The sequence below is a fragment of the Phocoena sinus genome, chromosome 2 (assembly GCF_008692025.1).
Source record: "Phocoena sinus isolate mPhoSin1 chromosome 2, mPhoSin1.pri, whole genome shotgun sequence".
In the NCBI taxonomy this organism is placed as follows: domain Eukaryota; kingdom Metazoa; phylum Chordata; class Mammalia; order Artiodactyla; family Phocoenidae; genus Phocoena; species Phocoena sinus.
In genome coordinates, this window is record NC_045764.1 from 118,856,580 (window position 1) to 118,928,668 (window position 72,089).

The following is a 72,089-nucleotide window of genomic DNA, read 5'->3' on the forward strand; positions in this document are numbered from 1 at the left end:
AGCTGTTGAGCAAAGTGGAGGCCCCACCCAACAACCAGTGCAGGCTCTCATCACCACAACACCAAACACACCCCCATCAAGGGGACAATGGCCGGCACACTCTGAGTAAAGACGTGGCAGGCATATATAACAAAAAGAGCACTTGCACCAAAAATATTGGATTCAAACAGTCTACACATGGATGCTCCCACATAAAAGCGGCCCTTCAAGACCACAGTAGATAACTGTTTCTCCTAAATTCAGAGTCAGAGAAATTTAAGTAAAATGAAAAAGCAGAGGAACTACTCCCAATGAAAAGAACAAGAGAAATCTGCTGAAAGAGCAAACAATGAAACAGACCCTCTCCAGTCTACCAGACCCTGACTTCAAAAAGAAGGTAATAAAGGTGCTAAAGGAATTAAGAAAGATTATCAACAGAAATGCAGATCACTGTAACAAGGAACTAGAAACTATAGAGGTGCCAATCAAAATTAGACAACTCAATTGCCAAGATAACAACCAAGCTAAAGGCAATGAATAGCATACTAAATAATGCAGAAGAATGAATAAATGATCTGGAAGATAAAATAATGGAAAATCACCCAATTATAACAGCAGACAGAGAAAAAATTTTTAAGAAATGAAAGCAACACACGAGATCTATGGGATAATATAAAGCATGGTAATCTATCCATAATAGGTATTCCAGAAGGAAAAGAAAGAGAAAAGGGGATTGGAAATGTATTTGAAGAAATTATGGCTGAAAACTTCCCAAGCCTAAAAAAGGAAACAGATATCCATGTATAGGAAGCACAGAGGGTCCCAAAGATGAAATGAAACAGACTCACACAAAAACATATCATAATTAAAATGGCAAAGTTAAAGATAAAGAGAGGATTCTAAAGGCAGCAAGAGAAAAACAAAGAGTGAGTTGCAAGGAACCCTCCATAAGGCCACCAGCTGATTTCTCTACAGAAACTTCACACACCAGAAAGGAGTGGCATGATATATTCAAAGTCATGAAAGGGGAAAATCTGCAACCTAGGATACTGTACCCAGAAAGATTATCATTTAGAATAGAAGGAGAAACTAAGAATTCCTCAGACAACCAAACCCTAAAAGAACACAGCAATACTTAAACCTAACCTAAAAGAAATACTGAAAGGTCTTCTTTAAATAGAAAAGAAGCAAGAATCTATAGGAAAGGGAAAAACAAAATAGGAAAGGCAAATATATAAGAGGACTGAATATAATTTAAATAAGTCAGTATATAGATTAAAAAACAATAAAAAATTTTGTAAAAATGGTTATAACTAAAATGAATAGCAAAAGGATAAACATGAAGATGTAAAATAGGACATAAAAATCATAAAAATCTGACAACAAAGGTATGAAACTAGGAATCAACCACAGAAATAGAAGTGGGGGAAAATATCGATTACATGGAGACTAAACAACATGGCAATGGGTCAGTGATGAAATCAGAAAATACCTTGAGAAAAACAACAATGAAAACACAACCTTACAAAAATTCTATGGGATGCAGTAAAAGCAGTCCTAAGTGGGAAGTTCATAGTGATACAGGCCTTTCCCAAGAAATAAGAAAAATCTCAAACAACAATAACCTACCACCTAAAAGAATTAGAAAAAGAACAAACAAAACCCAAAGTCAGCAGAAGGAAGGAAATAATAAAGATCAGAGAAGAAGTGAATGAAATAGAGATAAAACACAATAGAAAAGATTAATAAAACCAAGAACTGGTTTTTGAAAGGATAAACAAAATTGACAAACATTTAGCCAGGCTCACCAATGAGAAAAGAGAGAGGACTGAAATAAATAAAATAGGAAATGAAAGAAGAGAAATAATAAATTCTGCAGAAATACAAAAAAATCATAAGAAAACACTATGAGGAATTATATGCCAACAAATTGGAGAACCTAGAAGAAACTGACAAGTTTCTAGAAACATACAGTCTTTCAGAATTGGGTCAAGAAGATAATTTGAACAGACTGATCACTAGAAGTGAAACTGAATCTGGTAAAAAAAAAAAAACAACAACAAATCTCCCTGCATACAAAAGTCCAGGACCAAATGGTTTCACTGGGGAATTCTACCAAACATTCAACACCCATTCATGATAAAAACGCTCACCAAATTGGGTATCAAGGAAATATATCTCAACATAATAAAAGCCACTTAAGACAAACCCACAGTCAACATAATACTCAATAGTGAAAAGCTGAAAGCTTTCCCATTCATTAAATTGCAGAACCAGACAAGGATGCCCACTCTCACTTCTATTCAACATAGTATTGGAAGTCCTAGACACAGCAATCAGACAAGAAATAAAAGGTAGTCAAATTGGAATGGAAGAGGTAAAATTGTCATTATATGCAGATGCCATGATACTCTATATAGAAAACCCTATTTTCTCCACACGAAGACTTAGAATTGATAAATGAATTCAGCAAGGTAGCAGGATACAGGATTAATATACAGAAATCTGTTGCATTTCATTACACTAACAATGAAATATTAGAGAAAGTAAAAAACAATCCCGTTTAAAATCCCATAAAAAAAATACCTATGAATAACCTAACCAAGGAGATGAAAGACCTATAAACTGAGAACTATAAAACATGATAAAGGAAACTGAAGAAGATTCAAAGTAATGGAAAGATATCCTATGCTCTTGGATTGGAAGAATTAATATTGTTAAAATGGCCATACTACCCAAAGCAATCTACAGATTTAATGAAATCCCTATCAAATTACCCATGACATTTTTCACAGAATTAGAACAAATAATCCTAAAATTTATATGGAATCACAAAAGACCCAGAATTGTCCAAGCGATCCTGAGGAAAAAGAACAAAGCTGGATACATAACCCTCCCAGACATCAGACAATGGCACAAAGCTACAGTAATCAAAACAGTGTTTTGTTGGCACATAAACAGACATACAAATCAGTGGAACAAAATAGAAAGCCCAGAAATAAACCCACACACCTATGGTCAGTTACTCTTCAGCAAAGGAGGCAAGAATAAAAAATGGAGAAAAGACAGTCTTTTCACCAACTGGTTTTGGGAAAGCTAGACAGCCTCATGTAAATCAATGAAATTAGAATACTCCCTCACACCATATACAAAAATACATTCAAAATGGTTTAAAGATCTAAATGTAAGTCATGAGACCATCAAACTCCTGGAAGAGAACACAGGCAAAACATTCTTGGACATAAATTGAGGCATTATTTTCTTTGATCAGTCTCACAAGGCAAAAGAAATAAAGCAAAAATAAACAAATGGGACCTAATCAAACTTATAAGTTTTTGCACAGCAAAGGAAACCATACACAAAATGAAAAGACAATCTACAGACTGGAAGAAAATATTTGCAAACAATGTGACTGACAAGGGGTTAATTTCCAAAATATACAAATAGCCCATATAGCTCAATATCAAAAAATCAAACAGCCTAATCAAAAAATGGGCCAAAGATCTGAACAGACACTTCTTCAAAGACACAAATGGCCAAAAGACACATGAAAAGATGCTCAACATTGCTACTTATTAGAGACATGCAAATTTAAAACTACAATGAGGTATTACCTCACACTCATCAGAATGACTATCATCAAAAGTCTACAAATAATAAATGCTGGAGACAGTGTGTAAAAGGGAACCCTCCTACACTGTTGGTGGGAATGTAAATTGGTGAAGCCACTATGGAGGACAGTATGGAAATTTCTTAAAAAACTAAAATTGGAGCTTATATATGATCCAGCAATCCCACTCCTGGACATATATCTGGAAAAGATGAAAACTCTAACTCGAAAAGATACATGCACCCCAATGTTCATAGTAGCACTATTTACAATGGCTAAGACATGGAAGCAACCTAAGTGTCCACTGACAGATGAATGAAGAAGTGATACATGTGTACAATGGAATATTATTCAGCCTTAAAAAAGCATGAAATGTTGCTATTTGCAACAAGACGCATGGACGTAGAGATTATCATACTAAGTTAGACAGAGAAAAACAAATATTATATGATATCACTTATATGTGGAATCTAAAGAATAATACAAATGAATCTACATACAAAACAGACTCAGACAAAGAAAACAAACTTAGGGTTTCCAAAGAGGAAAGGGAGGCTGGGATAAATTAGGAGTATGGGATTAAAAGATACACACCACTACATACAAAACAGACAAACAACATGGATTTACTGTATTGTACAGGGAGCTATATTCAATATCTTGTAATAATGTATAATAGAAAAGAATCTGAAAAAGTATATATACGTAGAACTGAATCGCTTTGCTGTACACCTGTAACTAACACAATATTGTAAGTCAACTACACTTCAATAAAAATTTTTTTAAAAAAAGAGGTAATGAGCCTGTGGGGTATAGGAAAACAAAAGGAGCAAGCGATATGGCACTATCTTTAAATAACTGACCTCTATCACTTTCATTGAGAAAACATCACTGAATCCATTTGTGCAAGTTCCCTTACCTATAAAATGCACATAGTAAGATGAATGATCTCTTCTAGGATGAAAATAATTTTGTTCTTGAGTCAGTGAATGCTAATAAATTTATTTCCTATTGGCAGAGGTTTTCTGTAATTTAAAAAAAGTTGCTGAGTTTTAAAAACAGGAAATTTTAGTGAAGTTATATACTTGGTGTATGTGTTCAATATGACTTTAGTTTTTTTGTTTTTTCAGATTTCACTGCTTTTAGTCAAATTTAGCAAGGTTGGGAGGGGTTAGAAAAATGAAGTCATTATTTCCTATAGACCATCAAGGGTCAATTTCCAAGGGTCTCAATTTCTTATCATTATGGAAAACACAGTCCACTTCAGGGCTGTTAGCTTCAGTTTTTATATTGTAATTATTTACCAGTATGTAGTAATAGATTTAAAGCTTTTATAAACTCATTCTATCTCGTCTTAAAAAAAGAAGCATGGTTTGTAGCTCTGTCAGTATAAGACCTAAGAAAAAGTGGCCACTTGAACCCAGGTTTTGATCTTTAAATGCAATGAAAAAGAAAAAAATAACAGCCAGTATTCCTTCGAGAACTCTCTGAGTCAGATCTGGAATACAAAATGTACAAGATGATCCTGGAGTATTTTATCTACAAGAAATCTAGGAAACCAAAAAGAAAACAAAACTGTCATGATTGTGAGATAGTCCACGACCTGGGACCCTCTATACGAGGGTCAAACTGGACAAATCTCTCCTCCAGCAACAGAATACGAAGAAACTATAAGGGGCTAAAAATAACTGCACACATGTGCAGTTGGAGCAATTATGAACAAAAAGATACAAAAAGGCCACAAACCAACCACCATTCCTTAGGTGCCTGGAGCAAAAGCAGGCTTCTGTGCATAATCCCTGCACATAGCACCACCAAGCGGGGGGGACAGTCCCCCCTAAGCAAAGCCTCCTGCCCAATCCACTGATCCACTCCTGTTATTACTCCCTTTAGGGAACTAGCTTGCCTCCTCTTGGGAAGTGAGGTTTTCTTGTTTTTGCTCTCATGCTGCAGCACAAGCCCCAGTAACGCCTTGTCTGAAATCCTTGCTGGCCTCTTACTAATTTTTATTTATTAAAGAGTCTAAGGACCTAGGTCAGTAACATATTTTAGTGACCACTAAGGGACACCCATGGGGCTTTTGTTTATCTTGCCCCTCAAAGGTCCGCCAAATCTTCCTCTCTGCTGACATGAGGCCACCTGAACCTTTTGCTTCAGTGTCACCGCGTTTAGTAAGTCTGCCTTCGGGCCCCTCAGTACCCTCATTCAGGCAACACTTTCCCCTGCCCCTCTGTCCTTTTCCCTCTCTTTATCTATACTTCTTTTTCTGTTCCTCTCCTTCTGTGTTCTAACCTTCTGAGAAAATGGATGTCAGGCAGCTACAGCCTAACTCCTCGCAGCTTGTGACACTATACTCCCTCTGGCTGGCAACAGCTCACCCCGATGGGTGACAAAAAGAGGTGAGAGAGGCTCACCTCATACTGTGCAGATCTTGGTCCAGCGAGCTCTCCCTGATGGGAGATTTCTGAGAGTTACAGAGGCTCAACGCTCACATCACGTAATGGCTAGCACTCTGATCATCACAAAATTCTCATCTTTTTTTTTTCCTGTCACCAAGAGAAGTCCCATCAGGAACAGGCTGAAGCAGCAGACTTCTGTGTGAAACGGCTGGTGCCTGGCCTTTCAAGAAACAAATTGGAAGTGCCTGAATAGACACCCTCAGAGGGGTGGTTTAAATGGTAATCTCTCTCCCTCTGCCTCTCCTCCCTCTTGCTCTCCCTTGCTCTTCATACCTATACTCCTGTCTCCTTTCATCTTGGAGACTCTGTATTGGGTCACCCCCTTCACGACCCCTAAGACCTTTCTGTTTTGTGTCACCAGCTCTGAGGATGGGAATTCTGTGATCTCCTTTGCCATCTTCCCCTTTGGTTTTGTTACTCTAGGTCTCCAGGGCTCCCTCTGGCCCCTGGGATCTCTAGTTGTCAGCCCCCAGATTTATATGTAAATGTGGGAAATGCCCAGGGAATCCCCAAAGATTCTCCTCTTTTGTATTCTTAGCAATTGAGGACAGTTTAAATTAGATGATTTAAAAAGAAATAAGCTGATTTTCTTTTGCAACACAGCCTGGCCCCAATATGCCCTGGGTGACTGAAAGGACTGGCCACAAAATGGATCCCTTAATTTTAACACCATTATAAAACTGGACCTATTTTGTAAGCACTCCCTTATGTGGAGGCTTTTATGAAATGTTACCAAGACCCTGGTCTGAGGGACTCTTGCCGTGTGTGTGTGTGTGTGTGTGTGTGTGTGTGTGTGTGTGTGTGTGTGTGTAGCCTCTCCGATTTGCCAAAAGACTGGGAGCCAGACCTCCTCACAGACCCTCTCTTCCAATGGCCGATAAGTCATCAGCTCACCAAGTCTTCTTCTCAGAACCCTGTTTCCTCCCTTTAACATCACTTTCAGCCCCTAGACCCCCACCTTACCCTTTCAAATCAGAAACCCCAAAATCAGAGCCCCCAGTGCTGTCCCCAATGGGACTCCAATCAGGTTAAAATTAGCTCCCACTTTTGCTTCACAGGGCCTTTACCCCCTCCAGAAATAGCTGATGGGAATGGGAGAAGTACTAGAGTGCATGCTCCCTTCTTGATGGGGGTTCTAAGAATCTGTAAGGAGAGGTTTGGCAGGTTCTCAGAGAACCCCAACAAGTTTAGGGATGAGTTTATCATGCTGGGGTTAAGGTTCTTCCTGACCTGGCAGGACATCACAATTATTCTGGCCCACTGTTGCACCCCAGACAACAGGAACGTATACCAAGGAAGGCCAGAGAACATGCAGATGGCCTATTGGCCACCAATCTGCACCACCAGATTTATCAAACAGGTGGTGGTACAATCGAGCTCATGACCCACACTGAGACTATGAAGACTGTGTGGACCAGTGGACCAGGCTAAAATGAGACATTATATTACTTGTTTATCAGAAAGAATGAGAAGTGTATGGTGAAGGCTGTAAATTATGATAAGGTCTGAGAAGTTATACAGGAAAGAGATGAAAACCAGGCAGTCTTCCTGAGCCAGGTGACAGGGGCATTCAGGAAGTACACTGATACAGACCCTGACTCCACAGAAGGGAGGTTGCTATTGGCCATGAATTTTATCACCCAGTCTGCTCCTGATATCAGGAGAAAATTTTAAAAGCTTGAGGCTGGGCCCCAAACCTCACTGTCAACCTTGGTAGAAGAGACCTTCAAGGTCTGTAATAAATGAGATTTAACAGAGGAGGCTAACAAGGATAGGAAATTAGTAAGCAAAATGAAGCTTTTGGATGCTCTGATTCACCTACCACCTCGAGGGGACCCTAGGGGGCCGAGAAGATCAGACAGAGAGTGGAGAAGCCTCCTGGGCTAAAATCAGTGTACCTATTCTTGGAAGGGGGGGCATGGGAAAAGGGAATGTCCCAAGTGCCCTCCTGTGAGATGCCTGAAGGACAACCCTGGCTGGCTCCAGTTCCTCCCAAATCTCTCAGATTCCAGCATGCTGAGGGATGGGACTGAGTGCCTGCCTGATCCTACACAATCCAACCTCATCACTCCAGCATAGCCTTGGGTTACCCTCAATGTGGCAGGTAGGAGAATGGAACTACTTATGGACACTGGAGCCACCTGCTCTGTTCTAACTTGGCTGGCTGGCCTCCTCTCCAACTGTGACTGTACTGTGACAAGAGTTGATGGACAGGCAAAGGTAAGGTGATTTATCTCTCCTTACCTGTGGAGTTGGGTCTATAATTATTGCTCACTCACTTTTGTATATGTCAGAATGTCCTGTCCCCCTCCTCAGAAGGAAAAGACTTACTAAATAAATTGAGGGACAGTATTTTCTTAGAACAAGGTGACGTTCAACAAGGTGACAAACCAGAGCAGGGAATACTCCTATAGGTGACCTCAGACAGCCCACATGCTGATCCCCAAGACATTCCCTGAGAACTTAGAGAACAGGTGCATCCAGGGGTTTGGGATATTTCAGTGCCAGGAAGGGTGAAACGTGTTTCCCCAATAGAAGTAAGATTAGAGGGACGGAGACAAGATGGCGGAGTAGAAGTACGTGAGTTCACCTCTTCTTACAAAGACACCAATACCACAACTAACTGCTAAACAACCATCGACCAAAAAGTGTTGGAACCTACCAAAAAAGATATCCTACATCAAAAGACAAAGAAGAACCAACAATGAGATGGTACAAGGGGCACAATCACAATAAAATCAAACCCTATACCCACTGCATGGGGGACCCACAAACTGGAAAATAATTATACTCCAGATGTTCTCCTGCAGGAGTGTTCTCTCTGAGCCCCACATCAGGTCCCCCAGCCTTGGGGGTCTGGAAATGGGAGGAGGAGACCACAGAGAATCTGGCTTTGAAGGCCAGCAGGCTTTGAGTGCAGGAATTCCACTGGACTGCAGGAAAAAACTCCACTCTTAGAGGGTGCACACAAGATCTTGTGTGTATCAGGACCCAGGGAAGAAAATAGCAATTCATAAGAGACTGGACTAGACCTACTTGCTAGTATTTGAGGTCCTCTTGTGGAGGCAGGGGGCGGTTGTGGCTCACTGCGGGGACAAAGCCACTGGCAATGGTAGTTCTGGGGAGTACTCACTGATGTGAGCCCTCCTGGAGGCCACTATTTTCTCACCAAGACCTCACCACACCCAATAGCCTGTAGGCTTCAGTGCTGGGATACCTCAGGCCAAACAAGCAACAGGGTGGGAACACAGCCCCACCCATCAGCAGACAGGCTGCTTAAAGTCTTCCTGAGCACACAGCTGCCCATTAAACACACACATTGACACGACCCTGCCCACCAGAGTGATAACACCCAGGTCCACCCACCAGTGGGCAGGAACCAGTCCCTCCCACCAGGAAGCCTGCACAAACCTCTTAGCCTCATCCACCAGGGGGCACAGAGCAGAAGCAAGTAGAACTACAACCCTGCAGCCTGCAGAACAGAAACTGCAGTCACAGAAAGTTAGACAGAATGAGACAAAAGAGGAATATGTCCCCAATGAAGGAATACGAGAAAACCCCAGAAGAACAACTAAGTGAAGTGGAGACAGGCAATCTCCCAAAAAAGAATTCAGAAATAATGATAGTAAAGATGATCCAAGATCTTAAAAAAAGAATGGAGGCACAGATCAGGAAGATATAAGAAATGTTTAACAAAGACCTAGAAGAATTAAAGAACAAAAAAACAGAGATGAATATAATAACTAAAGTGAAAAATACACTAGAAGGACTCAATAGCAGAATAATTGAGGCAGAAGAATGGATAAGTGAGCTGGAAGACAAAATGGTGGAAATCACTGCCATGGAACAGAATAAAGAAAAAACAATGAAAAGAAATCAGGACAGTCTAAGAGACCTCTGAGACAACATTAAGGCACCAACATTTGCACTATAGGGATCCTAGAAGGAGAAGAGAGTGAGAAAGGACCTGAGAAAATATTTGAAGAGATAATGGCTGAAAAATTCCCTAATAGGGGAAAGGAAACAGTCATCCAAGTCCACGAAGCACAGAGAGTCCCAGGCAGGATAAACTCAAGAAGGAAAACTCCAAGAAACATAGTAATCAAATTGACAAAAGTTAAAGACAAAGAAAATATATTGAAAGCAACAAGGGAAAAGCACAAATAACATACAAGGGAACTTCCAAAAGGTTATCAGTTGATTTCTCAGCAGAAACTGTGCAGGCCAGAAAGAAGTGGCACTATATATTTAAAGTGATGAAAGGGAAGAATCTACAACCAAGAATACTCTACCCAGCAAAGCTCTCATTCAGAGGTGATGGAGAAATCAAAATCTTTACAGAGAAGCAAAAGCTAATACAATTCAGCACAACCAGACCAGCTTTGCAACAAGTGCTAAAAGAACTTCTCTAGGTGGAAAAGAAAACGTCACAACTAGAAACAAGAAAATTATGAATGGAAAAGCTCACTGGTAGAGGCAAACATACAGTAAAGGTAGGAAATAATCTGCACAAAAATATAAGATCAAAACCAGCAATTGTGAGAAGAAGAGAGCACAAATGCAGGATATTGGAAATGAAATTGAAATTAAAAGACCAGCAACTTAAAACAATCTTCTTTATATAGAGACAGCCATATCAAAACCTCATAGTAACTGCAAACCAAAAATCTACATTAGATACACACAAAAAAATAAAAAGGAATTGAAACACAACACTAACATTAGTCATCAAATCACAAGAGAACAAAAGAGGAAGGGAAGGAAAAAGATCTACAAAAACAAACCCAAAACAATTAATAAAATGGCAATAAAAACATGCATATCAATAATTACCTTAAACATAAATGGATTAAGTACTCCAACCAAAAGACATAGACTGGCTGAATGGATACAAAAACAAAAGCCATAAATATGCTGTCTGCAAGAAACCCACTTCAGCTCTTGGGACACATACAGACTGAAAGTGAGGAGATGGAAAAAGGTATTCACTGCAAATGGAAATCAAAAGAAAGTTGGAGTAGCAATACCCACATCAGACAAAATAGACTTTAAAATAAAGACTATTACAAGAGACAAGGAAGGACACTACATAATGATCAAGGGATCAATCCAAGAAGATATAAACAGTTATAAATATATATGTACCCAAAATAGGAATATTTAATATTTATATATTGAATATTTAATATTCAATATATAAGGCAAATGCTGACAGCCATAAAAGGAGAAATTGACAATAACACAATAAATAGTGGGGGAATTTAACAACCCACTTCATCAATGGACAGATCATCCAGACAAAGAATCAATAAAGAAAAACAGGCCTTAAATGAAACATTAGACCAGATGGACTTAATTGATATTTATAGAGCATTCCATTCAAAAGCATAAGAATACATATTCTTCTCAAGTGCACATGGAACATTCTTCAGGATTGATCACATGCTGGGCCACAAAGCAAGCCTTGGTAAATTTTTAAAAATTAAAATCATATCAAGGATCTTTTCCAACTACAATGATATGAGACTAGAAATCAATTACAGGAAAAAAACTAAAAAGCCACAAACAGGTGAAGGCTAAACAATATGCTACTAAACAACTAATGCACCACTGAAGAAGAGGAAAACAAAAAATACCTAGATACAAATGAAAACAAAAGCATGACGAACCAAAACATATGGGATGAAGCAAAAGCAGTTCTAAGAGGAAGTGTATAGCAATACAATCTTACCTCAGGAAACAAGAAAAGTCTCAAATAACCTAACCTTACACCAAAAGCAACTAGAAAATGAAGAACAAACAAAACCCAAAGTTAGTAGAAGGAAAGAAATCATAAAAATCAGAGCAGAAATAAATGAAGTAGAGACAAAGAAAACAATAGAAAAGATCAATGAAACTAAAAGCTGGTTCTTTAAAAAGATAAGCAAAATTGATAAACCTTTAGGTGGACTCATCAAGAAAAAAAGGGAGAGGGCTCAAATCAATAAAATTAGGAATGAAAAAGGAAAAGTTACAGCTGACACCACAGAAATACAAAGGATCATACAAGACTACTACAAGCAAATATTCATCAATAAAATGGACAACCTAGATGAAATGGACAAATTCTTAGAAAGATACAATCTCCCAAGACTGAACCAGGAGGACATAAAAAATATGAACAGACCAATCACAAGTACTGAAATTGAAACTGTGATTAAAAATCTTCCAACAAACAAAAGTCGAGGACCAGATGCCTTCACAGGCAAATTGTGTCAAACATTTAAAGAAAGTTAACACCTCTCCTTCTGAAACTATTCCAAAAAATTGCAGAGGAAGGAACACTCCCAAACTCATACTATGAGACCAACATCACCCTACTACCCAAACCAGACAAAGATACCACAAAAACAGAAAATACCAGGCTAATATCACTGATGAACACAGATGCAAAAATCCTTGACAAAATACTAGCAAACTGAATCCAACAATACATTAAAAGGATCATACACCATGATCAAGTGGGATTCATCCCAGGGATGCAATATCCCTGATATTTTTCAATATCCACAAATCAATTAGTGTGATACACCACAGCAACAAAATGAAGAGCAAAAACCATATGATCATCTCAGTAGATGCATAAAAAGCTTTTGACAAAATTCAGCACCGATTTATAATAAAAACTCTCCAGAAAGGGAACATACCTCAACATAATAAAGCCCATTTAAGACAAACCTACAACTAACATCATACTCAATGGGGAAAAGCTGAAAACATTTTCTCTAACATAAGGAATAAGGCAAGGATGTCCATTCTCGTCACTTTTTTTTTTTTTAAAATAAATTTATTATTTATTTTTGGCTGTGTTGGGTCTTTGTTGCTGCACATGGGCTTTCTCCAGTTGGGGCGAGTGGGGGCTACTCTACATTGTGGTATGCGGACTCCTCATTGCTGTGGCTTCTCTCGTTGCAGAGCATGGGCTCTAGGCTTCAGTAGTTGTGGCTCATTGGCCCTAGAGCACAAGCTCAGTAGTTGTGGCGCACGGGCCTAGCCACTCCGCGGCATGTGGGATCTTCCCAGACCAGGGCTCGAACCTATGTCCCCTGCACTGGCAGGCAGATTCCCAACCACTGTGCCACCAGGGAAGTCCCTCGTCACTTTTATTTAACATAATTTTGGAAGTCCTAGCCATGACAATCAGAGAAGAAATAAAAGAAATCCAAATTGGAAAAGACAAGTACAACTGCTACTGTTTCCAGACGACGTGATACTATACATAGAAAAACCTAAAGATGCTGTTAGAAAACTGCTAGAGCTCATCAATGAATTCAGTAAAGTTGCAGGATACAAAATTAATACAAAGAAATCTCTTGCATTCCTATACACTAACGATGAAAGATCAGAAAGGGAAATCAAGGAAACAATCCCACTTACCATTGCATCAAAAAGAATAAAATATCTAGGAATAAACATACCTAAAGAGGCAAAAGACCAGTAGTCAGAAAACTATAAGATACTGATAAAGAAATAAAAGATGAAACAAACATATGGAGAGATATACCATGCTCTTGGACTGGAAGAATCAATGCTGTGAAAAGGACTGTACTACCCAAAGCAATCAATAGATTCAATGCAATCCCTATCAAATTACCAATGGTATTTTTCAAAAAACTAGAACAAAAAATTTTTAAATCTGTATGGAGACACAAAAGACCCCAAATAGCTAAAGCAATCTTGAGAAATAAAAATGGAGCTGGAGGCATCAGGCTCCCTGACTTCAGACTATACTCCAAAGCTACAATCATCAAAACAGTATGGTATTGCCACAAAAACAGAAATATTGATCAATGGAACAGGATAGAAAGCCCAGAAATAAACCAATGTTCATTGCAGTGCTGATGACAAAAGACAAGATATGGACGCAAACTAAAAGTCCATTGACAGGTGAATGGATAAAGATGTGGTATGTATATACAATGTAATATTACTCAGCCATTAAAAAGAATGAAATAATGCCATTTGCAGCAACATGGTTGGATCTGGAGATTATCATACTAAATAAAGTAAGTCAGACACAGAAAGACAAATATCATATGATATCACTTATATTTGGAATCTAAAAAAAATGATATAAATGAACTTATTTATGAAACAGAAACAGACTCACAGACTTAGAGAACGAACTTATGGTTACCGGGGGGAAGGCTGGGAAGCAGGTTTAGATTGGGGGTTTGGGATTGACATATACACACTGTTATATTTAAAATAAATAACCAACAAGGACCTACTGTATACCACAGGGAACCCTACTCAATATTCTGTATTAACCTAAATGGAAAAAGAATTTGAAAAAGAATTGATACATGTATAACTGAATCACTTTGCTGTACCCATGAAATACAACATTGTTAATCAACCATACTCCAATATTAAATAAAAATTAAAAAAAAGAAGATTAAAGTCTAGGGGAAAATACCCCTGGAAGAAACAATATTCTTTAAAGCCCTAGGCCCTGGAGGGGATCCAACCACTGCTCACCAAATTCTGAAAACACGTACTCATTAGGCCCTGCTAGTGAGTCTCTCTGTTCAGAAGCCTAATGGGGAGTACTGGTTTGTGCAAGACTTAAGAGCAGTAAGGTGGCATCCCTATTCACTCAATGGTGCCAAACCCATGCACCCTCCTCACCCAAATGCCCGGGGGTGCTCAGTAATCTCTGTGTTGGACTTCAAAGGTGTATTTTTCTGTATTCCCCTGTATCCGGACTCTTAATACCTTTTTGCCTTTGAATGGTGGAACCCCAACACCTTGAAGGCTACCCAATACACTTGGACAGTGCTTTCACAGGGTTTTCAGGACAGTCCCCATCTTTCTGGAAATGTTTTAACAAAGTAGCTGAGGGAGAATGGAACTCTGTTAAAATATCTCGATGACTTACTGATCAGTAGTGAGACAAAGCGAGCTTCAGGTCAGAATATTGTTAAGGTTTTAAATTTTCTGGCAGAAAAAGGATATAAAGTCTCATCATCCAAGGCTCAGGTCTCACAGTAACAGATTCAATACTTAAGATTTGGCTTGAGCCCTGGCCATAGATCAGAAGACAGCAATTAGTGCATGATCATCTCCAACCACAAAGAGACAGCTCTGAGGCTTTCTTGGGATGGTTGGGTTCTGTTGTATCTGGATTCTGAATAATGGTCTTATAGCCAAACCCCTATAGGAGGCTTTGAAGGGGAAAGAAACGAAACCCCTTCAATGGAATAGGAACCACTGGTGGGACTTCAAGTCTCTAAAGTCTAAATTGAGCACAGCACCAGCACTGAGGCTTCCAAATTTATACAAACCCCTTTACTCTATACATTCGTGAGAGGTCAAAAATAGTGCTAGGTGTCCTGACCCAAAAGCTGGGGACAGATCAAAGACTAGTGGCTTACTTTCCAAAACAACTGGACTCAGTAGCCCTGGCATGGCCATGCTGCCTGTGGGCAGTAGCCGCTACAGCCCTGTTTGTTAACGAGGCTTTCAAGCTCATCCTGGAACCAAACTTAGATGTATTAACCCCTCATCAAGTACAATCCGTGCTAGAAGTCAAAGGCCATCATTGGTTGGCTGGGAGAAGGTTAACAAGATATCAGCCTCTCCTAATGGACACCCACAACATTACCTTAAAGATGTGCCCAACTTTGAACCCAGCAACTCTGCTTCCAGCTGTTGAGAGTGGAGACTTACCACATCAGTGTACAGAAACTACAGAAGAAACTTACTCCAGCAGGTGTGATCTTCTAGATGAACCTCTTGACAGCCCAGAGGTTGAATGGTTTACTGATGGGAGCTGTTTTATAGAAATGGGAACCTGAAAGGCGAGGTATGAGAAGGTCAGTCTAGAAGAAGTCAAAGAAGCCAAGGCCCTGCCACTCCAGCCTTTGGCCCAGAAGGCTGAACTAATTGTATTAATGAGAGCTCTGCAATTAGGGAAGGAAAAGAAATTAAATATTTATACTGACTCTAAGTATGGGTTCCATGTGCTGTAAGCTTATGCCGCCATTTGGAAAGAAAGAGGGATGTTAACTGCTGGAAACTCTCCCATAAAGCATAAAGATTTAATCTTGGCTCTTTCAGAGGCAGTGCAGCTCCTGACCCAGGTGGAAGTAATCCACTGTAGAGGCCACCAGAGGGATGGATCTTTTGTGAACCAAGAGAACAGAAAAGCTGATCAAACTGCAAAACAGCTCGAGTGCAAGAGCCTGAGCAGATTGTGGCCCTAGTGATTGACTGCCGCCCCACCCCCACCCCCGGGCTCCCTGGCCTTCCCCAGTATTCCCAACAAGAACAAGAAAACACTGAAAAATAGGGTTATGAGAAAAGAAGCACCTGTTGGTATATGAAGGATGAGAAGGTGCTTATCCCTGAGGCTTAACAGTGGAAATGTGTTAAGAGTTTACATGATGCCACCCACTTGGGGAGGGATACATGATGGAACTTAATGCAAAAGACCTTTTTAGGGAAGGGGCTTAAAAGAACAGCAAAGTAGGGCTTCCCTGGTGGCGCAGTGGTTGAGAGTCCACCTGCCGATGCAGGGGACACGGGTTCGTGCCCCGGTGCGGGAAGATCCCACATGCCGCGAAGCAGCTGGGCCCGTAAGCCATGGCTACTGAGCCTGCGCGTCTGGAGCCTGTGCTACGCAACGGGAGAGGCCGCAACAGTGAGAGGCCCGTGTACCGCAAAAAAAAAAAACCCAGCAAAATAAGTAACACTTGCCTGTGATTTGTGTGCCCTTAATAATCCACAGGCCCATCCAATCACCCCTTCATTACTCAAGCCAGCTCAGCACGAAGGGAAATACCCTGGGGAAGATTGGCAGAGTTCACCCAAATGCCCTGGCAATTAATATATAAATATATCCTTTATTTGTTGATACCTTCACGCAATGGGTTGAAGCCTTCCCTACTCCAACCAAAAAGACTACTGAAGTCTGTAAGTCCCTCTTAAAGGAAATAATTCCTCAGTTTGGACTTCCAAAAATCTCTCCAGAGTGATAAGCAGCCCTCTTTTACAGCCAAAATCACACAGTGGCTCTCAATGTCTCTGGGAATAGATTACAAGTGACACACCTCCTGGCAGCCCCAACCTTCAGGGAAAGTAGAGAAAATGAACCATACATTATAGAAAACTTTAGCAAAGTTTTGCCAAGAGACTCTTGAACCTTGGACCAACCTGTTTCCTGTTGTACTCCTCAGGGTCTGTATAGCCCCCAGGAGTAGTCTGCAGCTTAGCCCATTTGAAATGACCTATGGGAGACCTCTCCTTACTACTGACATTCTACCTGATGAGGAAATGAGCCAAACTGTGCAGTATATTATTAATCTAGGACAAATTCAAAAGACAATCCTGGACTATGCCAACAAAGCACTGCCAGCTCTTGCTAAGAATACAGCAAAAGGGGCAGTCTCTTCATAAACTAACCCTGGAGACCAAGTTCTTCTTAAAACTTGGAAGGAAGGATCCCCAGAAGACCAACAATTGTCAAAATGGAAGGGTCCCTATAGAGTAATCCTAGCCACCCCCACCGCTGTGAAACTGCAAGGGATACCTAGTTGGGTACATCTGTCCAGAATAAGTCTCTTACCTCCAAAAACTTCGCAGGCCACGTCAGAGGAACAATACATCTGTGAGCCAGTGGAAGATCTGAGATACCTATTCAATAGACAAGCACAATCAATAGCTAAGTAAAAAGTGAAATGGTGGATTGGATTCTTATTTGCCATTCTTGTTAGTGTATTTTTGCTTGCATTTTGCTGGTTTGCTCAGCCACCCTCGCCAGGCAAGCAGCTCCTTTGTCCGCATTGGCTCTTAGGGAAACACACCACCACAAGAATGCCCCTCCTATTGATTCTGTCCACCTTACTATTCCCTGTAATCAGGGGACAATGGCACAAAGACTCACTTATCAACACTGCCAAAATCATATTTGAAGGGGAACATTTAAGGGAATGTTGGTTATGCCATCAGCACCCTCAATTGGGTACTGCCCCTGCTTGCATTCTCTCTGAATCTGTCCATTCCAGTGGTGATTTATGATCTAAACGGAGGACCGCTGCCACCCTCTTGACCTCTGCTAGTCACACTTGCACTCTTCTTAGGTGCTGGGAGCAAAAGCAGGCTACTGTGTATGATCCCTGCACACAGCACCACCAAGTGGGTGGACAGACCACCTAAGGCATAGGCCTCCTGGCCAACCTACTGATCCACCCCTGTTGACACCACATTTAAGGAACCAGCTTACTCCCCCACTCAGGGAGCAAGCAAGGGCACCTGTTTCTTGTTTTTGCTCCCTCAGGCTGCAGCACCAGCTCCAGTAAAGCCTTGCCTGAAATCCTTGGCTGGCCTGTAATCAATTTCTATTGATTAAAGAGTCCGAGGATCCAGGTTGGTAACAGTTGTGTCAAAAGGACTCAAGAGCCAACATGAAGGGGATTCCATTGCCCAAGTATAGAACAATTTGTCCAATGATAACTGCCCTTCATTGAAAATAATAGATATTTAAAATCCTTATATCAAAAATATTGAAGTGAGATGATAATACTAATAAAAATACTAATTTTCCAAAGTTGCAGAATACAAGTAAATCAATCCATTATTTTGAAACTTGGAAAATAAGGTGAAAGAATTAAGCAAGAAAAATAGATGAGGGGGGCTTCCCTGGTGGTGCAGTGGTTGAGAGTCCGCCTGCCGATGCAGGGGACACGGGTTCGTGCCCCGGTCCGGGAAGATCCCACAGGCCGCAGAGCTGCTAGGCCCGTGAGCCATGGCCGCTGAGCCTGCGTGTCCGGAGCCTGTGCTCTGCAGCGGGAGAGGCCACAACAGTGCGAGGCCCGCGTACCGCAAAAAAGAAAAAAAAAAAAGAAGTTTCCAGGTAATAATATAAGAAGGAGTGGTATGATCAGAATATCAACATTTTGTAACACTTAATCAATTTATTGGCTCTAAGTACTGATGGTCAATTATCACCTATAAAGTAATCCACTCCCCCATGCCCCAAGTCATACTGGAGTTTGATCTAAATTGAATGCATATTTTATGTAAAATCTAGAAGATAGAGGAAGATGTTTATACCTTGAGAACACAATGAGCAAAATCCAGATGGAGGATGATTCTACAGTACCTGGATTTTTCAAAGAAAGTGGCAAGGAAAAAATGATTAAAGAAATATGAGGCATGTCAACCAACCACAAAGTGTGGGCTTCATTTGGATTCTGATTTAAACTGTCTAGGAGAAATGACATTTATGAGACAATTGGAAATTTTACTTATTTAAATATAAGAATCAACTTTTTCTTATTATAATAGTACTATGGTTATGTTTTTTTAAACTATCATTGAGTGATACAGTGAAATATTTATGGATAAAATGACATGGTGTTTGAGATTTGCTTCATAATGATATGGAGTTGGGAAATGGATGAGCTCATGAGTCCCATGAATTGATAATTATTAAAATTGTAGGATGGGTACATGGGGGTTGATTTCATTATGGTGTCTACTTTAGTATGGTAAATTTGTCCTTACTAAAAGTTTTAAGTACAGATTTTGCTGCCATAAAAGACACCTTTTTCTCAATAGCCCATTATGAAGGTCCTGACCTAAATGCATGTTTACTCCATCAGCATTTTAATTGCACCTGGATCTTGGCAACTAGCTTGACTTTCTCCAGGTTCATTTTATTAAAAAAAAACTTGTCTCTTCTAAATGCTTATGGACAAATGAATAAGCCCCTCACCTGGGACTGTTTTAAACTGTTAGTTCAGATTGGTAGAAGTATGCCGTATTCCCCTGGACCTCTAAAGTCATTAAAAAATATTATATTTAACAAATTTAAATTCTATACTTAAAACACACTTGTTTTCTCAGTTCCAAATTTACTTTTTATTAGAGAATTTTAAGTTTTTAATTATATCTATATTTGTTTGCATCATCCAGCCTCTTACTCTTCTATTTCAAAATTAGTATAAAGAAAATTGTGACAATATTAGGATCTTGGTCTATCACTGCTAAGGGGCAAAGTTGTTTATTATTTTATGTTTTCATGCTTACTAAAATCCTGCCTCACACCCTGACTTTCACAGTAATCTAAAACAAAGCCCATGGGATCTAGATCTGAAAGTATTTCTCTGATATTAAAGGTAACCAAAAATAGGTCATGAACAGTTAAGAACAAATGTAAATATAGTCATACTTTTTACCTCTCTATATGCACGGATTATAGTATGGCGTTGATTTCTGCTCTGCCTTCCCAGTTTCCTGACTTCCACGTCAGATCTCCATCTTGGGAATGAGGTCATCCAGATTCTGGTCATTGCTATCTTTTGTCTTCTATTAATGGTCTTCTCCAGTGAGTGGACGTACTCCTGCTCCTTCATCATGGGTCCCATGGGCAGCAGCTGGTCCGCATGCTGAGGAAAACACACAGGAGCCAGCTGGGCACGGGAATATCCTGAGCTCCCAGGAAACCAGGCTCTGCCAGCTTGGCTTCCGGCGGACTTCCTGAGGAGGGCATGTGGGGTGCAGGCTTCTCTCAGGGGCCCGGGCAGGGCATCGGTCTCAACAGGCCTTCCTTAAAGGAGCCCGTGGAACTCGAGGTCTAAGGACTGTTTCCTCCAGGCTGATTCCTTAAACCGGAATCAGCCCCAAACTGCTCCAGAGAATCCACCACGCCCGGTGCCTAGAACCTCAGATGGGTCGCGGAGGTGCTCCTCATTCAGACGCAAGGCAGCTCTGGCCGCGTGGCTCCGCGGGTAAGCTCTAGGCTCACTGACCACACTGCTGGCCGGAGCCCGAGCCCGGAAGAATCCTCTGCTTGCCTGCCGCTGCTGGCCGTCCCCGCCCCGGTCTACGGCGCAGGCGTGTCATCCACCGGCGTCTGAAAGTACCTTACTCCACCAGGTGAGTTCCAGCCGCTGCAGGCCCCGCCCGCCTGTTCCGGGTCTCTCCACCACCTTGGAACAGGTTAAAGTTTGTGTCACCCAGCTTGTCCCGGTCCGGGTTGTAAGACAACGGAGGAGGGAGAATGGGACCTTCCTCTGCCTGCTCTGGTGCCTCTTCCTGCCTCGCCTCAGGTCTCCCAGAGGGAGGTTTGAGGCCAGGCCCCTTTCCCAGGTTCCTTGGTCGGGGAGTACTTTTGTCGGCAGCATCTTCAGAGACGTCAGATTCTAGGCCTTTAAGCCCACTCCTGGAAGGGTCAACCATTGGCCGCTTCCTTTTGAGGACATGGAGACGTGGCCCTTCCAGTCTTCAGAGGGCAGGCCTGTCCATTTTCTCAGGACTAGGATCATCCTTCCCGGTGGCTGCAGCCTTGCCAAGCAGGTCTGCGAGGGGCCCGCTTTCCGCGGGGCTCCTTCCAAGCAAGTACCCGGGGGGCAAAGCAGCGGAGGAGGAGAGTCCACAGCCAGCTTTTCCCTTCCGCGCTGTGCGGTCCTCTGTTCTGTCTTGAGAGGCCATTCCCAGAGGGCCTTCCAGGATTTGGCAGGTGTATGTAATGTCTTCCTCTAAGCGATAAGAACTAATGTGTTCCTGCAAGCCTTGCTCAGGGCTGCCAAACATTTGTGCTGGAGATGCCACTTGGTTTTCAAGACTTCCAGGATCTGGGCAGAGTTTGAGGGATCTAGGAATTTTCTAAATTCCTAAACACTTTCCTCTAAGCCACACTTTAGTTGCATTTTGTAAATTTTAGTAAGTTGTATTTTAATTTTTATTCAGTTAAAATATTTTTTCAGTTTCTCTTGGGACTTCTTTTGATACCCACCTAGGCCCTTGGACTCTTTAATCAATAGAAATTGACAACAGGCCAGTGAGGATTTCAGGCAAGGCTTTAATGGAGCTCCTGCTACAGCAGGAGTGAGCAAAAACAAGAAACAGGTGCCCTTGGCCAGTTGGTTCCTTAAATGCAGTAAGGAGGAGGGGGTGGGTCTTTGGCTTGGGACGGAGTCATAGCTTAAGTGGTCTGCCCACCCCCTTGGTGGTGATGTGTGCAGAGATCACAAGCAGTAGCCTGCTTTTGCTCCTGGCACCTAAGAAAGACAGTTGGTTTGTTCATAATTGACCCAACCATGTAAGTGTGCAGTTATTTTTAGTCCCTAATAGTTTCTTTGTAGTCTCTTGTTCAAGGAGACATTTGTTCAGGTGCAAGCACTCTGGTAGAGGGTCCCAGTTCCCAGCCTATCTCACTTTGACCCACAAATTATTTAGAAACATGCTGTTCGATTTCTAAATTATTAGGGATTTTCATGTATCTTTCTGTTAGCTGATTTCTAAATTAATTACGTTGCAGACTGAGAATATACTTTGTATAATTTCTATTCCTTTAAAATTAAGGTATGTTTTATGGCCTAGAACATGGTCCATCTTGGTGAATATCAACATGAGCTTGAGAAAAATATGGATTCTGCTGTTGTTTAATAGAATATTCTATAGATGCCAATTAGATCAAGTTTATTGTTGTTCAGGTTATGCAAATCTATGCTGAATCGATCTGTCAACTGACAGAGGGATGTTGATGTCTCTGATTGTAATAGTGAATATGTCTATTTCTCTTTTCAGTTTTGTCATTTTCTTTCCACCTGTATTTTGATGCTCTGTTAGGTACATCCACATTTAGGATTTTTATGTTATTTGAAGATTGACCCTTTTGTCATTATGCAATGCCCTTCTTTATTTCAGATAATCTTCCTTCTGAATATGCTTTATGTGAAGTTAATGTAGTTCCTCCAGCCTTCTTTGGATTGTTGTTAGTATATCTTTCTCCATTCCTTTACTTTTTACCTACATGTAGTATTTATATGTAAAGTATGTTTCTTGTAGACAACATATTTCTGTGTTTTTTCTTTTTTCCTTTTAAACCACTCTGAAAATTTCAGTTTCTTCAGTTGATATTTTCAGACCACCTTAAAAGTTATTGTTACTATAGTTGGATTATTAGCTAGTTTTAATTAAGCACTTATATGATTCCATTTTATTTCCTCTCTTAGCATATCAATTGTAATGTTTTAACTATTATTTAGTGGTGTCCCTCATTTTACAAAATATAGTTTTTAACTAATCTAAGTCCACCTTCAGAAAGCACTATACCACTTCAAATGTAGTGTACATACTCAGAACATTCCCAATTTCTCTTATTGCTTCTTATATTACTGTATTAGTCTGCTTGGGCTGCCATAACAAAATACTACAGATGTGATATTTGATGTGCCTTAAAGAACAGAAATTTATTTTCTCTCAGGTCTGAAGGTTGGGAAGTCCAAGAGCAAGGTGATAGCCAGTTCAGTTTCTGATGAGAGCTCTCTTCCTGGCATGTGTATGGTTACCTTCTTGCTATGTCTTCACAGGGCAGAAAGAGAGCCCGAGCTCTCTCATGTCTTTTCTTATAAGGATACTAATCCTATTGGATCAGGACCCCACTCTTATGGCCTCAATTAATCTTAATTATCTCCTTATAGGCCCTATCTCCAAATACAGTCACATTGAAGATTAGGGCTTTAGCATATGAATTTGAGGGGGACACAGTTCAATCCATAGTAATTAGTGTCATTCATTTCACTTACTGATATACTCTAATCACCCAGTACATTTTTACTAGTATTACTTTAGGCAAACTACAATCTGTTAGATCAATTAAGAATAAAAAATTTATTTTACCTTTATTTTTTCTCTGATAGTCTTCTTTAATTTACGCAGATTGAAGTTCTGACCCATATAATTTTTCATTTGCCTGAAGATCTTAACATTTCATGAAAGGTAAGTCAGCTGGCAATTTCCCATTTCATGTTAGTTTGAGAAAGTCTTCATTTCTCCTTCACTTTTGAAGAGTAATTTCACTGGATATAGAATTCCAGGTTGGCATATTTTTTTTCTTTCAACTCTTTATTTTGCTTAACTCTCTCCTTGCACGATTTCTAATGAGAAATTTACTATAATTCTTGTTCCTATTACTTACTATAATCCTTGTTTATTTTCTTCTTTCACTATTTACTTTTTCTGTTTGGTGTTCTACAGTTTAAATGTACTACACTTGGGTGATTTTCTGTTTATGTTTATCCTGCTTGGTGTTCTCTGAACTTCCATAATATGTGTTTTGGCGATTGCCATTAATTTTAATAGAAGCCTGACCATGTTAACTGAAATTTCAGAAATGGAGACCTGACTGAAATAAAGAGGCATATTTATTTGTGGTTTGTTAGGACTGCAGCCCGGGAGACACAGATTTGACAAGCACGTGAATTGTGTTCTGCTAGATTGTAAAATGGAGGAAATTTATAAAAGCAAAAGCTGCAAGGCTGCACTTAGTCACATAAGTTGTTTGTCAAGAATTATGATTGGAGCTGGCAAGAAGGGTGCTTGTTAAGCAAAGATTGGTTGGGGTCCGAAATGGTTGCATAGTTACAAGGGGTGGGGGGAGGGACTTGAGACCATAAAGTTGCAGCTTGTGGATGTTATTCCAAATACACCTGGTGATAATACTTGGATTTGATACAATTCAGAGAAAATTCAACTTCTCAGTGGTTTATGGGTGCATGTGGGGCCAGATCCTAAATGGCTTCATCACCCCATTTTTGTATGTCTGAACTATGATTACTGAATTACAATTTGTCATCAGTCATTATTACTTAAAATATTTTTTTTTCTGTTCCATTCTTTTTTTCTTCTTCTTCTCTTATTCCAATTGTAGGTATGCTACAACTTTTTTTTCCAGTATTTTCTCTTTATACTTCAGTTTTGGGTGTTTTTGTTTGTTTAAAGATACTTTATTTTTTTAGAGCAGTTTTAGGTTCACAGAAAAATTTAGTGGAACGTAATTTTTATTGGAACTCATACACAGAGTTCCCACATCCCCCCTGTCTCCATACACATACAACCTTCCTCACAATCAACATCCCATAACAGAGCGATACAGTTTTTACAGTCAATGCATGTGCATTAGCACATCATCATCCAAAGTCTGTAGTTTACATTATAGTTCATTCTTGGTAGTTCAGGAAATTTTACTGATATGCCTTTAAGCTCACTGATTCCTCAATTGTATTGTCTACTGATGAGCCCATCGGAGACATTCATTTATGCTACTGTGTTTTGATTTCTAGCATTCACTTTTGTTTCTTCTTGTAGTTTCCATCTCTCTGATAATATTACCCATCTGTCACTGCATGTTGTCTACTTTTTTCCATTAGAGGCTTTAACATTTTAATCATTGATATTTTAAATTCACTAAGTCCAGCATCTGTGTCCTATCAGATTCTGGTTCTGATATTGCTTTGTCTTTTTATTTTATTTTTCACTTTATTAAAATTATTTTATTTTGTTTGAGAAGCAACTCCTAAAGCAAATATAATAGCATGGAATTTTGATTTTGAGATTTATTATACATATATAGTAAAATACATAACAGTGACACAAAGATGTGGGTAATACATGTAATTTTACTTTTTAAGGTTCTTATATTTTATATGAAATGGTACATTGCTAACTCTGTAGACTGTGACCACTTAAGGATGTTTATTATAGTTGCTACAATAACTATAAAAATAATACAAAGAGGTTAGTTAAAAAGTCAATTGAGGCATTAAAGTGAAAAATTAATAAAAAGGAAATGATAACCCAAAAGAAGTTAGTAAAGGAGGAACACAAAGACAAAATAAAAGAAAAGTTACTTAGGAACACAAATGAAACATGAATTAATAGCACCACTGAATTTTTAATCCTACATACTGATAAATATAAATGAACTAAACACTCCAGTTTTTAGAAAGATATTTTCAGGCTGGATAAAAAGAAAGCTACATTATATGTATAAGAGAGAGATAACAAGACATAGAGGGGCAAAAAATGGTAAAAGATATGCTATGCAGACAATAGACACAATAAAACATTGCCTATATTAGTATCAGGGAAAAAGGATTAATTTATCAGGAAGGCACAACAATGCTTAAAATGTTTACCACTTATAAAAGAACTGAAAATATGAAGCAAGTATTAATAGGATTAAAGAGAAGTAGATTAATCCACCAATGTGGCTGAGGATTTTAACATTTCTCTCGAAGTACTTGATAGAACAGATTTTAACAACAGATTTTAACTGATTTGTCAGCCAATCTGGCCTGATTTACACTGATGGAGCCAATAACTCAGATAACATAATACTTTTCAAGCACACATAAAACAATTACCAAAATATATTTCAAGACAAAATAAGTTCTCAATACATTTTGAAAACTGAAATATCACATGGTAAGTTCTCTCACTGTAATAGAATTAGATTAGAATTAGACTAGAAATCCATACCAGTAAGGCACCTTTGTCTCTTTAAACAGTGCTTTTTTCTTGCCTTTTGTCATGCCTTTTAATTTTTTTTGTTGTTGTTGTTATAGATCAGACAGATTATACTGGGTAATAGAAAGTAAAGTAAATAGGCTTTTAGTGTGAGAATTTATGTTAATCTGGCTAGGAGCTGAGTTGTGTTTAATGTTTGTTGTAACTGTACGTGCCAGAGCATTCAGATTCCTCTGATGTCCTTATTTTTATCTCTCCTCTTGACTTTGGGGCTTCTCTGTACTGCTACTCAGAAAGAGTAAGCATCTTGTAGCTCTCTCAGCTATTATCTCCTGGAGCAGCCTTAGTGTGGTGCTAAAATGTGGGGGAGAGGGAGCGTTCTACAATCCAATTCAGTGTCAGTCGTTCAGTAGGCCTGTATCTCAGACCTTCACAAGTGTTTCTGTCTCCCACCCCTACTCATTTCCCTGATTGCAATGTTCTCAATCTATTTGCTTGCCATCCTGAACCATGATTACTATTTTTAATACTTAGGTGAAATAATAAGTCTAGTGGGGATTGTAGTTGGGAGGAATTCCTTTCCCCAGTTTGGGTAAGAGTTCAAAATTGTGCTCTAACAGAGTACTATCCCATGGAGAATAAATAGGCTGTTGTATGGAGAAAGCTCTGGACGTTTCATAATGTTACTCTTCCTCTTCCACTGCCATTGCTACAATGGATCTTTCTTGGGTACTCACCATAAGAACATGATAGGGTTCCTGGAAGGAATGCTCATGAAAGTATGGACCCCATAATTCTGAGACCACCAGCAGTTTTTCACTTTCATGTTAGTCTACATTCTGTGTAGCAATTCATCAAAATTACCATTTAAGTGTTCCCACCAGCTTATGGCTCTAGCAGCTTCTGCTCCAGGTAAGCAGATCTTGGCTCTGATTCTCTGGATTCACCTTTCTGTCCAGATTTAACAGTGGTGGTTTCCTCTGAGACCTCAATTTTCTAATGGATCCAAGAAATGTCACCAGTTTTCAATTTGTCCAGGTTTTTCTTGTTGTAAGGATCAGAGTGACCACTTCTAAGATCGTTATATTTTTAAACTGAAGGTAGAATTGCCCATTCTGCCTCTTTTTCTAATTTTTTTGAAATCAATTTTAAGTAGTGTAAATGTCTATTGCCATCTCAACTGGTTTTAGTTCAGAATACCTGAGCAGTATCAAGTACGCTGTAGCAATTTTATTTTTGCCTTAAATATTTTGGGGCATGCTTCTGCTAACATTTAATGGAATCTTAAATAGAAATTCATGCTGAAATGTTCAAGTGTTTCTATTAAATGTTTTAAAATCTTCCACAAATATAATAGAGATATATTCAAAACCATGTTTGGTTGGGGTGCATTAAACACATTTTTTGGTATGTGCTATAGCAATTAACTGTGATTCTCTTGAATACAGGTTTATTAAATACTTGAGGACTTCTCTGTCAATGACTTTACAAAAGTGTTATTATCCTTTTTCCAAATAAGGGCTAAGAAAATTTGGTTTGAAATGCTAGCTGTCTAAGGCAGCAGAGGCATTTGAAGTGTGCTGGCTCCGCTACTTTGAAGAGAACATCTTGATGTCCCATTAATACTCTAGGCATTGACCAAAAGGGAAAGACAGCTTATTTTCTTTTCCTTTTAAAGGTTTTTCTCACATTAAAAATATAAATTTCATGTTAAAGGGAAAATAAATCATTGTGACACTGTAACTAAATCTGTGGCAAATTCCATTCATTCTGCTACTGTACAAATTGGAGACCTAAGGAGGATGAATTAGAGATGCTGATTCTACAATTTTCACAAGTAAATGGGAGCCAAAAATAGAATCAGTCACAAACCAGTAGAGAATTATAGCAGCATCCCACGATGTTGATTTTTTGATATTTTAACAAGTAGACTTTAACCTATATTAATGATTGATTTGAGAGATTATCCATACAGGCACTATATATAATCTGATGCACACATAGGTGTACTTAAAAATTCTTAAGGTATATGGAATAATTGCATTATCAAGTGATATTTTTCCTACTCATATATTACTTGTCTACATTTCAATTTCATTTTCTTATGAATTTAGTTTAGAGATACAGTAATTCAGATATATTTTCAAAATAACTCTACTTTAAAATCCAATTTCCTTTTGGCAGTGTATTATACTCTATGTCTGGCATGTTTCCAGTACAATTCAGAACCAAAATGGCTAGGTTTCTTTGGCCTAAACTGCTAATTTGTTCATAAAATTAAATCATATTTAAGTACCTTAAGAAAAAAATTCTAGCAGAAATCTAATTACTATTAAAATAATGAACAATTATTGTTAAATTAACATTAAATCAACCAAAGGTGAAATCATTAGCTATTTATTACTTTGACAAAAATTTCACATTTTCTTGTAAATATCTCAGTTTTAGTAATGCCACTGAATTTTTATAGATGTGCTTTGACTTATGCCTTATAGATATATTTAAGAAAATATTGTTCACTCTGATTAAAAAATATCAAAGGGAAAAGGCACAGTAAGTTTTATGTGGTGTAGTAACTAGAAAATTATGACTAAGTTGATGCATACATATGGCCAGTTCCCACCTAAAAACTCAAGGTGCATGAGCCTCTTTTCACAGAAATCAACACTTCATCATTTTCAGGCTTGGCAATGAGTCTCCCCAAAGAAACAAGAAGTGTCTTATTTGCCCCGTTCTAGAATTATGTTTGACTGGTGCTATTTCTCAAAGTCACATCTTAATTTGTTTCCTGGGCTTCACTGGAAATGGCTTGATGCATCCTCACATTCATATTTTGAGTCCTGAAAGTGAATCTTTCCAGAATAAGAACACTGGAGAGGATTTTTTAAAAGGGCTTAAGTGAAAATATATGACGAAGATAAAAAAATTATGAAGGAAAATAGCTTCAACAAATTTAAACTCACATGATGTATAAGGACTTTGGGAAATAGTAATGCAGTGTTACTTATGTTGTTCTACACTCAGCTGAGGTTTACATTCAAATCATTTTAGTTCAAGGCAGAATTCAGTAATGCTTTAATAAGTTTAGTAAAAATAAATTTTTATAATGAAATCAAACAGAGTCACAGTAGAAGAAGCTATCTCTATCTGGACTTATCATTAATAGTTTATATGAAGAAGTGGCAGCTGAGCCCTGACTTCAAAGTTTCCTGTAGGCAGGGATAAAGGAAAGCGTTAGAGGTTGAGAGGCAGTGTGAACATTAGCACATAGCATGAGGATGTGGAAAATGTTCTCTATAGGAGAGAATACTCACTTTCGTTTCAGTCAGTGGAAGATACATGATCACTAGAATTTAAAACTGATGCTTTGGTATGGCCAGTTTGTTGAAGACATGGCTTCAGAGTTTAGAAACATTATTCTGGAAATATTTCTGGCCTGGGAGCAGTAAGGAAGTAGTTACAATTGTCTAGGAAATAGGAAAATACTTTTTGGCAATATAAATTTTAAAAAGCTAGAAGATTTTGATAGGTTTTAAAGATAGAATTAATATTATTTGGTAACTGATTAAAAGTGAATGTGAGAAAAGAGTCAAAGATAACTGACCTCAAACTTAAATCCCTTGGGGCTGTTCTGCCGTAACAAAATGTGGGAAAAACAAAGAGCAGATTTTAAAGAAGAAATTACTGTTTGTTTTGTATATCCTGATTTTCAGGTGGTGGTGTCTTATTAGAGAGCCCTTCATGATAATTTGCCTATATTACAGATGATTAAGTCTAAAAGAGACTAAGGTCATGTAATCTGTGAGTTACTAAGCAGACTTTTAAACTCAAGAATTTTGTCTCAAACAGCAGTTCTTTTCTATAAAGCACATTTTTCTTTTTGTCAATGTAACTATGACAGGTTGTATCTTGTAAAGGACTAGAGAATGTATAAGAAGGGCCAGACAGGCCAGTGTGCACTCTCACCCTGCCACTTCTCAGTTCAACTACCTGGAACATATTACTCAAGCACAGTGAGTTTCAATTTATTTATGTGTAAAAATGTAAATAATAACATCCACCCTAAGCGTGTTGAAAGGATTATATGTAATACTGTTGTCATAATTAAAGCACTATAAAAACAGAAATTTATGTAAGACTTGAAAAAAAAGTGAGTCCTATCTACAGGCCATAAATACCAGTGCTTTTTTGCTAGACCAAGCGCATATGGCATGACACTGAAGGGTGACATCAACCGTTGACTCACAACTCACCTTCCTAAAAAATGTGAAAACAAACTAAGATCCTGTTACATCTATTGGGAGACCACAGAGATGAAGACAGTGTGATGCATAGGACAGATTGGGAAATCTAGCTTCGGCCTTTTTGCACTCCACTGTATCAGTGGTTTCAAAATGAACTGCCCTTTATTTGTATGGCAGTCAAATACCTGAGAAGCTATAGATAATCACAACATATATTTAGAGTATGTGGACCAAAGGTACATGTGACAATAAAGATAAAAATTGTGACCTCCCCGCTTTGTGACTCTTTCTTGATACATTGGGAATAACAACTATTTCTGCAACTCCAGGAACAAGGTCTCATATTGTGTCATGGAATCTGGCCCTGGTGCATAGGACTCTCTAGAAACGGGAGAGGCTACACAGAGAAAACCTTTACCTACTGGGACAGCCCATGGTTCAGCTACCTTCCTCTTCCTTTCAAGAGGCTGGGTTACTTAACTGGTGGCATTAACTGACATCACCTCCCAATATAGCAAACACAGACTTTCTATTTTAGGGGTAAAAGAGTAAGAAAATTTACCAGACTTAGTGTTTGTTTTTAGGAGTTATTCAGTAATCTTCCTTGCCTTACTTCTGTCAAGAACAACGAACACCTCTGCTTACAGGAGAATAGTGAGACTCTTTCTAGTTACACAACATATTAGGTAGTAGTAATAAGCATAGCCTTTCATGTCAGACAAACCTGGGTATGGATCTCTGATCTGCCACTAATTAATAGGTATTTGACTTTGGGTAAGTTATTTAAATTCACTAAGCATCAGCTTACTTGTAAAAGAGGAATAATAAAAATAATATAAAAATAATACCTCATAGGTTGATCTGTAGAATAAATATGATATTAATGTAAGCAATTGGTATACAGTAAGTCCCCTACATACAAACCTTTAAGTTGCGAACTTTCAAAGATATGAACCTGTGTTCACATGTCCAGTCATGTAAGTTAGTTCACGTGTCTGGCACATATTGTCACGTGCGTGCACCCTCTACAAGTGGTTGTGTTTTGGTGTACTTAACTGTATAGTACTGTATAGCGTATGGTAGTACAGTATCTTTATTTCAAGCCCAGGATGTCTGGAAGCAAGCTTAAAAGCAGTGGTGATATAGCTGGTACTACTGTACTTTTCAAGGTACTGTACTATAAGATTAAAAATGTTTTCTTTATTTTTTGTGTTTATTTTTTATGTATTATTTGTGTGAAAAGGATTATAGACCTATTACAGTACAGTATATATAGCCAATTGTGTTAATTGGGTACCTAGGCTAAGTTTGTTGGACTTAGGAACAAATAGGACTTATGAACATGCTCTTGGAACAGAACTCGTTTGTATGTAGGGAACTTACAGTATAGCCTGGCACATAATGAAACTATTGATCAAGGCATTTGTGAGTCCTGCCCATATTCAAGGGTATGGGGAAATATTCTCCACCTTTTTGATGCAGTGAGAAGTTGACATTGCATGAAAGCATGTGGAATGGGAAATATTGTTGTAGCCATCTTTGGAAAATGCAATAAGTTACAGTTTACTCTCTTACCAAAACATTTCACATCCTTCCCACAAGCAAAACACACCTACCTCCTTCCTTACCCTCACTAAATTCTCATAATTATGGCAGCCACATCCATGAGTACAAGATCTCACATCTAAACCAGGTTCATGTGCTGATTCCTTGGGAACAGTTTCTCAAGTTTCTTGGTCTGAAACGTATAAAAATTGTTATTTATCTGCTTCAGACCCAACACGCAGTGTTCATCTACATAGGATATCCACAGTAGACCCTCCCGCTCAATAATGCCATGGAATAGGACGCTTTTGAACAGGCACTGATCCATAGCATTCTGAGACCCAGCACAAGCATATGTTACCACTTCTTTGATTAGGGCTCCATCCTGCTCTTTGGAAGTAGTGCTCAGGGGACCTTGGCTTCACCCTTTGAGTTATCCTTCATTCCCCACATGAAATGGCCCATGTTTGCATTAGAAACCTGAGGGCTCAGAGACTTCTATTTCTAATGAATGTCTCTGTTCTTTTCAGTCCAAGCTGATATAATTATTATACGTGAACTTCTCACCCCATCAAAAAGGTGGAGAATATTTCTCCATACCCTTGAATATGGACAGGACTCACAAATGCCTTGGCTTGCAAAACATGTGGGTAAGGAGACTGTAGATTTCTTATATATCAAAGTATAATCAATTCTGCACATCCCAGGTGACCCATTCATATGGCGAGCAGTTGATGTTGGCTGAAAGCTAAGTTGGACCTATTGACTGAAGCGTAGCCTCTCCACATAACTTTGGCTATTCAAAATATGGTAACTGGGTTCTGAGAAGGGCAAAGAAGTGTGCAAGAAGTATCAGGAAGCAGGACCTGCTAGGCCTGATAAGGGCTATGTGTAGAATTGATATAGTGTCATTTCTGCCATATTCTATTAAAGCAGTTATAGGGCTTACCCAATTTCAAGGTAGTAGAGAAACAGACTACACATTTTGTTTGGAGAGTGAAAAGGTCACACTGGAGAAGATCTAAGAGATTGAGGGATTTTGTTGCATCTTTCTTTGGAAAATAAAATCACATATGGTAAGCAGGTCAGTGCTGCTTGTTGAAGTGCATCTTTCTGTCTTTCATTCTGTCCCTTTTTTTCTCCTTCTTACCTCCCTCCTCTGTGTCCACCTTTGTTACTTCCTCCTTTTCCATCTTGTTCTTACATAACAGCCTTGCCAAGAGTTGTTACAGTTTAGGAATGGCTGGGTGGGAGATTATAGACATTGGGGATGAACTCTGTTTCCTACTCTCTCTAGATATGTTTTGTCAAGGGCTGGCACATCTCATCTCAGTGGAATTGAAAATTTTGATATTTGTGTGGCTTAGGGGAAATAGGTCATTTTATTTGCTTTGATCTGTGTACTAGTCTGTTGCAACTGAGCCAAAAAAAGTGTTCCATGTCAGTTCTTTCACATCATTAGTGCACTGCATTGTGGTTTGGGACCAAAGGTCAAGTAATAGTTAGCATACTGTTTTAATTCCTTCACTTCTTGGTATGTATTCCTCTGCTTGAGTCCTCTTGGGAAATAGTGTGACAGCCAGGACCAAGTCAGGACCCGGGTTAATGTGTATTCCCTGGTCAAAGGCCTGGTGACATCTTATGAATATCATATGAAAATAATTCACATACTTATAAAAGTCTTAGTATAAGACACAGAGAAAAGGAACCAATCTCTCTATTGGGATGAAATCACAGACCTTTGAAACAGTGTTCCTATAACAAACAAGAGAACTTTATAAAACTTCAACTCATTTCTTTAATAAAATTCAGAAGGACGTTTGCTTAGATTGAAGAGCATAAAAGCATAATCATGAAAAAAAAGTATAAGAAAGGTAATTGCAAGGAAAATGTGATTGACTATTTTTGCTTAAAAAGCACACTTGGAGGGAGTAAATATAAGACAGGGTAGTAGGAAAACCCATTTTGTGAGATAGAAGATAAAGTTAAGAAGTTGATGAATCATAAAAACAAAATATGGAAGACACAGAATAGATCTCAGATACCCAATGTAGTCTCATTTAATTAATTCTTTTATGTATTTAGTGAGCATCTATTAACATTTTATATTAAGCACTATCCTGATTGTTTGGGACCTAACAGCATAGCAGACACTGTCCTTTTTCTGAAAGAGGCTAAAGTCAAACAAATGAAACAGAAAATTAAGTAATTATGGTAAAGCATGATGAATTATCTGATCAGGGAAGTACAGGTTGCTAAGAGAGTGAATAATGGTTATACAAAAGTACTCTTAATAGGGTCACAAAGTCTTCTTACAGGAAGTACTATTTAAAATGAGATCTGAAATATGAGTAATAGGTAAAGAAAGAAATGACGTGGAGAGTTTCAGAGGAAATACCATATATAATACCCAATTAGGCCCATGTAGAGGAGAGAACACAGCACATTCAAAGAAATGAAAATTATTCTGTTGTTGGTTGAAGACATGTTCCATTTCTTTCAGCTATGTAATTCATTGGGTTAAGCTTAGGGCAGATACTTGCAAACTCTGACTCAAGCCAAAAACTAAGAACCAGTAGCAAGGGCCAATATGTGTAGAGACCTGCATTTCTTAGTATGACTGCACAAAAATTGAGTGCATACAGACAGGAAATTCTTAGATTTCATAGGACTTGACAAATTCTAGTAGTTTATTGCTATTATTTTTGATCATAGGTCTCATGTTCTTGGATCTATGAACATCCTCCATTACTTTGATTAGGGTACATTGAAAACAAATGCCTTCCAAAATTAATTTAATTTTTTCTGTGAGATATCTTTACATCAAATGCGTCCTTTTGTTTATTCTGAACCTTGAGCACTGTATTTCCCATTTTTTAATCTACCAAGCACTGTAATCTTCACAATAACCCTGTAAAGTAGGTGCTTTTTTTTTTTTTAAACATTTAATTCTTTACAAATGAGAAAACTAAGACGCAGGGAGCTTGAGTTACTGGCCTAAAGTCATCAGAGCTAGAATATGGTGGGGATAGTTTTCAGATACATTTATTCTGAGTGCAGAGCCACATTCTTAATCACTATACTAAAAAAACTACCTAACTACAGATATATGTATTTTTACAGTAGTATCATTGCTGATTTAATGCAGGGGAAGGAGAAAAACACACAAGATAAGGGAAATTAGTGAAGAAAGAAGAAAACAGGAGAAAATTTCTCTGAGCTGAAGAAAGAAGTGCATCTCACCAAATGCCACCATAAACTTACTATACTGAAATATCTGTGGTTTATGAGACTATGAATCTATCCTTTAAGCATATAGGCCAAAAAAGAAAAGAAAAAATCCCTGTAGTTTAAAAAAGAAGTAGATTGATAACAGTTTTATTTCTGTAATTGAAAAAATTTTCTAGATAAATTTATTTAGACAATTTTTGCATATTTTTATGTGAAATATAGTGATCTCAGAATTTTTACCCAGAAAGTGTATTAATCTTGTGTGAGACGCAACATAGAAGAGTTTAGAAATTGTACCACTAACATATTCTTCATGAAAATGCCTCGGGGAAAAAGAATGCGAACTAAATGAAGTTCAATATCCCTATAGTGAGTGTTAGAAGTCTTGTGGAAAGTGAGTCATTAAAAGGAAGCCAGGATGAGCCAGGAGAGGAGATGGTATGGAAAGAAATAGACCTGAAGAGGTGGGAATGGTAAATTAGATCAGATAGGGTCTCATAAGCCAAGTTAAGTGGTCTAGTCTTTTACTAAGAACAGTGAGATGTTGGGCTTCCCTGGTGGCGCAGTGGTTGGGAGTCCGCCTGCCGATGCACGGGACGTGGGTTTGTGCCCCGGTCCAGGAAGATCCCACATGCCGCGGAGCGGCTGGGCCCGTGAGCCATGGCCGCTGAGCCTGCACGTCCGGAGTCTGTGCTCCACAACGGGAGAGGCCACAGCAGTGAGAGGCCCGCGTACCGCAAAAAAAAACCAAAACAAACAAAAAGAGAATAGTGAGATGCCATTAGAAGACATTAAGGAAAATCAGATCTAGGTTTCAAAGTAATCTTTTAGTGTGGAGAATGGTAGGGAAGGTGCTGAAAATGAGGAAAGTCAAGTTGTTTTGGAACAATTCGAGGGTGCTTAATATCACCATTTTTATTTACTGTTATTCATAGTAGTATATCTATCTAATGCAAAAATAAGAAATATTTAAAAAATTAAAATAATGTCTGAAAAGTGACAATAAAATTCTCATTTTTCTATAATCCTCTAATCATATGAATATCTTCTGGGTAAATCCAACAAATTAACTGAAACATTATTATCCCAAATTAAAGTTCAGTAAGATCATAGCTTAAAAATATACATACTTTGTTTAATAGAGTGAACTAACCAAAGCTTTTTAACCTAACATCTGTCATAAAATTATATCCCAGATTAAACATGTGTTAAAGGAAAATATTAAAGTTTGTAGAAAAATGTACCTGCCAATATTTATCAAACCTTCTATTTGAAATGATTTTTTTCTTGTACAAAACTCAAGGTAGAAACTATATAGCAATGTAATTATGTGGTCGATAACAAAGCAATGAAATATTCATAAAACAAAACAAAACCCATCATTGCTAAATAAAAGTTTGGAGTCATCTGCATGAAGGTGCTAGGGCAATCTGTGAGAATTTATGAAGCTGTGAAGGAAAGGAAGACATTCTCTGAATGAACCTGTGAATTTATATTCAAGAACAGAATAAACAAGAGCAGCTGGGTACAGAGACAAAGAAAATGCACTTCAACAGATGAGGTGAGAAAGAAAGTGAAAGGTTAGGGTTTTGGTGGTAAAATGTGTTCAAATGATTTGAAGGCTTAAGAGAACTTGAAGAAAAAATTTTTTTTAGAACTAGCTGTTGAGAGGTCATTGATGACATGTAATTACACAGTTTATTTGGAGGTATTTAAACTAAGTAAAATAGAGCATTAACTATAGGCACATCTTGGAAATATTGTGAGTTTGGTTCTAGACCACTGAGATAAAGTGAATATCATCATAAAGTTAGTGACACAAATTTTTGGTTTCCCAGTGCATATAAAAGTTATGTTTATACTATACTGCAGTCTAATATGTATAAAAAGTATTGCCTAAAAAAAACAATTTACATAACCTTGATTCAAAATACTTTATTGCTAAAAATGCTAACCATCATCTGAGACTTCAGTGAATCATAATCTTTTTGCTGGTAGACGGTCTTGCCTCCATGTTGGTGGCTGCTGACTGATCTGAGTGGTGGTTGCTGAAGGCTGGGGCAGCTGTGGCAGTTTCTTAAAATAAGACAACAATGATGTTTGCAGCATCAATTGACTCTTTCTTTCACAAATGATTTCTCTGTAGCACTCAATGCTGTTTGATGGTATTTCACCCACTGGAAAACTTTTAAAATTGGAGTCAATCCTCTCACCCTGCTGCTGCTTTATTAACTAAGTTTATGTAATACCCTAGATCCTTTGTTGTTGTTTCAATAATCTTCACAGCGTCTTCACCGGCAGTAGATTCTGTCTCAAGAAACCACTTTTTTTTTGCTCATCCATAGGAAGCAATTCCTCATCTGTTAAATTTTTATCATGAGATTATAGCAATTTGGTTACACCTTCAGGCTCCAATTATAATTCTAATTCTCTTGCTATCTCTACCATATCTTCAATGACTTCCTCTACTGAAGTCTTGAACCTCTCCAAGTCATCCGTGAGAGTTGAAATCAACTTCTTCCAAACTCCTGTTAATGTTGTTATTTTCATCTCTTCCCATGAATCACAAATGTTCTTAATGGCATCTAGAATGGTGAATCCTTTCCAGAAGGCTTTCAGTTTACTTTGCCCAGATCCATCAATGGAATCAGTATCTATGGCAGCTATACTATTATGAAATGTAATTCTTAAACAATATGACTTGAAAGTTGAAATTACTCCTTGATCCATGAGCTTCAGAATGTATACTGTGTTAACTGGCATGGAAATATTAATCTCATTGTCTGTCTCCATCAGAGTTCTTGGGTGACCAGGTGCATTGTCAGTGAGCAGTACTATTTTGAAAGGAATTTTTTTCCTGAGCGGTGGGCTTCAACAGTGGGCTTAAAATAGTAAGCCATGTTGTAAACAGATGTGCTGTCATCTAGGCTATGTTGTTCCATTTACGGAGCAAAGGCAGAATAGATTTAGCATAGCTCTTAAGGGCCCTAGGATTTTCAGAATGGTAAATGAGCATTCGCTTCAACTTAAAGTCACCAGCTGCATTTGCCCCCAACAAGAGAGTCAGCCTGTCCTATGAAGCTCTGAAGCCAGCCACAGACATCTCTAGCTATCAAAGTCCTCGATGACATCTTTTTCCAACAGAAAGCTGTTGTGTCCACATTGAAAATCTGTTGTTTAGTGTAGCCGCCTTTATTAATGATCTTAGCTAGATCTTCTGGATAACTTGCTACATCTTTAATATCAGCACTTATAACTTTATGTTATGGAGAGGACTTCTTTCCTTAAACCTCATGAACCAATCTTTACTAGCTTCAAACTTTTCTTCTCCAGCTTCCTCAACTTTCTCATTCTTCATAGAATTGAAGAGAGTTAGAGTAGGTTCTTGCTGTGGATTACGCTTTGACTTAAGAGAATGTTATGGCTGGTTTGATCTTCTGTTTCAGAGCATTAAAACTTTCTCCATATCACCTATAAGGCTGTTTCGCTTTCTTATTGTTGTGTTCACTGGAGCAGCATTTTTAATTTCCTTCAAGAACTTTTCCTTTGCCTTCACAACTTGGCTAACTGTTTGGCACAAGGCTTAGCTTTTGGCCTACCTCGGCTTTCGACATGTCTTCCTCACTAAGCTTAATCATTTATAGCTTTTGACTTTAAGTGACTCTTCTTTCACTTGAACACTTAGAGAGATTTGAGGCTTATTAATTAGGCTAATTTCAATAATGTTGTGTCTTGGGGAACAGGATGGCCAGAGGCGAGGAAGAGGGAAAGGGCAATGGCCAATAGGTGTAGCTGTCAGAACACACACCACATTTATCCATTAACTTCATCGTCTTATATGGGCGTAATTCATAGTGCCCCCAAACAATTACAATAGTAACATCAAAGATCACTGATCACAGATCAACATGACAAATATAGTAATAATGAAAAAGTTTAAAATATTGGGAGAATTACCAAAATGTGCTACAGAGACATGAAATGAGCAAATGCTATTGGAAAGATGGCACTCTTAGACTTGCTCAATACAGAGTTGCCACAAACTTTCAATTTGTGAAAAATGCAATATCTGTGAAGTGCAATAAAATGAGGTATGTCTATATATCAATCAACTCAAGTATATAGTCAAATTTTATGACATTTTAAATTCAGTGATGTTTGTTGGATATCTTTTCACTAACACTTGATAAACCAAATCAAATGACAAGTAAAAACTTTGAATTATGCATGTAATTGCAAAAAGAAAGAACATAATCAAGGCATGTGAATTTTCATTACACTCTTGAATTTATTTACAATAACTTTATCATTAACTTCCCTTTATAAAATGGAGTTATATCTGCTTTCACATCCTCCAAGAGGCGTTTTAAAAAATAAGTAAGGGTTATGAAAACACATTAAAATATTTTTAAGAGTATTGTTAAGTACATGGTATTCCTATTACACCTCAAGTTTCTATTTGCTGTGAAGAAAGAAAGGAATAGATAATTCTCAAATTTCTAAAATCTATCAGCAGGAGAATTGTCTAGTTCTTATACTGAAATGCAATGTAAAACTTAAATTGTTATGTAAATTTACAATAAATTAAATGAAAAAATGGTTATTTCAGAGTCTGAAGAAATAATCACAGAAGAAAATTAATTTGGCTAGTATTCCATTCTCTTCCTTCCTTCATGCTATGGCCTCACTTTTCTCGCTCTTTACTGTAGAGATAAAGAATATGAAAAATAATATGTCAACTGTACTTTTTCTTTTTAAATTTGCTTATCTTTACCTGTCTTGGGAAAAATTAAACTCACTGACTAGATTGGAGGTTGAGTTAGATAAATAAACAAGAACTAACTAGTACTTCTGTTATCAAAGAAATAAAAGAGACTATTATTTACCATACTTAAATATGCTAATTAATATTTCAGGATAATATAGGTTACTGTCGTGGAAAAGTTGCTAGTTTCTCTAAACCTCAAGTTCCTATCAATAATACGGAAATTATCCAACTTACTGTATTGTTATAATTTTTAAGTGAGATCTTTAAATGAGATCTTTAAATGAAATATTCTTTCATGTTGCTAGTGACTAGCACAATGCTTGGTAAAGATTAGATATTCAATAAAGGAGAGCTGCTGATTTTATTTTTATATTCTACTGATAATAAATTGGAAATTACTAACAATTATATTTAGTTTAATAAAAACCGCTATTTCCAAAAATAAACCTCTGCTAAAATACAGACTCATGACATTTTTGCTCCTTGGATATCAGTTTCTTCATTTTTGGGGAATAAAGTATATTTGCAAATTGTACCAGCCTCTACAAATTCCAGATAAAGTCCTAATTTAAATTATAGTTTTCCTTTGTACTCCTTGGAAACATGACTCTACACATCACTATCTGCTCTTTCAAATCGGATCTATAAATAAATTATAAATACTGTTATTATCTTCATTCAAAAAACATCCTGAATATTATTATTTTGAGAAATAATTATGTTTAAGCTATGACTTTCTTTACTGAATTTGTTGTGTTGCTGATCCAAGTATAATTCATGCTATTCTTAGAAGATATTTAAATAGTCAACAGTATATTTCATTTATGTGAATTGAAGTGAGATTATGTCATGTTTTTAATGAAGTAAATCTCATATTTATATCAGAAAAAGTAAACATTAGTTTTCTTATAAGATTTATGGTTTCTAAATTACATACATAAATGTAAGCAATAAATGTATTCTGTAATTATTTTTTAATTATAAGTTAAAGGAAAAAGACGTGGTTTGCTTTTGGCCAGACAAAGCAACTAGGTGACCTATGTAATTATTTATTTGTTCAAGTGATTTTTGTCACACGATTAAGCACAATCATCATTTCATGCATTAATTTGCATTTTTTCTCATATAGAAATGTATATATTTTCATATTACATATGTTTCATACTTCTAGAATAAATTTCCACACTCTAGATTCTTTTCCATGTCATTATTTCTAGATCAAAATATTTTAAACTACTTATCTTGGCATTATAGTCATTCTAGTGTCTTAATATTGATTGCTTATACACAGATGAAAGAGGTTATTTTCAGGGTGTCATTGTTTTAGTGGCCTTGTTTAAACTGCTCAGCAAAAAAAAGGTCAATCTGAGTGACTGTTTACTGCATTATAAATTGCTTGTGTTTTGTATATTGGCATTAGGGACAGACTGAAAAATGGATACTCTAAGGTGGAACTTCTTAAAACTAAATTTCTGAGGTCCTAGAACATCATATATCCTAGAGACATCTGTTTTGCCTTGGAATGTAATTTAAGGACTCTGTTCATAATATTGTAGGAATTTCTTCTGCCAAACCCTTTATGAGAAAAGAGAATATCCTTCTGTATTCTTTATGAAATTCAGATGGAAAGTTGAAGCTAAATTTGGGAAACAAATTGTATATTTAACCTTTCAACAAAAAAATATATGTAATCTAAAATTCACTTTTACAAAAATTGATTGGCAACAAAATAGCAAAGCTTATTTTACTCTTGATTATAAAATTTAAGTAAAGCTGCATTGCAGAAGACAGATAAGATTATTCTCCTTTTGGTATGTTGATATGTATCTTTGATATGCCTTATTTTTAATCTCTGGCAGTTGATTATCTTTCAGAAAGACAAGAAAAAGATGTTTTGTTGAAGTTTACTAAATGTTGTCTCCTCTGGGAGAGAAGTAGAGTTTAGTGATTTACTTGGATATGTTGAAGTTAGCCTTGAGAGAGTTACAAATACAATATTGACTCAAAAATTCTTTATCTGTGAAGATTCATTTTATAATGAATTTTACATAGCCATATTCAGTGCATTATTTCTTGATGAAAGTCTTCATATGTCTAGCATTAATTTAATGCAGGCTTTTAGTATTGATGATAAAAAACATAATTTGTACTCTAAAACATTTTATTGATATTATTTGATTTTTCTTGAATCCTAAAAGATAGTTTAGGGAAACACTATTATTGTCCCAATTTCAGAGATTGGGAAACTGACTCAAGGACTGTCAAGTTTTGAACCCAAGCTCATTAAACTCTATTGCCATAATTCTCTATTAGTTATGTAACTGAGATTGGAAACTCTTCCTTCTTTACCCACAGGGTAAAGAAGTAATATGTGTTTTTTAACTTTTTTAACATCTTTATTGGAGTGTACTTGCTTCACAATGTTGTGTTAGTTCCTGCTGTATAAAAAAGTGAATCAGTTATACATATACATATATCACCTTATCCCCTCCCTCTTGCATCTCTCTCCCTATCCCACACCTCTAGGTGGTCACAAAGCACTGAGCTGATCTCCCTGTGCTATGTGGCTGCTTCCCACTAGCTATCTATTTTACATTTGGTAGTGTATATATGCCCCTACCACTCTCTCACTTCGCCCAGCTTACCCTTCCCCCCCTCCCCATGTCCTCAAGTCCATTCTCTACGTTTGCATCTTTATTCCTGTCCTGCCCCTAGGTTCTTCAGAACCATAATAGACATTTCTACAAAGAAGATATACAGATTGCCAGCAAACACATGAAAGAATGCTCAGCATCACAAATCATTAGAGAAATGCAAATCAAAACTACAATGAGGTACCACCTCACACTGGTCAGAATAGCCATCATCAAAAAATCTACAAACAATAAATGCTGGAGAGGGTGTGGAGAAAAGGGAACACTCTTGCACTGTTGGTGCATGTAAATTGATACAGCCACTATGGAGAACAGTATGGAGGTTCCTTAAAAAACTAAAATTAGAACTACAATACGACCCAGCAATCCCACTACTGGGCATATACCCTGAGAAAACCATAATTCAAAAAGAGGCATGTACTGCAATGTTCATTGCAGCACTATTTACAATAGCCAGGACATGGAAGCAACCTAAGTGTCCTTCGACAGAGGAATGGTTAAAGAAGATGTGACACATATATACAATGGAATATTATTCAGCCATAAAAAGAAATGAAATTGAGTTATTTGTAATGAGGTGGATAGACCTAGAGTCTGTCATACAGAGTGAAGGAAGTCAGAAAGAGAAAAGCAAATACCATATGCTAACACATATATATGGAATTTAAAAAAAGAAAAAAAAAGGTTATGAAGAACCTAGGGGCAGGACAGGATTAAGGACACAGATGTAGAGAATGGACTTGAGGACATGGGGAGGGGTAAGGGTAAGCTGGGACGAAGTGAGAGAGTGGCATGGACTTATATATAATACCAAATGTAAAATAGATAGCTAGTGGGAATAAGCCAGACAGCACAGGGAGATCAGCTCAGTGCTTTGTGACCACCTAGAGGGGTAGTGTAGGGAGGATGGGAGGGAGATGCAAGAGGGAGGAGATATGGGGATATATATATATATATATAGCTGATTCACTTTGTTATAAAGCAGAAACTAACCCACCATTGTAAAACATTTATACTCCAATAAAGATGTATATATATATATATATATATATATATATATATATATAAAGGCCAATTAAAGCTTAAAAAATTAAAAATAAAAATCTTATTAAAAAAGCTATCTCTTTAAAAAAATAATCTACAAACAATAAATGCTGGAGTGGGTGTGAAGAAAAGGGAACCCTCCTGCACTGTTGGTAAGAATGTAAATTGGTAAAGCCACTATGGAGAACAGTATGGAGTTTCCTTAAAAAATTAAAAATATGTGTTTATTTTTAAATGATGATGGTGAGATGCTCCCAAAGCTAAATCCACATCCTGTATTTGTTTGTTAATTGTGCTGCTTTGTTGAACCCTAATGTTTCTGAGTTCCCTTAGCATTCCCTAAAGTGATTAAGAAAATAAAATATTTTACTAGTAAAACAACCCTTATTTCTCTTTGTTCACTGATGTGGAACTATATCTTCTGCCGTAAAGGTAATGACAGTAGCATTATGTTAAGGATTTTTTTTTTTTTTTTTTGCGGTACGCGGGCCTCTCACTGTTGTGGCCTCTCCCGTTGCGTAGCACAGGCTCCGGACGTGCAGGCTCAGCGGCCATGGCTCACGGGCCCAGCCACTCCGCGGCATGTGGGATCTTCCCAGACCAGGGCACGAACCCGTGTCCCCTGCATCGGCAGGCGGACTCTCAACCACTGCACCACCAAGGAAGCCCTATGTTAAGGGTTATTAAGTGAGGAAATTTTTCAAAGGAAGAAAGAGGTTGAAAAATATCCCATGTCCAAATCTCTCCTCATGTCATAGACATCTGCCATTTTGCTGCCCAGCATCTGTATAACTTTCTGAAAACAGCTTTTTTGTGTGTGTGGGAAATTACCCTTCTACCAGTTGATCTAGTAAGAGTGTCTGTCCAAGTCCTGTTTCAGCTAATTGATGGGAATGAAGCTTAAGCTGATGTTCTTCCCTGGGAATTTGAACTTTGGGCAAAATGAATGAAAAAGATGAGCAAGATTGGAACTTACTCATCTAAAGTAATTCTTGGTACCTTGTAGAGACTTACACTGTTTAACTGCTAAGTCTTTTCACTTTTTTCCCCCTAAATCATGCTCCTCAGTATGATTCTATCATCACAACATTGGAGAAGGGGTAGGATTGTGGAAGTTAAGGTGTTAAGGAAGTCTAGGTGGAAAAAAAATGATTAAGTAGAAAATCTACTCTTTTGGTCCCTGATAAATTTTAAGAAGAATGAGCATGGAGGAAGGGTGGCAGGTGTTGAGAAAAATGTGTCCTCCTCTCCCTTATCAGGATGGAAGTTACTGAAGGAGGGAGTATTTAAAAGAATTGTGGGCAAAGTCAAAGAAATAGGGGCTTTTTATTCCTCAACTATCTATTTTGGACTTTGGAAACTTACTGAAATATAACAAGATGGGATAAATACACCTGAATATTACCTGTGCTATAGAGTGTTTAGCCACCATGAATGTCTTCTTTTGGCTTCCTTGAGTTGCTCTTGAACTTTGTTTCCAATGAGACACAAAAAGATATCAAGTAGTTCCCTCATGGGTCATGTAGGAAGATGTGATTATGAGGTCAACAGCACAGGGACATCACTTGCTTGGTAGGATTTGAATAGAAGTCATAGCCAAAACTCAAGGGATATGAAGCACTGACAATAGTTGATGTGAGGCAGAGTCAACAGGAAGAGGTGACCTGTGGAGCTTATCTAGTGGAGAGTAAACTATTCTCAAACAGCAAAAAGGTGAATAATGACTAGGTGGAGAGTAAATGATAATGCTGCCAGGGTCAGAAGGAGTAGTCGTACTCAGCAGAAACTGATCCTCACCAGTTTAGTAGCAGGGACCTAAGAAGGGCCAGAAAACAGTGGAGAGATGGAACTCTATTCTTTTCAGAGATCTCAAGAATACAGTAATATTTTCTGTAGCCCCAATATATCATCTTAGGAGGAATAATAGAGAGAGAGCAGAGCATAGAGAGATGACTGATTTAATAGTTTAAAATGAAAGAGGCTGTAGTACCATAAACTGGCTAATTTTTTAACATTGATTCTTCTTTTCTGAATCTATCTGACTAGTTTTATCTGCAAATTCACAGAGTAACTGATCAGAAGTGACTTAGACAACAGAGGCCTATTTGTATCTCACATAACAAGATTCCAGAGGTGGAAAGTCCCAGATATAGCACAGAGATCAAGATTGTAACTTGGGGGCCAAATTCCTTTCATCTTTCTGATCTGCCATCTTTAGTATGTCAGCAAAGTCGTCCTTCCTGGTTATAAGATGGCAGCAACAGCTCCAATCATCACATTCTAAACACATTCAAAAGCAGGAAGAAGGATATTGAGGGGTAGGTGATAAAGACAATAATATATACATATACTTCTTATATATACAATCATATATATGTGTATTTATATGTATGTGTGTGTGTGTGTGTATATATATATAGTCCTATTTTTATTAGGAGAAATATATTTCTGAACATCCTTAAGCAGACTTCCAATTTCCAGTTTGTTATGTAGAAAGCTTAGGAAACACCACTCCATCCTAACAACAAATAAAATGCTGAACAAAATAAAATATCAACAACTCTTCTTAGCTCCATAAGAGAAATGAGCTCACAGGGTGAACTGCTGCCCCCTTCCCCAAGTTGTAGAGACTGACATGCTGATACAGAGAATCAAGCTAACCAAAGCAGAAACCTACCAGCTGAAACTTCCATCGAAGTCAGGGCCGGAGTAGTTTACCTGAACTCTAATTGATGAATTTCTGGAGGCTCAGTGTGTAAAAGTGGGAGATAAAAACTTCAAGTTTACAGGGGGGTAGTTATGGCAGAAGACAGCAATAAAAAATAAATATGTGTCATCTGACATGAAATTAAAATGTAAGCTTTATGAGAGCAAGGATCTTTGCTTTGCTTAGCCATTAGAACATCATCTAACACATAATAGACACTTGATACATAAATAGTGATAAATGTTACAAAAATAGATACAGCATGATAAGGTGATAGAGAGTGATAAGTGAGAGTTACTTACGCTGGAGTGATTGATTTAGCTTCACCTCTTGGATGAGATGAATTTTAGTAAAGGCTTGTATGTACAGAGGATATCTGGGAGAATGTTCCAGGAGAAAGACTAGCATAAGCAAATTTTCAAGGAAGGGAGTATGCTTGGCACATTTGAGGAACAATAAGAAACCCAGTATGGCTGGAAGCAGGGAGAGATTGGTAGGAGTTGAAATCAGAGAGATAGGTAGGACCAGATCACGTAGAGCTTTATGAGTCATAGGAAGGACTTGAATCTTATTAAATGTGATAGAGGAGATGGGAAGCCACAATCTGAGATGTGTCATGCTCTAGTACATATTTTTAAAATATTTTGGTTGATTTCTTGAGCAAAGGCTGTAAAGGAGCAAGAATGGAAATAGAGAAACTAATTTTTATGCTATGATTATCACACTTTTAACACTATTATTAACTTCTTTCTTCACTGTTGAGAAATACTATTCTTTAAAAAATGTCTTCACCCAAATGATTTATACAATAAAACCATGAGGAAAGCAAACTTAAAAATTCAGATCTGGAAAAGAACCAAATGGAATCTCTAGAAATAATTGCAAAAAACACTATTGTTAACAAAAATTTAGTGGATCAATTAAACAGCAGATTGACACAGCTGAAAACAGAATATGTTAACTGGAGCTGATCTGACTTATGAATTAGAATGCAGTTTGGAGGAATATAGAAGTGGAAATTAAGTGAGATAGTAAGAGATATGGGAAATAGGTTGGCAAGTTCCAAACATCATATTCAGGAAGGTATTAGAATTAGTGAAAGTAAATGTATGCTGGTATACAAGCTGCAAATTTTCTGGAGTTAATAAAAAGTAAACATTTTCACAATCAACAAATACAGGAAATCCTTAGCAGAACAGTTTACAAATAAAATCATCCTGTAATATTGTAGTGAAATTGCAGAACACAAAAATGAAAAAGTCTTACCAAAGACAGTGAGAAAAGACCTACTATTACAAATTAACCTGACAGAAGATATATCAACAGCAAGAATAGAATCCAAAAGGAAAGGAATAATAACTTAAAAATGCTAAAACTGGTAAGATAAAATAACTATCAATCAAGAACTTTGTACCCAGTTAAATTAGCATTCAAGATTGAGGATGAACTAAACATATTTCCATTAAGTAAAGACTGAGTGAGCCTGTCATACCTGAAAACAATAATTCAGGGGGAAGAAGTTGAATTCCAAAGGAAGAAATGAGATGCAAGTAGGAAAGATTAGCAAATAAATTAGTAAACTTAAATCCACATAAGAAATGAAAATAGTCACTCATTTTGAAGTGTGAAAACAAGGTCAAAAAAAAGTAATGGGAAAAACATCAAAGAAGACATGAGGTGATAATTATAGTTAAAACTTTCTAAGACTTTTTATATTGCTGAACTTTAAATTTTTATGTCAAATATACAAGTTCAAAATGTATTGCCATCCATAAAGACTAATAGAATGTCTAACATCTAAAATAGTAAAGAGGGAGATGGAACTAAAAAGATAAGAGTTTAGCAATATACTTAATGCTAAAGAATAAAGAAAAATTTACATATTTCATAATATATGAAGTAATATAGCAATATTTAAAACAAATTTATAGCTTTAATTATATACAGTAATAAAAATCGCATTTAATAATTTAAATAGCCCAATAAAAGTCATTAATTAAAGAAAAATAAACATACACAATATAGAAGGAAGGGTTAATAAATATAGGAATATACTTAATGAGATAGAAAACAAAGAAATATTTTATTAGGCTTTTTGAAGTTGTTCCTCTGAAGAGTTTGGTTAAATAGTAACTTATTTGTTGAATCAAAGCAAGAAAAAAATATAATGTTAGAAATAAAAGGTGTCTATAAAAAGGGATTGAAAATAATGTAAAAGTTTTTATTGGAATTTATTTGCAAAGATTAGATTAAATAATTTTTAGGGGGAAAACATAATGATATTTTTAAGGAGAAAAAATTATCTATAACCATTAAAATACTTGAAATCTATGCTAAAATAACATCTGGGACGAATAATTTTTCTCTTATTCTATAAAAGTAACCTAATCCTATGCAGTATTAGGAATAGAAAAGGAAAATTGTCTCATCTTATTTGATGTCTCATATAATCTTAATGAAGAAATTAAATGAGAGATTTGATGTCCTGTTAATATGAGCAGGTGAGGGCTCCAGAATTTAATGTAAATTTGGGAAAGAGAAATGATTTAATTATTCCCAAGACTAGTGAGTTGGAACCTACCAGTAATACTAGAATTGGCCACCTTTATGTTATATGCTTCCTCTTTATTTGAAGCCATGAGTCTAAATAATTATTAAATTCCTCAATAAAAAGTAGGAAAATTTCAGTTCAGGAAATTTGTTTGTATAACACATTAGTGTTGGAAACATATACCACCATTTACACTTTGAGGTCTAAAATTTTACCCTTGTTTTTGGTTTTATTTTGGAATGGTTTATTTGGAGACATAATTTATAAACTATGTGAACTGTGAGTTTTTCTTTGTCCCTCCTTCTGAGCTTTAGTTACCACCCTGAAAGTGCTATGAGATTGTATAACATCATGTTTATGAAAGTGCTCAAAACAAAACTGTTTACATTTCAGATTATTATAAGCAAAATGTATTTTCCAATAATGCCTTAAGTAAGAAAGCTGATAGCTAAAGGATTGCAATGAGAATATGAAAGTCAGAACTAAAATATTATTTCTTTGTCATGGGAACCTGTTAAGCATGTTATCTCTCATTTGTATTTTACCTGAATGACAATCTTGTGGGTGGGGGTGGGATGGGGGTGGAGAAGAGGGGGTGCCATCCATGATATTAATAGTTTGTCTTATATTTTTAACTCATTTTGGGGGGTATTTTTATTCATCTCCTTTTCTTATTTGTCTACTTTTACCAGAATTTTCTAATTGTAAAAATTTGAGGAGCAAATATCAAATGTAAATGAAAAATGGAAACTCTAATAAAATTTTAAAAAGCTAGATGAGCTTGGAAACAGTTATCCACCCACCTCGTATTACTTACAGTGCAGAACACTCAATTTTAAATGTAACTCTCCAATTCCACAGCACAGAAAACGAGACTATATATATCATTACAATCCCCAATAGAGGTAATGAGAGCATATGCCCAGCTACAACTATCCATTGAGATAATGAGATTATAAATACTATACTCCTACTGCTTCCAGGTGTAATGAGAAGCTACTGTTTTATGGTCGTATTTCTTGCAATCGTCCTTGAGACCAGGAGACAGTGAATTCAGAGATAACCTAATGAGGAACAGAAACAGATAACCATTTATCATAGCCTTTCCAAAATCAGCTCATGAAGAAAGGCACAAATGGCAACAAAGTTACTGAATACATCTATTTGTTAACTAATATCTGCTGTTCTTAGAGAACCATGAAAAATGAAGGCATTATTAAAGAGGCAATGACCTGAAATACTCTTCTACGGAGTTAAACATCATACTAACAGCTCTCATAAAAGTAGGGTACAATTAAGAGCTTTCTGGAAATACTCATTTAATGTATTTCTTTCTCTTTTAAATTAAAGAAAAATCAGTGTCTAACCCATTATTAATAACTTACGTTTTTGGCAGTAGTATTTATTTTCTGCAGCCAGAGGATATTTATATTCCTTAGGTACATACACTTTTCTAGAGGTATTTATTTGTGTTCAAAAATGTTGTGTGGAAAGAGCTTCAGGCTCAGTTTGGGAATGGGGTGGGGGATTAATTGTCATGTAATCCAAATTGGAAAAATTTTTATATACTTCTGCTCAATTTCTATACTTGAAAGTTAATCCCCCAAAGTAAAATATCCTTGCGTGTAAGAAAATGTGATTCTAGTTTTAGGAAGATAAGAGTAAATTTTTCACCCTCTGCTGCCCGTACTAAGTTGGAAATTTTTTATCTCTGATTATTTTGAGCCTTTGCTAGAAGTTTTGAAGTAAAATCCAAGTTTTGAGTGTTTCACAAAATTATTTCTGCCTACCTCTTAATTTCATAATCTACCACTCCCCTCCCATACCCTGCTGCTTTAAGATCCAGGCACAGTGGTTTCCTTACTACTTGTTCAATATATCAAAATGTTTTCTAGGCCTTGTTCACAAAGGGCTTAAATCCACTTCCCCAGCTAGAAAATAACTTTTTCACTCATCTCCTTTACGTGTCCAAGCTAAAGAGGTTTATCATTCCTAATCATTTTGAGACCACTCTTAACCCATCAACCCAGTCAGGTTACTGTCTTATGATACATTTCCATTTTGTTCTTAGTAATTATCATAATCTGAAGATATATTTCATTTCTGTTATTTAATATCTGTCTTCCCCACATGAACATAAGACACAAGAGGAAAGAAAACTTTATTGTGTAAGTTATAAAACAGGAATGTAACACATGCCTTGGACATTATATTGCAGTATAGATGAGTGATAGATAGAATCAATGACTATGTATAGATAACCATAAATACTTTAAAACAAAAAGAATTGAGACTATACTTATCCTTTGTTGGATATGTATTTCTAGATACCTAACATGATTTCATATATATATGAAATTACACACACATATAAATCTATCTATCTCAAGATATGTGTACTTGGTGTGCTTCTTGTTACTGCTACTAGGGGGTTTTTGCTTCTAGGCCTTCTCATCAGACAGAACTAGGAAATATATGTATGTATTCTAATTCATGAGCACATAGACATCTATATTTCTGTGTCTGTCTGTATATGTATAGCTTTAACAAAAACATAAATTTATATTGATACCTCTAAATTCAATCTAATTCTACCAGGTTCATCTTAGCCCTCCACCTATCCTTATTTGTAACTTTCTTCTCTGACAGTGAGAAACTTGGCTTTCTTTTTCTGTGTTTACTTATTTGGCCAGTCCTAGTGTATATCTAAAGTAGCTTCTGAACTACTAATCCATACCCTTGAAAATGTTCTAGCTTTAGCTAGAGAAACATTCATGATTCCAAAACAGAGGTAATGAAAGTAGAGATTTGACTTTCTTCAAATTGAGAAATTTGCTTTTAGAAAGACTTGGAGGGGAACTTCCCTGGTGGCGCAGTATTTAAGAATTTGCCTGCCGATGGAAGCGACATGGGCTCAAGCCCTGGTTCGGGAAGATCCCACATGCCACTAAGCACGTGGCAACTAAGCACGTGTGCCACGGTTACTAAGCCTGTGCTCTAGAGCCTGCGAGCGACAACTACTGAGCCCACGTGCTACAACTACTGAAGCCCACGCACCTAGAGCCTGAGCTCCACAACAAGAGAAGCCACTGCAATGAGAAGCCTGCGCACCACAACGAAGAGTAGTCCTCACTCGCTGCAACTAGAGAAAGCCCACACGCAGCAGTGAAGACCCAAAGACGAAGACCCAACACAGCAAAAAACAAATAAATAAATAAATTTATTTTAAAAAAATAGAAAGACTTGGAGGAAGCCCATCGTTTACCAAAGTGTTCTTCAACAAGTCCTCATTGCTTGCTGCTAATTTCATCTTTAGCTTTCTTGACTCCTTGAGAAACACATCCAGTCTAAATCTTCATTTCATCTCTCTGTCTAGCTTTGTGGAACAACAACCTGTTGTTGTGCTTGCATTGTAATTTGACGTTATTATGGTGCCCAATTTCTTACCTTTGTTGTCTAGTTCATTTCAGAGCAATTGCTAGTAAGAGTTGTCCCTGCTCCTTACTTACCATTTAAGGAATCAATCCTAAACCAAATAGAGGGGGTAGCAGAAACATTTTTAATCCTTAACATTTTAATCTTATTTCCACCATTCTTAGCCTCATTTAAGACAATTATTCTTTAGAAGTCCCTCTTTCCCTAGATGACATAGCTACCCCATTCTACCATCTTTACTCAGGCTAAAACTTTAGAGACATTGTTGATTCTGCCCTTTACTTTGTTTTAAAATCTAATTAATGGCTTCACAGTTTAAATGTTAAGTTATCTTTCTCAGATTGGTGAGACTTCTTTCATGTTTTTATGTCCATGAGAAGCTTTTGTCATAATACGAACAAGCAGAACATTCTGCATGGGAAATTGCAATTACTTGCCTCTATGACCCAATGTATTCTGCATACTGCTAAAAATAACCTTATTAAAACAGCTGATGATATGTTTTATAGAGCCAATTAGATCACATAAGAATTAAGTACAATTTCTTAATCAAATATTCCAATCTTATTATGCTGTGATTTCAACCAGCACTTCTGGAGGTGATCCTTGCTCTTTCCCTTGACATCCATAACCCTCTAGTAAAAATAGAAAACTCTACATTCTATGAACCTTCCTTCATTTTAATTTTTCCTGTATTATTTTCTTTGTGTTTCAGAAGAAAAGTTATAGACCTAAAGACATATATTAGAAATTTTGAATTTCTGAGTTTTACTGATATAGGCACCTCTCTTAAAGGCTAGAAAAATAACAGCAAATTAATCCTAAAGATAGTACAAGAAAATATAAAGTTAGGAACAGATATCAATAAAATAGAAAACAAATATGCAATAAAAAAATCAACAAAGCTTAAAGTTGGTTTATTTAAATGTAAAATTGACAACCTTCTAAGATTGATAAGACTAATAAAAATATATGTATTATATAATTATGTATATAATAATTTATATATATATATCATTTCAGTGGATAAAAATGAAATGACTTAGATCTACAGATATTAAAAAGGTAATAAAAAGATAATAAGCTATATTAAAGGTAATAAAATAGTATTGTGCATAATTTTATGGCTATATATACCCAAAGTGACACAAGTTGAGATTTAAAATTTATATTAAAGGTTTACCTCTATTGAAGAAATTGAAACAAAAAAGTCCTTCTTTCAAAGAAGTAAAGTTCATACAAGTTTACTAGTGAATTTTTCTAAATAGTTAAGGGCATAATAAAATACCATTTTTACATGAATCTCTTTTGAGAATAGAAAAAAGGAGCATTGCCTAATCTATTCATTTTTAGTGGTTAGCATAGTTTTTATAATGAATCATGAAAAAAACTTTACAGAAAGGAAAATTACAAGTTAATTTCTTTATGCATCTTAACATACATGCATGCATAGCCTAAACAAAATATTTCAAATAAATTCCAGCATAGATAAAGAGGATAATCTGTTTGCCCAAGTGGGACCTATACCAGAAATACAAGTTTGGTTTAGTATTCAAAACTCAATTATTACGTTGTTACGTCATTAAAAGAATAAAGGAGAAAATGCAAATGGTCATCTCAATAGATTCAGGAGAAGCATCTGATAGATTCAACCACACTTAAACTGTATAAAAATATAGAAGGGCTTCCCTGGTGGCGCAGTGGTTGGGAGTCCGCCTGCCGATGCAGGGGACACGGGTTCGTGCCCCGTTCCGGGAGGATCCCACATGCCGCGGAGCGGCTGCGCCCGTGCGCCATGGCCGCTGGGCCTGCGCGTCCGGAGCCTGTGCTCCGCAACGGGAGAGGCCACGGCAGTGAGAGGCCCACGTACCACAAAAAAAAAAAAAAAAAAAAAAATAGAAAATTTGGAATAGAATGGAACTATCTTAATTTGACATATTTTATTTTAAAAACTATCATTCTTAATGATTATATATTGAAAATTTTTATCCTAAGGCTAGGAAAATTAAAAGGATGTCTGCTAAGACTCAGTATATTCAATGCTATATTTGAGTTATTAGCCATTGCAGTAAGCTAGGAAACAAAATATATAAACATTGTAAGAGAATAAATAAAACAAATGAATATATCATTATAATGTATACAGAAAATCCAAAAGAATCTACAGACTTTATTAAAATTAACAGTTAATCAAAGTTTCTTAATAAGAATCAGTGTCCAAAATTTAATATTTTTATATATTCTCAAAAAATAATTAGCAAATAAAGCTGAAATATTCAACTCCATGGCATCTAAAGAAAATTAAATGTCTAACACAGGTTATGTAAGTCCTCTAGGCTGAAAAAAACAAAATTCTATTAAAAGGAACTAAAGAAAAACTAAAATCTCCTCTATTTTATTTACAAATTCAATACCATTCCATTCAAATTTTCAGCAGATTTTTACATTAGAAATTCATAAGATGATTTTAGAATGTATATGGGAATGAAAATGGCCAAGAAAAGCCCAATTACTGATATTAGTTTTCTATTGCTGCAAACAGTTGCCACAAGCAGTGGCTTAAAACAAAATCCATTTGTTATCTCACAGTTTCTGTAGATCACAAGACCAGGCACAGCCCAGATGTGTTCTGCACTTAAGGTCATACAAGAGTATTATCAAGGCGTCAGCCAGGCTGCATGTTCATTTGGAGGACTGACTAGGGAAGAATCTATTTCTAAGCTCATTCAGGTTGTTGGTAGAATTCAGTTCCTTGCAGCTGTGAGGCTAAGGTCCCTGTTTTCTTGGTGGCTGTTAGCCACGGGTGAGTCTCAGCTCCTAGAGGTAGCCCTCATGACCTAATCACATAGCCTTCTTCAAAGGCAGCAGGAGAATCTTCACTTTGCTACATGATAGTCATATAATGTAATGTAATCATAGGAATGACAATGCCATCATTTTGTCTATATAACATAACTAATCAAGGGAGCAATTATTCCACCGTATCCCCAGGTCCTGCCCACACTCAAGGGGAGGGGACTATGCAGGATATGTATACCAGGGGTTGGGAAACTCGAGGGCCATCTTAGAATTCTGTCTGCCACAGTATTCCCTAGGCATAAGAATTAAGCCTAAGGATGAACACACCAGTCATAAAGGCTAATTATAAAGCTGGTTAATAATGTCTATTATTCATTCAAGGATAGATAAATATGGTAATAGAAGAAAACTGAGTGACAGTAAACAGACCCACACATGTAGAACTGCTATTTGGTTTAAAGATGACAATGTAGTGCATTGAAGAAAAGATGGTATTTTCAATAAAGAATGGTGTGTCAATTAGATAGTTACCTTGAAAAAAATTGAAAACATAAGCAAATCTTCACCTCCTACCTTACATCATACCACAAAAATCAATTCCAAATGAATTGGATGTTTAAATGTGGAAATTAAAACAATAGAATTTATATAAGATAACATATGGAAAGATCTTTAGGACCTTGAGTTCAGCAAAGATATCTTGAGTAAGAAATAAACAGCATTAATCATATACATGGATAAATTTGGCTATTTTAAGTTAATTTGTATTTGTCAAAAGTACCTTTAGAAAGTAAAAGTACAATGCACAAATTAGAAGATATTTTTCAATATATATCAAAGAACTCATACACAATATATGAAGAACTGACTTTTGGAGTATGACAAAAGAGAATAAGTAGCCAATAAACATTAAAATTTGTTTAACTTAATTTTTAATAATATGCAAATTAAACCCACAATATTATACAACTACACATCTACCAGAATGGCTAAAATTTTAAAGAAAACTAAAAATTGACAATCCAAGTCTTGGTCAGTATGTAGAGTAATTGGAAATTTTATAGATTACTGTCAGGAAAGTAATTTGGTAAAACCACTTTGGAGAAAAGCATAATTGTGTCTACAAAAGCTGGTCATATGCAAATCTTATTACTCAGGCATGCTGCTTCTAGGTATTTACACTCATGTATGCATCAAAAGATATGGAGAATATTTATAGCAGCACTATTTGGATTTGCCCCAATTTGGAAACAACCCAAATGTCTATTAATAGTAGAAAGGATAAGTAAATTTGGTATATTCATGTAATGGAATGCTAAAGAGCAATAAGAATTCATGAACTATTGCTACATTCAAGTAGAAAGATGAATCTCATAGATGTTGAGCCAGAGAAACCCTATGCAAGAGCACGAATTACTGATTCAATTTATATGAATTATAAAAACAAGAACATCCAACTGATTGTGATAGAAGTCAGGATGGAGACTACTCTTGGCAATGGAAGTAAAGAAACTGGGAGGGCCATATGAGAGCCTTTGCACTGAGTTTTCTGCACATACACAAGTCTATACTTATGTATGTGCAGGTTGTGAAAATTTGTTGAACTGTAATTTCATGGTCTGTACATTTCTTGGTATATATGGTATATTTCAGTAAACATTGTCTTAAAAAAGTAAACTTCAGCTTTGTAAGGTAGTGTTTAGGTAATTTTACTTAACTTTTAATTTGCATTAAATATATACACACATCAAAAGTCTACGTTGATAAGTCTACGTTGATAAGTCTATTGTGATAATTACCTGTTAATGTATTTATTTGTGCCTTGTATACTAAAATCAAGACTTGTGCTTGACTAGAGAGTACAATGTGACTACAAATTATTCAGTTTAAATTGTGACATTGAGAGCTTGTTGTTAGCCTGAACTTTGATGATGATAGTAATTTCAAGCAATTTACTCCATGTTTCCCCAAAGTGCACTTTATTTTGGGTACTGTAATATATTAATTTTATTCTTTTCCCCAAGATAAAAGCAATATATGCTTGAAAAATTTTCCGTGTCAATATATGCAATGCCTTCACATTGACTACATGCAAATTTAATTTAAATTAAATTTCAAAGTTAACTTTGAGTTAAGGGTTTTTGTAATTCTGATTTAGTATGTCTATCAAGTAAATACATTTCTAATCAAGAAAGCTATCACTTGGTGGTTTTGCATCAAATATCCATAAAATAAATTTTTACCTGGGTTATAGTTTTTAGAAGTATTGTTTTCTATTCTATACTAGTCTGACAGCTAAAAGGTTAAAAAAAAAAACCATTTACAGTCATCCCTTGGTATCCATCATGGATTGGTTCCAGGACACCCTACAGATACTAAAATCTGCAATGCTCAAGCCCCTTGTATAAAATGATGTAGTGTTTGTGTATAACCTATGCACATCTTCTCACATACTTTAAACCATATCTAGATTACTTATACTATTTAATACAAAGTAAATGCTGTGTAAATAGTTGCAGATATGTGGCAAATTCAAATTTTGCTTTTGGAACTTTCTGGAGTGTTTTGTTTTTTTGAATATTTTTAATCTGTGGTGGAACGCATCGATATGGAGGGCCAACTGTATATCATTTCTAGAACACTTTCTTAGTCCACTTATGTTTATTTCTGATACTTGGTGAGAAGAAAACTGAATTTCAATGAACTCATTTTTTTTTTTTTTTTTTTTGCGGTATGCGGGCCTCTCACTGTTGTGGCCTCTCCCGTTGTGGAGCACAGGCTCCGGACGCGTAGGCTCAGTGGACATGGCTCACTGGCCCAGCCGCTCCACGGCATGTGGGATCTTCCTGGACCAGGGCACACACCCGTGTCCCCTGCATCAGCAGGCGGACTCTCAACCACTGCGCCACCAGGGAAGCCCCCAATGAACTCATTTTAAGAAACATTTCCCCAGCTTCTAAGAGTAAAAATTTCTCTGAGGGTTATAGACTTACAGAGTTCACAAATCATTTATCCATAGTAATTCATAGCAGGACAGTAAACTGTAACTCTGACATCTCCAGATCTTAGAAAAAACAGTATTTAATCTAACTACATTTATCTGCCCTTACACGAGGGCTTGAAGCTTTAGGAATAAAATCTTGAAATTTTATAAAAGTCTGTAATAGTCTTACAAAATTATTTCAGATTAAAAAGAATTAATTTTATCACTTTAAAACACATCGGACTCTAAATGTATTTTTACCCAGGCATATTTGAGTAAAGATTTTGAGGAATAGAAAACATAACCCTATTTTTTCTATTTCTAGCCTAATCGAAGAAAAAAATCAGTGTGGCAAGGAACATTTTCCAGATAACTGAAGCCTAACTAACTAAACATCAAAATGTTTAATTTTATTATTTTTAATGTAAATAAGAGGGAACTATTTCAAAACCCTTCCTGCCTTCTTAGAGACTAGTGAGGATAACTTGGCCATTTCTAGGAGTCTTACACATCTCAGGCTGCTATAATAAAAATACCATAGGCTGGGTGGCTTAATAAGCAACAGAAACTTATTTCTTACAGCTCTAGAGGGTGGAAGTCCAAGGTCAGGGTGCTAACACAGTCATGTCTGGTGAGGATGCTCTTCCAGATTGCAGACTACCAACTTCTTGTATCCGCACATGGCAGAGTAAAGAGGGGAAGCAAGCTCCTTCATGACTCTCATAAGGGCATTAATCTCATTCATGAAGACTCAACCCTCATGACCTCATCTAAGCGTAATTACCTCTCAAATGCCCCACCCCTTGATATCATTAAATCGGGGTAGGATTTCAACATGTCAATTTTGGGGGGACACAAACATTCAGTCCATAACACTAGGTGACCCTTAAATGGGTCAGATATTTTCAAATGTTATCTAATTTGGGCCTCTATTATAATGAACTATATAGCATGTTTTCTCCAGTCCGTATTATTTTACTTGAACTAAATATCAGTAATATAACTTTTTTCATTTCAGGCATTTGAAATATGTTTGGGGAAATGTTTAAGTATTCTCAAATTCAATGAAGAAACATTTATTAAATACCTCTTATATGTCAATCACTGTGCTAAAATTTGGGGATACAAAGATGAATTAAAAAGGGCCCTGATCTAAAGAGTGCATGGTGATAACAGTCAAGTAAATTTTAATAAGGCGTAATGTCTATAATAAGTGTAGACACTAGGTACAATGATGATAAGAAACACAGATCTACCTAAGTGGAAAGAGAAGTCAATTCTGTTGGGTTTTTTCCTCCTAAGTTTAGAGACATGATACTTTAAAGATTCATAAAATCCATCCAGTAAGTTGTGATCAATATTTTTAAAAAAATAGATGAATAGAAATTATGAGATGTATCAAGTAGTAAGATTAAGGATGTTTATGTGAAACTTTTTTCTTATATATGTATACACAGGCATACATGCACATATTTGTGTACTTGGCTGGTCTTTAAAATACATCCCAATCATATTGGGAGTCAACATCTAAAAAGTTTTTAAAGTTTTTTTCTTTTTTTGCACTACTGAAATAAGAAATAGGAGATGCAAAACATAGACAAATTAAACAAGATATCATATTCAACTTACTATAGTTAGTTTTGTTTGTCTGGATTGTAGACTATGTGTTAGGGAAATAAATGGAGGGAAGATGTATGTAGAAGCCCCATAATGTAATGTTTTAAATGATCTTTAATGAATTAATACTTTTGAAATTTGTTTTATCAATAGGACACGATGTTTCTACTGTCACAATATAAGCCACACTTTTCTTCAATTATACATAAAGATTAAATTTGAACAGCAAGGTAAAGTTAAGAGGAAGTGTTTATTGTTTATGTGTTACTCCAGGAATTTGGGGGCAAGATGATGGGATTAATATTTTTTTAGCCCAGGTACCCAGTCAGTTATTCAAAGATCAAGAGATAACTCCCAATCAGAATGAACAGGAACAGGTCTGGTGGTAAGCACAATCCTTAAGCTCCAAAGTATTTTACCTGAAATGAAACAGACTCATTTAGGGGACGAAGTGTGCGAGTGCTTCAAGTTGGTTTAGGGGTACATGAGAACTTGCTAATGAGAATGGATGACTTGGGATGTCATGTGTGATGCCATATCCATTGTCTTTTGACCCTGTCTTTGGAAGAATTTGAATCAAAATATTATAGTATGAGGTCAAGAATAATCCAAGAATTATATAAGAGGTTGTAAGAAATTCGTAGGGCCCTATTTTTGGCCTATTAGATGAATTTTAAACACATTTCAACTCAATAGGAAGATTATAATTATTGAATGAGAAGATGTTATTTTGACAAAAATTTTCCTGTATACACTGAGCAGGTATGCAAAGTCAAGGATAACTGAAAAGTTATTTTATGAGGCAGTAACAAAAGCAACATCAAGGCCAGGAGAAGAGATGAAGTGACCACGGATGTCCCTAGGCACAGGCATAAGAAATAGCAGAGAGCAAGGGACTAGGGAAGCTATGGAAATTGATCCAATATTCATTCATTAATTTATCAGTCATTTACAGCACACAGGATAACTATGTGATTTGTTTATCTCAATTTATTAATATTAGTTAAACCTTAATCTAGAAGAATCTTCAAAGTTGTTTTGTTTTTTAATTACTTCTGCTCAGCACCTGTCTGAATGTAATTAATAAAGCCCATTATCATAAGTATCTAATCAAGTCCTCTGCACTGTAGTACACAATCCATTTCCTCATGGAAAGTTTCTGTCTTGAAACTATACTAGTCACCCACTTAGAAATGTTACTGCCTTCTACTTAGCCTAAACTTAAACCATTCTACGCTATTTATTTGAAGGAAGTTTTGTTATTTTGCATTTCAGCATGTCCACTTAAATTCCCATTGTGTTGTTAGGAGTTACTTACCTGAAAAAGTGAAATTGCTACATTTTTATGTCTAAGGGCAGCAGTCTCTTGTGCACAATTAACAACTCAGCCTTGAGCCAGCCAGCCAGCTGGCATACTCTGTAGACATAAGGAGCAACAACCTCAATTTGATTATATTACTGTTTGATATGGGCTGGAAATATTGCAAAATGTCATATATATATAAGTCATATTTACAATCATTTCATAGATTAATAGAAACAGAAGACAAAACCCAGGATATTTATTATGTGATAGTTATACATGCATATTTTTCTGACTATCAAAAACAAAAAAATTTCCTTGGCTCATGTTGCATATTTTTAATGCATTTGAGGTACTCATTTCATGTTGAATCTTATATGCACAGATTTGGATTGATTCACCTTGTCATCCTCCTTAATTTTTTCATTTTTTTTAAATCTCCCATTCCAATAACTTTCCTTCTCATCATACAAACACATTATCACAAATAAAATACATAACCTGCCAAATTCTCCATCTCTACCTTTATTTATAGATGTACATATAAGTGATTAATACTTAATTTTGTGTCATATGTGGTTTCAAAAATTGTATATATTTAGACTCAGGTGTTGCTAAGCAGGTAGAATGTGGTTCTAGAGAGGTGGGCATCGATCTTAACCATCACATAAAAAGAATCTATCTAGGAGATTGGTTCAAGATGGCGGAGTAGAAGGACATGTGCTCACCCCCTCTTGCGAGAGCACTGGAATCACAACTAACTGCTGAACAAGCATTGACAGGAAGACACTGGAACCCACCAAAAAAGATACCCCACATCCAAAGACAAAGGAGAAACCACAATGAGACGGTAGGAGGGGTGTAATCACAATGAAATCAATTCCCATAACCGCTGGGTGGGTAACTCACAAACTGGAGAACACTTATACCACAGAAGTCCACCCACTGGAGTGAAGGTTCTGAGCCCCACATCAGGCTTCCCAACCAGGGGGTCTGGCAACGGGAGGAGGAATTCCTAGAGAATCAGATTTTGAAGGCTAGAGGGATTTGATTGCAGTACTATGATAGGGCTGAGGGAAACAGAGACTCCACTCTTGGAGGGCACACACAAAGTAGTGTGCACATCGGGACCCAGGAGAAGGAGCAGTATCCCCATAGGAGACTGAACCAACCCTCCCTGCTAGTGTTGGAGGGTCTTCTACAGAGGTGGGGGTGGCTATGGCTCACCGTGGGGACAAGGACACTGGCAGCAGAAGTTCTGGGAAGTACTCCTTGGCGTGAGCCCTCCCAGAGTCCGCCATCAGCCCCACCAAAGAGCTGGGTAGGCTCCAGTATTGGTTCGCCTGAGGCCAAAAAACCAACAGGGAGGAACCCAGCCCCACCCATCAGCAGACAAGTGGATTAGTGTTTTACTTACCTCTGCACACCAGAGCAACACCCAGCTCTACACACTACCAATCCCTCCCATCAGGAAATTTGCACAAGTCTCTTAGATAGCCTCATCCACCAGAGGGCAGACAGCAGAAGCAAGAAGAACTACAATCCTGCAGCCTGTGGAAGAAAACCCACATTCACAGAAAGATAGACAAGATGAAAAGGCAGAGGGCTAGGTACCAGGTGAAGGAACAAGATAAAACCCCAGAAAAACAACTAAATGAAGTGGAGATAGGCAACCTTCCAGAGAAAGAATTCATAATAACGATAGTGAAGATGATCCAGGACCATGGGGGAAAAATGGAGGCAAAGATCGAGAAGATGCAAGAAATGTTTAACAAAGACCTAGAAGAATTAAAGAAGAAACAGCTAGAAGAATTAAACAATGAACAAACAGACATGAACAATACAATAACTGAAATGAAAAATACACTAGAAGGAATCAATAGCAGAGTAACTGAGGCAGAAGAACGGATAAGTGACCTGGAAGACAGGATGTTGGAATTTACTGCCTCGGAACAGAATAAAGAAACAAGAATGAAAAGAAATGAAGACAGCCAAAGAGACTTCTGGGACAACATTAAAGGCAAAAACATTTGCATTATAGGGGTCTCAGAAGGAGAAGAGAGAGGGGAAGGACCCGAGAAAATATTTGAAGAGATTATGGTTGAAAACATCCCTAATATGGGACAAAAATAGCCCAAGTCCAATTCCAGTAAGCGCAGAGAGTCCCAGTCAGGATAAACCCAAGGAGAAACACACTGAGACACATGGTAATCAAATTGACAAAAATTAAAGAGAAAGAAAAATTATTGAAAGCAACAAGGGAAAAACAACAAATAATATACAAGGGAACTTCCACCAGCTTAAGAGCTGATTTCTCAGCAGAAGCACTACCAGTGAGAAGGGAGTGGCATGATATATTTAAAGTGATGAAAGGGAAGAACCTACAACAAGATTACTCTACCCAGCAAGGATCTCATTCAGATTCAATGGAGAAATCAAAAGTTTTACAGAAAATGAAAAGCTAAGAGAATTCAGCACCACCAAACCAGCTCTACAACAAATGCTAAAGGAACTTCTCTAAGTGAGAAACACAAGAAAAGGACCTACAAGAACAAACCCATAACAATTAAGAAAATGGTAATAGGAACATACATATTGATAATTACCTTAAGTGTTAATGGATTACATGCTCCAACCAAAAGACACAGGCTTGCTGAATGTATACAAAAACAAGAGCCATATATATGCTGTCTACAAGAGACCCACTTCAGACCTAGGGAAACATACAGACTGAAAGTGAGGGGATAGAAAAAGATATTCCATGAACATGGAAATCAAAAGAAAGCTGGAGTAGCAATTCTCATATCAGACAAAGTAGATTTTAAAATAAAGACAATTACGAGAGACAAAAAAAGACACTACATAATGATCAAGGGATCAATCCAAGAAGAAGATATAACAATTATAAATATATATGCACCCAACATAGGAGCATCTCAATACATAAGGCAACTGCTAACAGCTGTAAAAGAGGAAATCGACAGTAACACAATAATAGTGGGGGACTTTAACACCTCACTGACACCAATGGACACATCATCCAAACAGAAAATTAATAAGGAAACACAAGGTTTAAATGACACAATAGACCAGATAGATTTAATTGATATTTATAGGACAATCCATCCAAAAACAGCAGATTACACTTTCTTCTCAAGGACACGTGCAACATTCTCCAGGATATATCACATCTTGGGTCACAAATCAAGCCTCAGTAAATTTAAGGTAATTGAAATCATATCAAGCATCTTTTCTAACCACAATGCTATGAGAGTAGAAATCAATAACAGGGAAAAATCCGTAAAAAAACACAAACACAAGGAGGCTAAACAATATGTTACTAAATAACCAAGAGATTACTGAAGAAATCAAAGAGGAAATCAAAAAATTCCTAGAGACAAATTACAATGAAAACAAGATGATCCAAAACCTATGGGATGCAGCCAAAGCAGTTCTAAGAGGGAAGTTTATAGCAATAAGCCTACCTCAAGAAACAAGAAAAATCTCAAATAAATAATCTAACCTTACACCTAAAGGAACTAGAGAATGAAGAACAAACAAAACCCAAAGTTAGTAGAAGGAAAGAAATCATAAAGAGCAGAGCAGAAATAAATCAATAGCAAAGATCAATAAAACTAAAAGCTGGTTCTTTGAGAAAATAAACAAAATTGATTAGCCATTAGCCAGTTCATCAAGATTAAGAGGGAGAGGATTCAAATCGATAAAATTAGAAATGAAAAAGGAGAAGTTACAACAGACATTGCAGAAATACAAAGCATCCTAAGAGACTACTACAAGCAACTCTATGCCAATAAAATGGATAACCTGGAAAAAATGGACAAATTCTTAGAAAGGTATAACCTTCCAAGACTGAACCAGGAAGATATAGAAAATATGAACAGACCAATCACAAGTAATGAAATTGAAACTGTGGAAAAAATCTTCCAACAAACAAAAGTTCAGGACCAGACGGCTTCACAGGCAAATTCTATCAAACATATAAGGAAGAGCTAACAGCCATCCTTCTCAAACTCCTCCAACATATTGCAGAGCAGTGAACACTCCCAAACTCATTCTATGAGGCCACCATCACCCTGATACCAAAACCAGACAAAGATACTACAAAAAAAGAAAATTACAGACCAATATCACTGATGAATATGGATGCGAAAATCCTCAAAAAATTCTGGCAAACAGAATCCAACAGCGCATTAAAGGATCATACACAATGATCAAGTGGGATTTATCCCAGGGATGCAAGGATTCTTCTATACACGCAAATCAATCGATGTATACACCATATTAACAAATTAAAGAAGAAAGCCATATGATCATCTCAATAGATGCAGGAAAAGCTTCTGACAAAATTCAACACCCATTTATGATAAAAACTCTCCAGAAAGTGGGCATAGAGGGAACCTACCTCAACATAATAAAGGCCATATATGACAAACCCACAGGAAACATCATTCTCAATGGTGAAAAACTGAAACCATTTCCTCTAAGATCAGGAACAAGACAAGGATGTCCACTCTCCCGACTATTATTCAACATAGTTTTGGAAGTCCTAGCCACAGCAATCAGAGAAAAAAATAAATAAAAGGAATAAAAATTGGAAAAGAAGAAGTAAAACTGTCACTGTTTGCAGATGACATGATATTACACATAGAGAATCCTAAAGATGCTACCAGAAAACTACTAGAGCTAATCAATGAATTTGGTAAAGTACCAGGATACAAAATTAATGTACAGAAATCTTTCATTCCTATATACTGATGATGAAAAATCTGAAAGAGAAGTTAAGTAACACTCCCATTTACCATTGCAACAAAAAGAATAAACACCTAGGAATAAACCTACCTAGGGAGACAGAAGACCTGTATGCAGAAAACTATAAGACACTGATGAAAGAAATTAAAGATGATACAAACAGATGGAGAGATATACCATATTCTTGGATTGGAAGAATCAACACTGTGAAAATGACTATACTACCTAAAGCAACCTATAAATTCAATGCAGTCCCTATCAAATTACCAATGGCATTTGTCACAGAACTAGAACAAAAAATATCACAATTTGTTTGGAAACACAAAAGACCTGAAATAGCCAAAGCAGTCTTGAGGGAAAAAAACAGAGCTGGAGGAATCAGGCTCCCTGACTTCAGACTATACTACAGAGCTACAGTAATCAAGACAGTATGATACTGGCACAAAAATAGAAATATAGATCAATGGAACAGCATAGAAAGCCCAGAGATAAACCCAAGCACCTATCGTCAACTAATCTGTAACAAAGGAGGCAAGGATATACAATGGAGAAAAGACAGTCTCTTCAATAAGTGGTGCTGGGAAAACTAGACAACTATATGTAAAAGAATGAAATTAGAACACTCTCTAACACCATATACAAAAATAAACTCAAAATGGATTAGAGACCTAAATGTAAGACTGGACACTATAAAACTCTTAGAGGAAAATATTGAAGAACACTCTTTGACATAAATCACAGCAAGATCTTTTTTGATCCACCTCCTAGAGTAATGGAAATAAAAATAGAAATAAACAAATGGGACCTAATGAAACTAAAAAGCTTTTGCAAAGCAAAGGAAACTACAGACAAGACGAAAAGACAGACCTCAGAATGGGACAAAATATTTGAAAATGAAACAACAGAAAAAGGATTAATCTCCAAAATATATAAACAGCTCATGCAGCTCTATATTAAAAAATCAAACAACCCAATCAAATAATGGGCAGAAGAACTAAATAGGCATTTCTCCAAAGAAGACATACAGATGGCCAAGATGCACATGAAAAGCTGCTCAACGTCACTAATTATTAGAGAAATGATATCAAAACTACAATGACGTATCACCTCACACCAGTTAGAATGGGCATCATCAGAAAATCTACAAACAACAAATGTTGGAGAGGGTTTGGAGAAAAGGGAACACTCTTGCACTGTTGATGGGAATGTAAATTAATACAGCCACTATGGAGGTTCCTTAACAAACCAAAAAAAATTACCATATGACCCAGCAATCCCACTACTGGGCATATACCCAGAGAAAACCACAATTCAAAAAGAGACATGCACCTCATGGTTTATTGCAGTAGTATTTACAATAGCCAGGTCATGGAAGCAACCTAAATGCCCATCGACAGACAAATGGATAAAGAAGTTGTGGTACATATATACAATGGAATATTACTCAAGCATAAAAAGGAACGAAATTGAGTCATTTGTTGAGACATGGATGGATCTAGAGACTGTCATACAGAGTGAAGTAAGTCAAAAGGAGGAAAACAAATATTGTATATTAATGCATATATGTGGAACCTAGAAAAATGGTACAGATGAACTCGTTTGCAGTGCAGAAATAGAGACACAGATGTAGAGAACAAATGTATGGACACCAAGGGGAGAAGTAGTGGGGGTCGGGGGGACGGCTGGTGTGATGAGGATTGGGAGATTGGGATTGACAGATACACGCTAATATGTATAAAATTGATAACTAATAAGATCCTGCTGTAGAAAAAAAAATTGTACATGTTTAATGCAATATTCTACTGCAACTTGCTTTTTCACTCAGCACTTTTTGAGATAATCCATGCTGAAAAAATCAATAGATTTTGTGATATATTTCATTAATTATTTAGTATTCCAGCTCGTGTTATGCCATATTTTATCTAGCTATTGACACAACTGAAGTACGCTAAGCTGTTTCTTAGGATGCATGAGTAACATCCTCACACGTATCTCCGTGTGTGCTATGTGCAGATTTCTTTAGGAGGTATATCTAAGGGTATTGCTTTGGTCTAAAGGTAAATTTTCACTTTACTTATACTACCAAATTGTTCTTTAATATTGTTGTGTTATACCTTTACCATCCACATATTTGAGTTTCTCTTTTCCCCATACCCTTAAATGGAGGTGCAATCATACTTTTAATTTTGTCTGTCTACTGGGTGAAAAATGTTTTCTCCTTGTTTTACTTTGCATCTCTTTGAGTACTAGTGGGACTGAGTGGCATCTTTATGTTTCATGTAGGAATTGCCTCCTCATAGCCTCTGCCCATATTTTCTGTAGTTATCATTTTCTATTTATATGAATTTGTATATTCATATTGCTTTGTTTTCTCTCACTACTAATCTTTTATTATATGTTTTCAAACATAAAATGTTTTATCTATGGTACTTTTTTCTACCTTCTATAGTTAATCATATTAGCTCTTTGTTTTTCCTTATCCCTCTAACATTTCCTGTTATGTCAATTTTAGTTTGTTCCAGCAAATTTTGTTTTGTAGTGCTTTCACTGGAGTTCTCTTCCAAAACTTCCATAGATTTCCTCTGTATCCTTAGATTATTCAGGGGTGAGTGTGTGAAACATGGGTGTTTTTTTTTCTTCTTCTTATGGAATTATAAAAATTATCTTTCTAATATTGATTTCTAATTAAATTGCATTGTAAACTAAGAATTTATACTCTAAAATTAAAATTCTTATAATTTCTTGAGACAGCCACTATTCTGTATTATGTGGCCAGTATTTCCTAATATTTTTATTATGTGATGAAAATTTGTATTTTCTATTCCTTAGGTATAAATTCTTTGGAATAACAAGATTGAAGGTATGTAACTATATCATTTCTAATTTTTTTTCTGCTTGACATGTTAGCTTATGGGAGAAATATGTTGATTTCAAAACTAACCATTGTCCCCTTCATTGGCACTTCAGCTGCTGCTCCTCCTCATGCTATTCCCTCTTCTTCTCTCCTTCTTTGGTTAATATTTGTCTGATATATATTTTTCTGTTATTTTATCTACAAATTCTAAAGACAAATATTGACTGTATTCTATCCCTTAGCATATTTTTTAATTTGTGCTTATTTAAAATATTATTTCCCTTCCTTTTGCTCCCTTCTACCTCTTACCCTTCTATTCTTTCCCAACACAGCTCCAAAATTTTTACCTCTGGCATTTTAGTTCTGGATGTTTATGGGAAAATACTATTATTATTGGATAGGCAACAAAAAAATTCAGTTACTTTTGCTCGTTATATGTTTTAATTTTCCTCCTGGATATATATTTTTTCTTATTAGATAGCATATAATAATCATTTTGGAGAGGGTCTCTGGGTGATAAACTGTCTGAATCATATGTGTGTCTGAAAATAGCTACTATTTAAATATTACTCTGCTACAAATTGACTTTTACTTTCAGAGGGTTTTTTTTCAACTTTTATGCATTGTTTGCCTACAGTGTCATTAAAGATAAATTAGTTATCAATTTTATACTAATTAACTGCAGGTACTTTAGTAATCTCTGAGTTTTTTATAAGCTTCACTTTATCCTCGATTTCAGAAATTTTACTCCCATGTAAATAGAAAGGTTTGCTCTTAATTTATTTATTTTTCTTATACTACCTTGTTCCTTTTAAATATGCACTATGAAAACATATAGCATACTTCAGTTCTGGGAATCTTTTACTATCAAATTTTCAAAAATGTCCTTATTATTTTTCTCTTTCTCTTTCTGAACATCCTGTTAATAAGATATTATACTTTAGCATTTATTCTTTATTTTTCCTGTTTTATTTTATATTTTCCATACCTCAATTCATTTCTGTTTTAAACTGGGCAAATGATTCTATTTCCTAACTTGCTAGTTAAATCTTTGTCTATATCTATATGCTGAGTATTTTTTTTCTCATTTTCTTTTCATTTCCAACATCTTTGTTTCTTCTGAACAGACTCTACCATCGCAATTTCTTGCTTCATATTCTATACTTATCTCCTGTCTGCTTCAGTAATGGTCACTCTCAAGATCATGTTATCATCTAAAATTCTGAAGAATAAATAATTTTATTATCCTATTCCAGCAACAGATTCCAACTGCTTAACTCTCACTCCCTCTACACCTGTTCCTAGTTCTCAGAGATATCTCTTAGGCTTTTTTCTTTTTTTTCTATCCATTTTGGCCTCTCTTTCATACTTGTTGTTAACCTATGGTTGAACTTCACAACCAAAAAGCTATTTTAACACATCATTTATAGAAACCAACAGGTAAATGTAAGATCTCAAAATTCCCAATAAAATATATGGTTAAAAATAATGTCTATGTAAAATTTTCTGTTTGTAAATCTGGAAAAACCCATAATGATGACTGCTCCATATCATTTGCTGCATATGCTGGTCAGAAACACTAGAAGTCATTTCTTTCTGGCAATGGAATGGTTCATTGATCAAAAAACTTAGTTGGTTCAAGCCCTGTCTACCAGAAGACTTTTCATTTCTGGGTCCACACCACTTTATCAATGCATTTTTTATTGTCACAATAATGGGGCCTGAGAATTGTCATTGGAATTGTGCAATAGTAGTTTAGCGATACAGACCAGTTTAATCTCTGAGAGGATTATAGGTTTTTGTTGTTTTTACTTTATTTTCTTAGGAAATTCTATAGACTGGTAACTAAAATTGGAAATCTTGCCTCATGGAGTTATCAGTGCTAGAGTTAATATAAGGAAAGATTCTCATCTTTAAATGTCTTCATTTTTTCATAGTTTTACTATGAACTCAGCCTCTTTTCTGTGAGGGCTTAAGTTTCCAGCACTTGAAGACAGACCCTTTTGCTAAACTTTAGAGGGCAGAACTATAAAACACTATAACATAAAACTCTATGCACACATCCTCTTGAGTTCTGAGAAATAAAGGAAAAGCCCACTATATAATGTGCCTCTGTGGTGTTATCATTAAAGCTAAACATTAAGTGGATTCAAATGACTTTTTTTTTTATCCTAGCATCAGCATAAATTTCTATTTAGAAATTTCCATCTTCATTGTGTGTCTCCAATTGTTGTCAGTTGTCTTCCGAGCATATCACAATGTTTCCATAAACCTGACTTTACCAGACAAAACAACAGCAATACTCATACAAAACACCCCAAGGGCTAAACATGAAAATAAGAGGAAGTGGAACTTCCTTATCTCTTCATCTCTTCAGTCTTATCAAGCTGGTGGGCAATATTCATTGTAGACCCATTATCTCTCATCTATATCTGAAATTGTACCAGAGCATTTTGAATGGAAATTAAGGTCATTCTGTCAGTGACCCAATTGAATTACAATGCATGTCATTTTTATCTTAGTATAGCAAGCTTTTTTTTAAAAAACAAAATACTTCACAATGTGTTTTGGCCTCTTACTCTAGTCATAAGCAGCAGGAAATTAGAATTGAACACAAGTGTATTTTCCAGGTAGGCAAAATGAAATAAAATGTGGCTCACATTCTCTGAAGGGAGAGTGTGGGAAACCTTTCTGTTTCTAATCAGTGTAAAGGACCTAGATCATGAAACCAGTTATAAATCTATTAACTGATGAGAGAAAACTGGGAAAGTCGTATGTGCCCAGCATGAAGCAGAGACAACTGTGAATGATTTAGACCTACTGGTACAGGGCTTCCCTGGTGATGCACTGGTTAAGAATCCACCTGCCAATGTAGGGGACATGGGTTTGAGCCCTGGTCTGGGAAGATCCCACATGTCGTGGAGCAACTAAGCCCATGCACCACAACTACTGAGCCTGCGCTCTAGAGCCAGCGAACCACAACTACTGAGCCTACGTGCCACAACTACTGAAGCCTACACGCCTAGAGCTATATTCCACAACAAAAGAAGCCACTGCAATGAGAAGCCCATGCAGTGCAACAAAGAGTAGCCCTGGCTCGCCACAGCTAGAGAAAGCCTGCGTGCAGCAATGAAGACCCAACGCAGCCCCCAAAAAATAAATAAATAAATTTATAGACCTACTGGTACATAATTTTGCTACAATATGCCCAGCAATTTAATATCGACATGTATGTTAT